Source organism: Musca autumnalis, unplaced genomic scaffold (genome assembly GCF_047663935.1).
Source record: "Musca autumnalis isolate F117 unplaced genomic scaffold, ASM4766393v1 scaffold_4, whole genome shotgun sequence".
NCBI classification, from domain to species: Eukaryota; Metazoa; Arthropoda; class Insecta; order Diptera; family Muscidae; genus Musca; species Musca autumnalis.
Window position 1 is genome coordinate 240,248,745 of NW_027411977.1, and position 70,883 is coordinate 240,319,627.

The window sequence follows — 70,883 nt, forward strand, 5'->3', positions numbered from 1 at the left end:
CCTTACGGTACTCTTAAATCCTATAGAAGACCCCTACGGTGGACTTGGATTGAAGACCATCCTATAGGACACCCCTATGGTGGTCTCTAATCTTAAAGGGGACCCCTATGGTGGTCCTCTATTCTATAGATACAGGAGACGCTGTAATGCCCTTTCGTTGTATAAAAGATCCCTCTAGTTTTCTACTCTGCAGAAGACCCCAACGGTAGTCTTCAATACATTAGAAGACCTCTACGGTGGTCCTCTATCCTATAGTAGACCCCTACTGTGGTCTTCTATCCTATAGAAGATCCTTACGGTTTTCGTCTATGCTATAGAAGAACCCTATGGTGGTCTTCTCTGCAATAGAAGATCCTTACGGTACTATAGAAGAGCCCATGGTGTTCTTCTCTGCAATAGAAGACCCTTACGGTACTATAGAAGAGCCCTATGGTGGTCTTCTCTGCAATAGAAGACCCTTAAGTTTGTCTTCCATACTATAGAAGTCACTTACTGTAGTCTTCTATTCTATTGAAGATATCTACGGTGGTCTTTTATTCTATATCAGACCTTTACGGTGGCCTTATATTCTATAGAGGACCCCTTACGGTAATTTGCTATGCTGTAGAAGATCCCTACGGTGATATCCCACTCTATTGTAGGCCTCTACCTTGATCTTTTCTTTTAGGTTACAGCTAGCTTCGTTTATGCTAACTTTTTTAACGTATATATTTCACCTTCTCTAGCGTAAAATGCATTTAGGAATTCCATATTGCACCACGTGCAAACCTTCCCGTTATTCTAATGAAATTACAAGTTAATGATATTTAAATTGGCTGTCATAACTTGTAGGCAGTCCGACAAAACCCGCATATAGTCTTATTGAAATGAGTTATTCGAACGTTGTACTGTAAAACGTTTAAACCCAAGTCAAAACTTCCTTGCTAAATGACCTTTAATAAGGAACTTTTGAATTGGGTTAAGGTTAGAATATCATTTAAAATTTAAAAAACAAAAATCTGCTTGTCAGTTACACTGTACTTCAAAAGAACAAAACTGACAAATATAAGTCAAGTGTATAATTATGTAGGAGAATGTCTATCGACGGTTTTATATTTTCTTGGCTAATAATGTATATTCTCTTATAAATTTTACTTATATTTTATTTACAACTTGATTTATCCGCACATTACTCTCCTTACTTATTTCTATAATTTACCAAAAATATCTTCCTCAGTAAGGCCATGCTGGGCCAAATAGTTTCGAGACCAGTTATCGATTTTCTCCTGCAGCTCAGGTGTTAATTCATCTTTAAAGGAGCCGACAATGCCACGTCGTAAAAATCTGGAATTAAAATTTGAGAAAAATAATTTTTTTCTCGTAGCAAAAGTACACAACAACTTACTGGAAATCCTTTGGGGTATTGGGTAATTGTTGCTTTAAACCATTGGTCATTTTCTCATAGCCTGTAAAAGAAGTTAATTAACTCTGATCTTAAAAATTCACTGATTTCACTATACTTCTCATTTTATCAAACGACAAATGATCCAAAGTTCTTTCCATTTCCTCCGCCGTTAGCTGGGGTCTTTCCAAAAATGTACACAATCTTTGTATTACACTGGCCAGATCCTTCTGCATTTCTTCATAGGTTACAAAGAAAATGTTTGGTTCGTTACGCATTTGCCAGAAGGGCAGCACGTGATGCCAATAATTTGTGAACAACATTTCATTGTTGATGAAATCATTGACATAATCTTCAATATTGTCACCCTTCCAAAGGGTAATTTTCTTTAGGAAATGATAGGAGGACACGATCACATCTTTGCAATTGCGGGCAACATAAATTATCTGAAAGTGGAGAAAGAGGTCATGATAGCCTGATTAACTGATTAAGAAAAATATTAATTTTAAGATTAATTTTTAGTTGTTTTTTTTTTCAAGTGTGTTGCATACTTTTAGGCTACCATATGTTTGTTTATTACAGTGTCAGGCGAGAGAGTGCCCACGTGCGCTCATTTAACGTTGCTCTCTCCACACCATTGATGCTCAAAATAAAAAAGAGAGTAAAGTAGTGAGAGAATCACAAGAAAGTTTGTATCAGCATTCAGTGGTTGCTAGACTTGTGACCAGTAAACATGTGGCGGGTGTGTGCGTTTTTGTTCAGTGTCCCCACTAAAGTTATGCGTATATCCATGCACTTGTTTACTTGACGGCTGCTCAGCGACGACTGATTGTTATTCCCACATACGTTAACGTATATGGATGATCTTGGCTGCTCCACACACACACAATTCAACCCATTGAAAAAGCATGCACTCACACAATGACACCCCGTAAAGTATGCAATAAATATCTTTTTTCCTACCTTTTGCTTCTGCTCCCATATTTTTAATGGCAACAAACTTGCCGGCAAATGAGATTTTAAAAGACGTGGACTCGGCAGGGTATGACTATATTCGATAGAATTTCGTGCACCAGCACCAACAATTCCATGATCTCTGTAAATTATTCAAAAATGTTATTTCAACATTAATAAAATAATTTGGTTCCGAAAAAAACTTACTCCAAAAATGGACTTCTATCCGGCACAGCCACCTGTTTACTTTTTTCATAATCCAAATTATTCATTAGCAACCAGGCAGTCTCTTGAATCCAGGTTGTACCAGCTTTCATAAATGTCACCACAAAAACGTCGTCATGGCGCACTTCGTAATTAAGCATTTCGGGGAGTACAGGTTCAAAAATCTCCGGCAATGTACACCAGGTATCCGACCAATTGTTCTCCAAAGGAATATTTAAACCTTCGGTGGCAAATTCTTTCATGGGATAGGGGAAACGGGTTTTCCTCGACTCTGTTGTTAGGGGACGGGATTTGAACATTTTGCTATTGTTATTTAAATCTCAAAAATTTTTTTTTCCTCAAGAAGCCAATTCGTGTGTTCTCGTTGCTTTCTAATTTCAAACTAAACCAAGAAAATTTGATAAGAATAGTGATATGGCGACTAGAGTTTTTTTGGTGATTTATTTTTTTAAGAGAGTCGCTATTAAATTAGTTTTGGGCATGTTGATGACCTACAAAGCATTCAATTTTGAAATTTCCAGACAAAAATAATCAAAAATAAATAAACCAGTGTTTTTAGTGAGAGCCCAACATTCCTACACTGTGGGGGAAAAATTTAGAAAATGTAAAATTTCCATAATTGACAGTTGCCTAACCTCAGCTCGTGATGAGCTGCTTAACCAACAGTGAAACTGTTTTAACAGTTAAACTTCTTAAGTTAAAACAGCTCAAATGGACGGGGAATAGATAAAAGATGTTACCTTCGTCCACCATCGCTATTTTGTATTTATTTTCAAATATATATATACTTCTATCTCTCAATAACGGTACTTAACTACTTACTTATTTAGCTGACCCATTACAGAACATTTGTTCCATAGACCGAACTAAGAAAAGATCTCCAATTCTCTCTGTTTCGTGGTTCGCTTTTTGGAATAGCGTGCCTTGTCATCTCTTCATCCACTTGTTTGCGCCATATATTCTTTGGCCTGCCAATTCTGCGAGCACCGCCATGTGGCTCGAATTTATACGCCTTTTTAGCGGGTTCGTCATCGCTCATTCTTATTATATGGCCTAGCCAATGCAATCGCTGCATCTCGATACGTTTAACTATATTGATGTCCTTGTATAGCAGATACAGCTCGTGGTTCATACGACGTCGATATTCACCGTCAACGCAAATCGGTCCGTAGATCTTTCGAAGAATTTGCGCAAGTACCTAGGCTTCGGACCCATACATTAGCACGGGTTGTATCAGTGTTTTGTAAAGCGTTATTTATGTTTGACGAGTTGTGGCTTTGTTTTTAAAGTGCAAACTTAAGGCAAAGTAGCATCTGTTGGCCAATACAATTCTTCTTTTTATTTCACAACTGATGTCGTTTGTTGTGTTTACGGCGGTGCCGAGGTATACAAAGTCTTTTACTACCTCAAAATTATAGGCACCAACTTCAACACTTGGTCCGACCTCAATGAACGCATTGCGACACCATCAGCTTGGTCTTCTCGCCGATTACCGCCAGACCCACTTTAGCAGATTCTCCTTCGACCTTCATAAAGGTATCGGTTACTTCTTTTACTGATCGTTCCATGATGTCTATATCATCAGCATAAGCAAGTAACATGTGGCTATTGGTGTAGATTGTGCCACTTCTTTTGACGTTTGCCTCTCGTATAACCTTTTCCAGCAGGATGTTGAAGAGATCACATGAAAGGCTGTCTTCTTACCTGAAACCTCTTCTGGTACAAAACTCTTCAGAGAGGTTATTTCCTATTTTAACTGAAGATCTGGTGTCAGTTAGAGTCATTTTACAAAGCCGAATGAGCTTTGCGGATACCAAATTCAGACATTGTTTGGAATACCCTTGAACTTAGCGGGCTGTCGAAGGCTGCTTTATAATCGTTAAAAAGGTGGTATGTGTCGATCTGCATCTCTTGGGTCTTCTCCAGGATTTGCCGTAGGGTAAATATCTGGTCAATGGTGGACTTGCCAGGTCTAAAGCCTCATTGGTATGGTGCAATTATTTTGTTGACCATGGGCTTTAGTCGTTCGCACAATATCCCTGACACTATCTTGTAGGCGATAGGGAGAAGACTTATGCCTATAGTTAAAGCATAAAGTCTTATCTCCTTTCTTATGGACGGGGCACATGATGCTAAGGTTCCAATCGTCGGGTACGCGTTCTTCCTGCCAGATGGTGCTAACTAGCTGATGCATACACCTTATCAGCGTGTCGCCTCCGGTTTTAAACAGCTCGGCTGGTGGGCCATCAGCTCCTGCTGCCTTATTATTTCTCAGCCGGTTTATAGCTGTCTTTACCTCATCCTGGCCGGGTGGTATACATTCAATACCATCTTCTGGGATTGTATCTGTGGTATCTTCGTCGATTTCGCTACTATTGGATACCAACAGTTTGGAAAAATGCTATTTCCATGTCCTTAGCACACTATCTGTATCAGTTACCAGATTACCTTTCTGGTCTCTACAGGAGGATGTGCCAGTTCCAAAGCCATCAGTTTGATGTTTCACTCTTTGGTAGAATTTTCGGACTTCATTGTGTCTCCAGTACATCACGATTTTTTCACACTCCTGCTTTTCCATCTCTCTATTTTTCCTGCGGAAAAGACGTTTTTTCTCTCTCCTTTTCTCCCGATACCTCTCTCGTGCGCTTCGCGTTGCTACTGATTGTTAAGTAGCCCTATATGCCGCATTTTTCTGTTCGGTAGCAATACGACACTCCTGGTCATACCATGGATTCCTTGGTGGAGGTCTCTGGTATCCAAGTACTGATTTTGCGGCTGTTTGCATGGAGTGGGCAATGTTTTGCCATTGTCCTGATATGTTATTGGGACGAGGAGTGCTTTGATTAAGCAGTTGGGCCAGTTGAGTGGAATATGCTGTGGCTATCTGTAGTGATTGCAGCTTACCGATGCCCAACTACCGTGTTGGGTCTGTTCGCACTTTGTTTGCTACGTTTAAGCGGGTGCGTACCTTTGCTGCAACATGGTAGTGGTCCGAATCAATGTTTGCGCCTCGGAACGATCGTAAATCCAACACGCTCGATGAATGTCTTCCATCTATCACAACATGATAAATTTGATTACTTGTTCTTTGATCTGGAAACAGCCAGGTGCCCTTATGCATATCGAGATGATTAAATCTGGTACTGCTAACTACCATGTTTTTTGCAGCTGCAAAGTCTATCAGCCTCATACCATTGTCAGATGTTTCACTGTGGAGACTGAATTTCTCGACTGTTGGGCCAAAGATATTCTCCTTTCCAATTTTGGCATTAAAATCGCCTAAAACAATTTTAATGTCATGGGCAGGACAACGGTCATATGTTTTTTCTAAGCGCTCGTAAAATATAACTTTGGTCTGTTTGTCCTTGTCTTCAGTGAGAGCATGAGCGCAAATAAAGCTGGTGTTGAAGAATTTTGCTTTTAATCGAATTGCAGCGAGCCTTTTATTCACAGGGGTGAAGCGGGAGATCAGATGTTTTAACCTCCGACCAACTACAAATCCGCAACCAAACTCATGCTTTGTGTCATGGCAGCTGTAATACAGTGCGTCACCTTTAGGTGTTGTTGTGACGCCTTTCCCATTCCATTGTATTTCCTGCATGGCAGTAATGTCGGCCTTGTACTTTTCAAATCCATCTGTCAATGCCTAAACTGCGCCTTCTCTATAAAGTGTGCGATTTTTCCAGGTGCAGATTCGCAGATCATGGTCCTTAAAACGTTTGCGGGGTTCGTCAACTTTAGAGGGGTTTGTTTTTCTTTTCTTTCGTTTTTTCATAGTAGGATTTTTTTTCTAGGGGAGGGTTACTAACCCAAACCCAAGTTTTTAAAGTTCTTATGGGCGAATGCGCGGCACATTTTAGTTCACAACCTTTAACGGGTGTTAAAGACAGTTCCCCAGGTGACACCACGGGGAGGTCAGTGTCCACTTGAGATGAAAGAGGGACCAAGATAAATCCTAGGCGTTGCCATGTTAAAGCCGGTCAGGACCATTCGTTGGTAGCTTCCATCCCCCACGTCAATAACGGTACAACCTACGAAAATATCATAAAGGTCAATCTTCTAGAGAATTTTAATAGCTACAAGATTTTCTTTAGTTCCATTTCGATAGGGCTTGTGGTTTCCAAGCAAAATCGTGAAAGCCTAAAAACCCCCTAACAATGTCAACTTAAATCGCGATTTATTTAACAAGCGCTCCGGCGTTTTTTTCGTTTTTTTACTTTTCTCATCTATGAACACACTGTGCAACATTTTTAAAGTTATCTTGTGCAAACAATTCGACCTGAGGAATTTTTGAAAGTGCAGACCCAAAGGACAAGAATCCCTAGTTTTGTTTCGTTGTGTCAGATCCAACTCGGATTTTATGGCCCCATCTAAACATGGTTAAAAATTGAGTTTTTGAAGAAATTCGGGGCTATATCTCTGAAACCAATGCGAATCTTCTTCTGACCTCTGAAGCAAATTTGTAGATAAGGACAAGAATAAAACATTTGGAGAAATAATGAAATCGAAAAACTATATTTATTGTATCATAGTTCAAAATATATGCAAAAATTCCATAATTTTTATACATTTCGCACCGTATCTTTAAAACAGTTATTTTTTTCTGAACATTTCCTTTTAGAAAAATATTCCCTGCAATGTAATACACAACTCTTCAGAACAAGTCATTGTTGTAAAATGCCTCTATCCCGCTGTTTTCAGTACATTTTTTAACGTCGATTTAATAAATATGTCAATAATGTAGTGAAGTCCGAAATGCGAGAAAAAGCCTTTGGTGTGAACTGTGTTTGAAATAGGTGTTGTAAAAGATATGATACAAAATAGCGCTAAAACAACATGAAGTAACCATTTCAGAGTTTCAGAATGTTCTCAAGAATTGATGAGAACTTTATTTGGAAGATTTTTGCAAAAGGTTGCTTGGTTCAACTCCCAACAGTTTAGCTGTTACTGACCAGAATTTCTGAAATTATGTAAAATTTTCTATATTTTATGGATTTTGATGCCCTAGATGGAGTTTTTCTTATATGGTCTGTTGAAAAGATAAGTTTTACTAATTAAGGGCTGCAAAATTGTGTAAGCACCTTCCATTTAAAGTTATTTCAAGAGCACCGTGAGTATTAATAAATAAAAAGTTATAAACAATTAAAAAAAGTTGACTGGCCAATTTTTTGAGTTTTAAATTGTAGGTGAATTATTTGCTCTGTTCAAAAAACTTCATGGTTTTTTTTTTTGAATTTTGACAATTTTTTTCCTTCATAACTTTGTCAAAAAATTGAAGAAAGTAGATTCTTGCAGGTTCTGGAACATAGTAAATAATTCATTTGCATTCTAAAACTCAAAACTTTGCCAGTCAGCTTTGAGTGATTGCCCTCTCAATTGTAGAACAGAAAAAAAACCTTTGTCATGTGTGAAAACAAATTAAATTGTTTATTTTCGAATTTCGTTGTCGTCGTTTTTATTGCTTAGTTGTTGTCAAACGATCAACAGATACCAGAGAACAATATGTTAGGCATTAATACGATAACAATAACAACAATTGTAACAATATTAAATAAATCTAGGCACTTTTTGGAATATTAAACACCCTGTAATGGAACTTACGATTTGAGATAAAATATAAACACGATGAAGAACCCAAAGGTCATAAAAAAATATAAATAAATAAAAGTTAAATATTTTATGAAAACTGCAAAAAAATACTTTTGCCCAGCTTGCCTTCAGTAGTGGGATTCTCCAATGCATTTTTTGGGTTATCATCTAAAGTCGTTAAAATGAAAGTGCTTATAATTTCGATAATTAACGAAATTTGCCGGTAAGTTAGCAACCAAAATAAAGTTGTTGCTAAGTCTTACCGATAGCAAAAGTGTTGCCAACTTTTATTCACACTTTTCATTCATAATTTTGCGTTTTAATTTTACCGTTTTTTGTCGGTAATTAAAAAATGCGTTTAAGAATCCCAGTACATGTCTAATTTTTAATAATTCTATTGGGATTTGGATGGGCCAAGGCTATCTCTAACTCCTCAGATAAAAATTCCCCTACAAATCGTTTATTAAACCCCTTTCAGATAGACTTTCATTAATTTCGCTCTCTCTTTTCAAGATGTGATGAAATTATTCTGAATTTCTTTATGTTGCTCTCTGAATAAGTTTTTCAGTTTTCAACTCCAGAAGGTGTGTAGAGCTGGAGTTACATTGAGTACGGGCGAAGGCTTAGTTGACTTCTACGATTACCAGCCAAATATCATCAGCGCTTCTACTATAGCCAAGCCAAATATCCTAGCCGAGTTGCTTCAATCCGACAGCACCTAGTCAGCCGATTATAATCAACTCGACTTCTTCTTCGTCGACCAGACATCATCAACACGCAGAGCCACTTCCACCTACTACAAGCCGAGTATCATCAAGCCGTTTATACCAAGCCGAGTTATCATCAACCTGTCTACTACAACTCGTGTATCATCAACACGCCTATGGCAAGCGTCAACCCGACTTAACCAAGGCGATATTATCAACCCTACTTCGGCGCCGATTATTACCAGCACGCCATTATAGTCAAGCCGCTGCAACCCCACTTCGCTATCGCAACTACTACTATTGTGTATAGGGCACTATTGAGCCGACACCTATTATCACGGTGCGCCTTAACTAACATTAAATGAAAGGTGCTTACACCTGAAAAGTTTTTGCGGATTTTGAAATAGCAATGTTCATAGATGAAATCCAAAATCAATAAAACATTGCTGTAGGGATTTTAAAAAAATCGCGACCAAAGGTACATGTTTAGGTTTTCAGGATTTTGTTTGGAAACGGCAAGTCCTCTCGGAACGGCACTAAAGACAATGTTGTAGAGGATTTTCACTCCTACAATATAGTTTTGGCCAGAAAATTTGGAGTTGAGACCATAGTGCATTGTTTTATAGGGAGGGTCTATTAATGGAAGAGCAGTAGAACTTCTAATTATAGAAGACCAGTAGGTCCTCTCACCTTTAGGCCTTTTTGTAGGAAACCAGCTGTCATTTCTGTAGACAGTCGTCTTAATAGACGAGCCTGACAGTCGTCTTTGTAGACGAACCTGACAGTCGTCTTTATAGACGAGCCTGAAGGTCTTCTCATAGAAGACCTGTATGTCTTCTAATAGAAGACTAGTAGGACTTCTGAAAGAAAACAAGTAGGTCTTCTCATAGAAGAAACGTAGGTCTTCTTATAAAAGACTAGGAGACATGGTAGGTCTTCTCCTAGAAGGTCTGTAGGTCTTCTCAAAGAAAACCTGTGGGTCTTCTCTTAGAATAACTGTATGACTTCTCATAAAAAAATTCAGGTCTTCTCATATAAGACCTGTAGGTCTCCTCATATAAGACCTGTAGGTCTTCTCATAGAAGATCTGTTGGTCTTCTCATAGAGGATCAGTAGGTCTTCCCATAGAAGACCAATAAATCTTCTCATATAAGACCAGTAGGTCCTCTCATAGAATACCAGTAGGTCTTCTCATAGAAGATCAATAGAAGTAGAAGACTTGTATGTTTTCTCATAGAAGACCTGTAGGTCTTCTCATAGATGATTTGTAGGTCTTCTCATAGGAGACCTGTAGGTCTTCTCATATGAGACCTTTAGGTCTTCTCCTAGAAGACCAATTGCTGAACTCATTGAAGACTTGTGGGTCTTTTCATAGTAGACTTGTGAATCTTATCATGGAAGACTATATAGAAACGACCTTCAGTCTCGTCTATAAATACTCCCTTCAGCTCGTTTATAAAGACGACCTTCGGGAAATCTATAAAGACTCGTCTAAAAAGACTTTCTTCAGTTCGTCTATAAAGACGACCTTCAGCTCCTCTATAAAGGAGCGTCTATAAAGACAAGATTCAGTTCGTCTATAAAGACAAGCTTCAGCTCGTCTATAAAGACGGCCTTCAGCTCGACAAGATTCAGCTCGTCTATAAAAACTAGCTTCAGCTCGTCTATAAAGGCGACCTTCAGCTCGTCTATAAAGACGACCTACAGCTCGTCTATAAAGGCGACCTTCAGCTCGTCTATAAAGACTAGCTTCAGCTCGTCAATAAAGACTAGCTTCAGCTGGTCTATAAAGACTAGCTTCAGCTGGTCTATAAAGACAAGCTTCAGCTGGTCTATAAAGACAAGCTTCAGCTCGCCTATAAAGACTAGTTTCAGCTCGTCTATAAAGACTAGCTTCAGCTCGTCTATAAAGACTAGCTTCAGCTGGTCTATAAAGACAACCTTCAGCTGGTCTATAAAGACAAGCTTCAGCTCGCCTATAAAGACTAGCTTCAGCTCGTCTATAAAGACTAGCTTCAGCTGGTCTATAAAGACGACCTTCATCTCGTCTATAAAAACGACCTTCAGCTCGTCTATAAAGACAACCTTCAGCTCGTCTATGAAGACTAGCTTCAGCTTGTCTATAAAGACAAGCTTCAGCTCTTCTTTAAAGACTAGCTTCAGCTCGTCTATAAAGACTAGCTTCAGCTCGTCTATAAAGACTAGCTTCAGCTGGTCTATAAAGACTAGCTTCAGCTGGTCTATAAAGACAAGCTTCAGCTGGTCTATAAAGACAAGCTTCAGCTGGTCTATAAAGACTAGCTTCAGCTGGTCTATAAAGACTAGCTTCAGCTGGTCTATAAAGACTAGCTTCAGCTGGTCTATAAAGACTAGCTTCAGCTGGTCTATAAAGACAAGCTTCAGCTCGCCTATAAAGACTAGCTTCAGCTCGCCTATAAAGACTAGCTTCAGCTCGTCTATAAAGACTAGCTTCAGCTGGTCTATAAAGACTAGCTTCAGCTGGTCTATAAAGACTAGCTTCAGCTGGTCTATAAAAACTAGCTTCAGCTGGTCTATAAAGACAAGCTTCAGCTGGTCTATAAAGACAAGCTTCAGCTCGCCTATAAAGACAAGCTTCAGCTCGTCTATAAAGCCTAGCTTCAGATCGTCTATAAAGACAAGCTTCAGCTCGTCTATAAAGACAAGCTTCAGCTCGTCTATAAAGACAAGCTTCAGCTCGTCTATAAAGACGACCTGCAGCTCGTCTATAAAGACGACCTTCAGCTCGTCTATAAAGACGACCTTCAGCTCGTCTATAAAGACGACCTTCAGCTCGTCTATAAAGACAACCTTCAGCTCGTCTATAAAGGCGACCTTCAGCTTGTCTATAAAGACGACCTTCAGCTCGTCTATAAAGACGACCTTCTGTTCGTCTATAAAGACGACCTTCAGCTCGTCTATAAAGACGACCTTCTGTTCGTCTATAAAGACAAGCTTCAGCTCGTCTATAAAGACAAGCTTCAGCTCGTCTATAAAGACAAGCTTCAGCTCGTCTATAAAGACAAGCTTCAGCTCGTCTATAAAGACAAGCTTCAGCTCGTCTATAAAGACAAGTTTCAGCTCGTCTATAAAGACAAGCTTCAGCTCGTCTATAAAGACAAGCTTCAGCTCGTCTATAAAGACGACCTGCAGCTCGTCTATAAAGACGACCTTCAGCTCGTCTATAAAGACGACCTTCAGCTCGTCTATAAAGACGACCTTCAGCTCGTCTATAAAGACGACCTTCAGCTCGTCTATAAAGACGACCTTCAGCTCGTCTATAAAGACGACCTTCAGCTCGTCTATAAAGACGACCTTCAGCTCGTCTATAAAGACGACCTTCAGCTCGTCTATAAAGACGACCTTCAGCTCGTCTATAAAGACAACCTTCAGCTCGTCTATAAAGGCGACCTTCAGCTTGTCTATAAAGACGACCTTCAGCTCGTCTATAAAGGCGACCTTCAGCTTGTCTATTAAAACGACCGCCTTTAGCTCGTCTATAAAGACGATCATCTTCAGCTCGTCTATAAAGATGACCACCTTCAGCTTATCTATAAAGACGTCAAACTTCAGCTCGTCTATAAAGACTACCTTCAGCCCTTCTATTAAGACTACCTTCAACTCGTCTGTAAAGGCTCCCTCCTGCCTGTCTATTACGACTCCCTCTTGCCCGTCTGTAAAGACGACCTTCAGCTCGCCTATTAAGACGACATTCAGCTCGTCTATAAAGACAAGCTTCAGCTCGTTTATAAAGACGACCTTTAGCTCGTCTATAAAGACGACCTTTAGCTCGTCTATAAAGACGACCTTTAGCTTTCACTTCAAGGCCGAGCAACTTCTTGTATTTTACCTTCTTCTCTGCTGATAAAGCGGAACAGTTGGAATTGAAACATTTTGGCTGTTATCACAAAACATTGCAATTTTCCTAACAAAAGATGTGCTGTGTCATTCTGTTTACCCACCAAGACAGTAAACAAAAAAACGTTTGATTCACATGTTTCTGCAGAAAACACGCTTTTGACAAAAATAGTCCTTATCTATGGTGGAGCGGGTTTATAAATAAACAAGTTATTGTTTATATTATCTCCCACTACAAGAAAAATAAACGCTGGTCTGGACTTAGTGCATTCGCATAGTTGTATGTTATTGGACCAATGCTAACACACAGAATATTTGCAGGTATTTCAAGGCGTCGTTCTAACGAGCCCTTCAATTGCTGTGCTGCGATAAATTTTTCAAAAATTAAAATACACATGTGTATCGCTAGACACAAGATAAGCAGGTTTATTGTCTTTGTTTTAATTCGAATTCATTGCAAATGCAAAAAAACTTCAACAGTATTCAAATAGACGTCGAGTGCAGCACTTATTAAAATTTATTTTAAAAAAATTAACGGAGCTAAAAATAATTTTTATTTGAGTTGTTAAAAAAAAGTAATCAATAACACAATGATTAAATCACGCTGTAAATCTGTTCCTGTTCAACGTAATAGCTCTGAAATGAAACAATACGCAGCAGAAGATTCAAATATACCATTGAAAAAAGATTGGCTGGATACCTGGTGTACCTTGCCCAAGCGCTTTGATACGGTTCTTGAAGAGGTCTATAACTATGAGGTGCGTGAGGATGATGTTTTCATTGTGACTTATATTAAGTGCGGTACCACTTGGATGCAAGAAACGGCATGGTTGTTGCTAAATAATTTGGATTTTGAGAAAAGCAAAGAATTGTCTCAAACGGCAAGATCTCCGTTTATAGAGTGAGTAGAAATATTTCACGGTTGGGCGATTTGGTGCTGACATTAATGATTTGTTTTGGTTGTTGATTTTAGTTTCCATGGCATTATTCCCAATGTCCCCAATCTAATAGAATATAGTAAAACCCTTCCCAGTCCTCGGCTATTGAAGACCCACATGCCCGCCAATTTGTTGCCAAAACAAATTTGGCAAAACAAGACAAAGGTAAGGAATCAGAAAACGGGATAAATCTTAAAGACTCGGTACATAAGCGGCGGGCTGCCTAGTTTAAGTAATCAATACTAAAACGTAAAGAGTAACCTGGTTCGAATTTGGCTCGGACGTTCTTTATTCTTCTATCTGAAACGACTTCAGCAATAATGCCATGCTTCTTATGTCCCGAGGCCTTTATGCTAATATATTTCAATGTGTGTGGTGTTTTTTCTTTCATTTCAGATAATCTACGTTGCCCGCAACTGCAAAGATGTTGTTGTCTCAGCTTATCATTTTGCAAAAAATCTTCAATTATGGCGTGGCGATAATATTGAAGATTTTGTCAACGATTTTCTTAATGATAATATTCTGTATTGTAATTATTGGACCCACATTGTGGACTTTTGGAAGATGCGTAATGAAGAAAATATCTTTTTTGTTACCTATGAAGAAATGAAACGGGATTTGGGTGGAGTCATTCGGAGATTGTGTGCATTTTTGCAAAGACCCCAACTGAGTGAGGAAGAACTCCTCCATACGGTGGATTATTTGTCATTTAATAAAATGAAAGGTATGCTTGGAAGATCTGCTGAAAACAATTTTCGAATGTCTCATTTTTTTATTATTCTTTCAGAAAACGATAAAACAAATATAACCACTGCTCTCAAGGAACACATCAAAACTGCCAAGGAGGATTTTCAGTAAGTAAAGTTCTAGATTTTGTTCTTAATAACCGTCCAGGTTTTAGGGGGCTAAAAGGCCAAGGTGCCATTACGAAACATTTGCTTGGTCTTTATTTAGTCCAAATTTAGCTATAGCTATACATCCCTTCAGGCCAAAGACTTCCATGTTGTCATTTATTGCATAAATGACCAATACAATAGCTTTGTTCCCGTACTTTTTAATAATAAAACTCGTAAAAGAGAGAAAAAGAGATAAATTGTTCTCACACAAAAGTTTTTTCAAAAAGTTCCGGAACGCAAAAATGGAAAAAACGTCAAAAAAGTTCGAACAAATGTCAAAGTCGGCGTACCAGCCATTCAGACGCTGGTATCCATGTTACTATTTTTTACACGCTCAAATTTGTCGAGTAAAAAGTTTTTAAAGAGAGCGTCATTCAGCGCCATTTTTCTTTAAAGAGAAGTGAACATTTTACAACTTTCTTGTATACGGGAACTGGTTTTCGGGTAAAAAGTGTAAAAGTCGTAAAATTTGTAAAAAATTTTAGTTCTGGAACAAATATAATATCGAGAGTTGTTGTTTCCATTTTTTAAGCCGTGGATTTTTAAAAAAAAATATTTTTTTCAGTCAATTGGATTTACAAAAAAAATATTTTGGAGTTTTTAAAAAAAATATTTTTTCAAGCTGTGGATTTTTAAAAAAATATATTGGATTATTTTAAATGTATTAAAAAATATTTTTTCAAACCGTTTATGAAAAAACTGTTTTTTCAAACCTTAATCCACGGGTTGAAAAAGTTGTTTTTAAAATTCACAGTTTGAAATACAAAAATGTCCACCCGTAAATTTTTTTATTTTTTCAATCAATGGGTTTTACAAAAAATATTTTGGATCCAAAAAAAAGTTTTTTAGGTTGGATTTTTTTAATTATTTAAAAAAATTTTTGAGCCGCGGATTAAGAAAAAAATCGTTTTAGGCCATCATTTTTATAAAATAAAAATTGTTTTGAATGTTTTAAAAATTATTTGTTCATGTCATGAAAAAAACAGTTCTCATAGCCGTGGATTTTTAAAGTATATTTTTAAGTCGAAGATTTTTTATGAAATAGTTTTCCCGTTGAGTAAAAAAACGTTTTTTTCAAGCAGTAAATTAAAATAAAAAACATTTTTAAGCCATGGATTTAAACAAAAATATTTAAGCCGTAGACTGTTTAAAAAACATTTTGGATATTTTATCGAATTTTTTTAGGACGTGGATCTTGAAAAATTTATTTTTCAAGCTGTGGATTTAAAAAAAAAAATTTTTTTTCAACATCGCGAATTTTTTCTATATATTTTTTTCTTTTTAGGTCGTCTTTTTTAATAAAATAAGCATAGCTTTGAATATTTTAAAAATTATTTGTTCATGTCGTGGATAAAAAACAGTTCTCATAGCCCGGGATTTTTTAAAGTATATTTTTAAATGGTCGATTTTTTATGAAATATTTTTCCCGTTGAGTAAAAAAAATATTTTTTTAAGCAGTGAATTTAAAAAACAAACATTTTTTAAGCCATGGATTTTTTAAAATATATTTTTAAGTCGTAGATTTTTTATAAAATATTTTTCCCGTTTGTTTTGTTCCACTCAAACAATCGACTATTTTTCCCGTTGAGAGAAAAAAAAACTTTTTTTCAAACAGTGAATTTAAAAAAAAAATTTAAGCCATGGATTAAAAAAAAATATTTAAGCCGTGGACTGTTTAAAAAACATGTTGGATTTTTTAATAAAAAAATATTTTTTTCAAGCCGCGGATTTTTTCTATATATTTTTTTAAGCCGCGAAATTTTTCTAAATATTTTTTCCAGCCTTAAATATTTTACAAATATTTTTCAAGCTCTGAATTTTTTAACAAATATTTTTCAAGCCTGAATTTTTGTAAAACCTATTTGTTCGTGCCGAGGATTTTAAAAAAATATTCCTTTAAGTCGTAGATTTTTTATAAAATATTTTTCCCGTGTACGTTTTTTTTCAGGCAGTGAATTCAAAAAATATTTTTTAAGCCAGGGATTAAAAAAATATTCATCATATTCGTGTACTGTTTAACAAACATTTTGGATTTTTAAATGATTTTTTTTCAAGCCGTGGATTTTTTTTAAATATTTTTTCAAGCCGCGAATTTTTCTAAATATTTTTCCAGCCTTAAATATTTTACAAATATTTTTCAAGCTCTGAATTTTTAACAAATTTTTTTCAAGCCGTAAATTTTTTAAAAACTATTTGTTCATGCCGAGGATTTAAAAAAAATATTCATTCAAGCCGTAGTTTTTTTATAAAATATTTTTCCCGTTTACTAAAATAACGTTTTTTTTCAAGCAGTGAATTCAAAAAAATATTTTTTAAGCCTGTGATTTTAAAAAAAATATTTATTTAAGCCGTGGATTGTTTAACAAACATTTTGGATTTTTAATGATTTTTTTCAAGCCCGGGATTTAAAAAAAAAATCAAATATTTTCTTTTTTCAAAAACTGTTTTTTCATGCCGTGTATTTTTTCTAAATAATTTTTTCCAGCCTTAAATATTTTACAATTTTTTTTCAAGCCATGAATTGTTTATCAAATATTTTTCAAGCCCTGAATTTTTGTAAAATATTCCTTGCAGCCATGACTTTTTTAAAAAAAATATATCTTTGCAGTCCTAAATATATTCAAAATTTTTTTCAAGCCGTTGGTTTTAAAAAATATTTTTTACAGCCCTGGATTGTTTACAAAATATTTTTTACAGCCCAATATTTTTTACCCTCAGCCTTCAGGCTAACGAGGGCATATATAATTTAGTCCGGTCAAAATAGACATGCGTATAAGGGGGAAATAGCAAAAATTCCCACAAAGCTGAATTTTGGTGGAGAGCTAGGGTTGGCCATTAGAAGCAACGTCCTAAAAGTCCCCATCGATCCCATGTGTGCAAAAAAATTATTCAGGGTCAAAGGTCATTTTTGGAGGCATTATTTAGTGTTTTTTAATTTTTCTCAAAAACGGTAATACATAGCAAAAGCCCGCTAAAGTAATAGTTGTAGATTCAATAATTGTCTACAAGATTGGTCTTTATGATTGTTAAAAAAGACTTACCATTTTCGAGATATCTCGATCTAAAGGTCAAATAAAAAATTAGCCGCATAAGTACATTATGAGGAGAACAGGTTAAAGTAACGACACTATGTGTTAGATATTTTCGTAAGCTTTCAAACGATATCCACTTTGCAGTAATCGGTTCAGTAGAACCGGGTCTAACCCGGTATTTAAATTTGGCCTTTTGGGTCTAATAACCGGCGAACCGGATGCGCAACCGTTGAAAATTATACATTTCCGTAATCAGCGCAACAAACCCTACCTTCGGACAAAACTTGAAAAAAATCGGAGAGTTTTCGTTAGGGTCGTTCCCGTTGGGCTTTCGATTATACATGTGGGTTAAATGGGCTATTTTTGCATAAAGTAACTCTAACATTGAATAACTCTACTAAACACACTCTGATTTTGTTGGAATTTTTTTTAGAAGATAGCTATAATTTCGCTCTTCAAGAAAATATATATATTTTTTGGGGGACAGACCCGATTACTTGGCTTATTTTAGCCGGTTCGTCTGAATATGTGCATATTTCCCTTATAAGTGCATAAAAATCATGTGTTTTTTAGAACAGCTATATCTCAAGAATGGTTCCTTCTAAGAAAAAGATTATAAGGGTCAAACTTGTAGATAATTTTTCTGTCTACAATATTTACTTTAGTCAATATTTAGATTAGATCAACCGTTTTCAAAAAATAAATCCGAAAAACTAAAAACCCTTCAATTTTGACCTTTGACCCCGAATAATATTTTTTGCACACATGGGATCGATGGGGACTTTTAGGACGTTGCTTCTAATGGCAAACCCTAGCTCTCCACCAAAATTCAGCTTTGTGGGAATTTTTGCTATTTCAATGTCTATTTTGACCGGACTAATTTGATACGATCAAAAATGTGCCTTATCAAAATAATGGTGTTAGATCATAAGTATTTTTGGATTTAGAGATATTTTGGAGTCGATTTAGCTGTGTCTGTCAGTCTGTCTGTCTGGTGCCCACAAAAACATTCGAACGGATCAAACGATTTGTTCAAAACTTTGCACTTGGACTGTTTTTGGATCTTTTAAAGAATTTTTTTGCGATGTGTATTTTTTAAAAAAAATATTTTTCAAGCCTTGGATTTAAAAAAATTATTTTTTTCAAGCCGCGGATTTTTTCTATACATTTTTAAAGCCGCGAAATTTTTTTAAATATTTTTTCGAGCCTTAATTATGTATGTATTTTACAAATATTTTTCAAGCTCTGAATTTTTTAACAAATTTTTTTCAAGCCGTAAAGTTTTGTAAAAACTATTTGCTAATACCGAGGATTTTAAAAAAAAATATTCCTTCAAGCCGTAGTTTTTTTATAAAATATTTTTCCCGTTTACTAAAAAAACGTTTTTTTTTTCAAGCAGTGAATTCAAAAAAATATTTTTAAGCAAGGGATTTAAAAAAAATATTTATTTAAGCCGTGGACTGTTTAACAAACATTTTGGATTTTTTAATGATTTTTTTCAAGGCGTGTTTAAAAAAATTAATTTTCAAGCCGGGGAATTATAAAAAAATATTTTTTCAAGCTGCGGATTTTTTATTTTTAAAAACTATTTTTTCTTGATGTGGATTTTTTCTAAATATTTTTATTCCAGCCTTAAATATTTTACAAATATTTTTCAAGCCCAGAATTTTGGTAAAATATTTCTTCCAGCCGTGACTTTTTTTAAAAATATACATCTTTCAAGCCCTTAATATTTTCAAAAAATTTTGCAAGCCGTTGGTTTTTAAAAAATATTTTTTACAGCCGTGGATTGTTTACAAAATATTTTTTCCAGCCCAAAATTTTTTGCCCTCAGCCTACAGGATAACGAGGGCATATATAATTTGATACAATCAAAAATGTGCCTTATCAAAATAATGGTGTTAGATCATAAGTATTTTTGGACACAAATCCGTTTTCAAACAGAGAATTTAAAAAACAAAAATTTTTGAAGCCATGGATTTAAAAAAATTATTTAAGCCGTGGACTGTTTAAAAACATTTTGGATTTTTTAAAGAATGTTTCTCATGCCGGGGATTTTTAAAAAAAAATATTTGTTCAAGCCGCGGATTTAAAAAAAAAATGCTTTTTAAGCCGGGGATTTAAAAAAAAATTTTGTTCAAGCCGTGGATTTTTACAAAAAAAAAAAAAATGTTTTTTAAGCCGCGGATTTAAAAAAAAATATTTGTTCAATATTTTTTTGTTTGTTGTAATTTTTTGTAAAAACTATTGTTCATGCCAAGGTTGTTTAAAAACATATTCCTTCAAGCCGTAGTTTTTTATAAAATATTTTTCCCGTTTACTAAAGGAACGTTTTTTTCAACCAGTGGATTAAAAAAATATATTTTTAGACCATGGATTTTTTAAAAAAAATAATTATTTAAGCCGTGGACTGTTTAACAAATATTTTGGATTTTTTCATAAACATTTTCAAAGCCGTTGATTTTTTAAAAAAAAATTTCAAGATTATTTTTAAAAAAAAATTAAAAAAATATTTTTTTTTTTAAAATACTTTTTCAAGCCTCGGATTTTTTTCTAAATATTTTTTCAAACCATTTTTTTATCAAATATTTTTCAAATCGTTAATTTTTGTAAAATATTCCTTCCAGGCGTGATTTTTTTAAAAATATATATCTTTCCAGCCCTAAATATTTTCAAAAATTTTTTAGTTAGTTTTTAAAAAATATTTTTACAGCCGTGGATTGCTTACAAAATATTTTTTGCAGACGAGGGTATATATAATTTGTCTTATGCTTGGTTTACAGTTACGACATCCACTCGATTTCAACTGTCAAATCCATAGGTTAAACGTCAAATGAAATCCAGATGAGATTTCATTTGAAGTTTGAGCTATGGAGTTGAAATCGAGTGGATTTCGTAAATGTAAACTTAGCATTATCAAAATAATGGTGTTAGATCATAAGTATTTTTGGACACAAATCCATTACAGACATTTTGGAGTCGATTTGACTATGTCTATCAGTCTATCTGTCTGGCGCCCACAATAACATTCGAACGGATCAAACGATTTATTGAAAACTTTGCACATGGACTGTTTAAAAAACATTTTGATTTTTTAGGGCGTGCAGTTTTAAAAAAATATTTTTCAAGCCTTGGATTTAAAACATTATTTTTTTCAAGCCGCGGATTTTTTCATCAAACCGCGAAATGTTTCTATATATTTTTTCCAGCCTTAAATATTTTACAAATATTTTTCTGGCGCCACAACATTCGAACGGATCAAAGGATTTGCCCAAAACATTGCACTTGTCTAAACTTAGATCAAGTTCGAAGATGGGTCATAGCGGTCCAATCTTTGGGTACCTCCCCCACAAAAGTGCAATCTTTTTGCTCAAATCAAGACAAATGCTGAAGTTTCACACATAGATCAGGTTCTAATATGAAGTATATCGATCCACACAGTTAAGGATTTTTTAAAAACTATTTTATTCCGTTTTTTAATATATTTAAAAATATTTTTTAAGCACTGGATTTTTTAGTGAATATTTTTTAAGCCATGGATTCTTTAAAAAATATTTTTTTAAACAATGGGGCTTACAAAAAATATTTTGGAACCGTGGATTTTTTAAAAAATATTTTGGATTTTTTGTTAAATATTATTGAAACCATGGATTACAAAAATATTTTTTCAAACCGTGGATTAAAAAAACATTATTTCACAGTTGGTGGATTTTTATTTTTTTTTTTTAATCTATAGGTTTTAAAAACAAATATTTTGGATTTAAAAGTTTTTTTTTTTAATTATTTTTAGGACATTTTTTATGAAGCCATGGATTCGTTAAAAATATTTTTTTAAACAATGGGTTTTACAAAAAATATTTTGGAGTTTAAAAAAATATATGTTTCAAGTCGTGGATGTTTTAAAATATTTTGTTAAATATTATTGAAACCATGGATTAAAAAAAATTTTCAAAACTTGGATTAAAAAAAACAACATTTTTTCAAACCTTAATACACAATTTGAAAAATAGTTTTTTTTTCAACCGGTGGATTTTTAGTTGTTTTTAATCTATAGGTTTTACAAAAAATATTTTGGATTTATTAAAAAAATATATTTTTGATTTGGATTTTTTACAAAATATTGTATTTATTGTAAAAATTATTGAAACCATGGATTAAACATTTTTTTTTTTCAAACCGTGGATTAAAAAGACATTACTTCACGGTTTGAAAAATAGTTTTTTTTTTTCAACCAGTGGATTTTTATTTTTTTAATCTATATATTTTTTAAACAATGGGTTTTACAAAAAATATTTTGGAGTTTATAAAAAAAATATGTTTCTAGCCGTGGATTTTTTAAAAATATTTCGGATTTTTTGTTAAATATTATTTAAACCATGGATTAAAAAATATTTTATCAACCCGTGGATTAAAAAAAAACTTTTTGAAAAATAGTTTTTTTTCAACCGGTGGATTTTTAATTTTTTTTAATCTATAGGTTTTACAAAAAATATTTTGGATTTATTAAAAAATATTTATTTGACTTGGATTTTTTACAAAATATTCTAATTATTCTAATTACACTGTGCTACAGTGAAAATTTGCAGGGGTTCTAATGCATAAATTCGGTTTTGTGGGAGTCCATAGAAGACGAAAATACCTTTGGTTTCTTTGGGTCACTTCGGTTTTTCATTTTATAACGGTAAATGTAGTGAAAAATGGGCTTTCTTGGATTTTCAACTTTAAACGGACGTTACTTCTTTTTTTCACAAACGATTTGCACACACTGTTTTTCATAATAAAGGGGAGAGTAATGCCTTTCGAACAAGCCATAGATTTTTAAAATTGGTTAACAAATGGCTAATTAATAGTGGTTTAAGTGTGACAAAAACGCATTAAAAAACAGTCAAATGTTTTTCCTTGTGCTCTAGGCTGCGTAAATGACACCTAACAGTACAATTATTTACAGTTAGCAAGTAGGAAATTTAGTTGGATTTCCAAAATGGGAAAAACCAACAAAATTCGTTGCATAGTGAATGCGTTATGGCATTTTTTGTGTTTCAACTTTTTGGTTTTTTTTCATATTTTCCTTTATAAAACATTGATACCTTGTGCGTAATTGTTAAGCAGGATAATCACAATTAGAATCATACATGCTAAGATACCCATCTTTTATAAAGGAAAATATGAAAAAAACCAAAAAGTTGAAACACAAAAAATGCCATAACGCATTCATTTTTCAACCGATTTCGTTGGTTTTTCCCATTTTTGAAAGCCAACAAAATTCCCTACTTGCTAACAGTAAATAATTGTACTGTTAGGTGTCGTTTACGCAGCCTAGGGCACAAGAAAAAACATTTTACTGTTTTTTAATGCGTTTTTGTCACACTTAAACCACTATTACTAAGCCATTTGTTAACCAATTTTAAAAATCTATGGCTTGTTCGAAAGGCATTACTCTCCCCTTTATTATGAAAAACAGTGTGTGCAAAGCGGTTGTGGAAAAAAGAAGTAATGTCCGTTTAAATTTGAAAATCCAAGAAAGCCCATTTTTCACTACATTTACCGTTATAAAAAGAAAACCCGAAGTGACCCTAAGAAACCAAAGGTATTTTTGTCCTCTATGGACTCCCACAAAACCGAATTTGTGCATCAGAAATCCTGCAAAAAAATTTTGTCCCCTTTTGTATCACAGTGTTATTAATGAAATGAAAAATATTTTTTTCAAACCGTGGACTAAAAAATATTATTTCACAGTTTGGTTATAGGTTTTACAAAAAATATTTTGGATTTATTAAAAAATATTTTTTTGATTTGGATTTTTTACAAAATATTTTGGACTCAAAAAACCCAGTTTTTTTAAAATTATTTTTAGGCCATTTTTTATAAAATAAAAATAGTTTTGGATTTTTTAAAAATTATTAGTTCATGCCGTTGATATTTCAAAAATTATTTTTAAGCTGTTGTTCTTAAAACATTTTTCTAAGCTGTGGAGTTTTTTTTAAAATATATTTTTACGTCGTATTTTTTTTTACTAAAATAGCTTCTTATTAATTAAAAAAAAACATTTTTGTAGCAGTGAATTTTTTAAAAAATACTCTTCAATCCGTGGATTTAAAAAATATATTTTTTAACCCAGTTTAACAAACATTTTGAATTTTTAAGAAAATAAGTTTTCAAGGCGTAGATTTTATAAAAAATATTTGTTCAAGCCGTTGATTTTTTAAAAACAATATTTTTTGAAGCAGCGGATTTTTTAAATTTGCTTTTTGATTTTTTTGACTTTTTAATCCCTACATATTTTTTAAGCCCTGAATTTTTTTACAAATATTTTTCTCGATTCATCGTTTTGACAACTGATGACATAATAAACTGCTGCCAGGACCCAGTCGGTCTTCCTGTTGTCCCTATCGTCAGAAATTAGCATCTCCTCTCCTCCTTGTAGCTCCAAATTTTGCAGAAGGTTTAGACCTATTAGGAGCTGCCGGCTTTGCAGTGATATGCAAGCCAAACCTCTGCAAGTCCCTGTCTGCGCCTGACCCTTTCGCTTCGTCGAAATCGAGATGGAGTATCTTGGAAGATTCCTACCGTAAGTTTGTTTTCGGCACCGATGGAGTCAGGATGCCCGCAAAGGATTCGAAAACCTTGATACCACCGGATTTCCAGTTTTACCTGGAGCCGGTCAGAAATTACAGCATTCCCACCGATTGGAAGGAAGCGCTTCTGAGCGTGAAAATATGTATTCTCGATATACCTCACGCATCGGAGTTTCAAACCGGAATTCTGCTTGGATGACATCGCTCGTGTTCCAGCCATCAAACATGCTGAGGTACTGCGCTGCCATTTTATAGGAGTGCCTACCTTTCCACTCCCTCCAGCTTGTTTATAAAGACTCCTTTCTGTTCGTCTAAAAAGACTCCCTTCGGCTCATCTATAAAGACTTCCTTCAGTTGGTCTATAAAACTACCTTTAGATCGTCTATAGAGACGAAGCTTATCACGTCTAAAATGTGACCTTCAGCTCGTCTATGAAGACTGTCTCTAGTTCGTCATTTGGTCGCCAACAAAGACTTCGTTTCTCTATATTTGTTTAATTAATTTTTATTTTTTATTTTCAGATTCATGAGACGAGGCATTGTTGGTTCTTTCAAGGATGAATTGACGCCTGAGTTACAAGAAAAAATTGATAACTGGTCTCGTAATTTCTTAGCCCAACATGGTTTGACTGAAGAAGATATTTTTGGCAAATTATAAATTTAAAAACGACTTCGTATTTTATTTAAATTATTTTACTATTGTTTAATCAAATTTATAATATGTTAATTAATGTACACATTTTGATTTAAGTAGATATTGTAGTGAACATTAAATGCACCCTTCAAATATTTAAGCGATATATCTAATCTGCTTTGGGATGGCAGTGTTAATAAATTAATAAAGCTTTCTGTAAATTGAATTAAAGAAAAAAATTGCATGCAAATAAAGTGATAAATATTCTAAAGCCACAAAGCTCTCTTCTCTCTTTTGTCCACTCTGTCATGGGATCTTCTATCTCAATGACAGTAAACAACAACAAAAGACCATGATAGACACGATGATAGCAATGAAATGCATCACTTTTCAGTTCAATTTCGGAATTCGCTTGAATAACGTCATAGAAAATATTTGAAATGTTAAAATCTCGACCGGTCTCCGCACCGCGGGTTCTTTTCACCAGCAAACAATATGCCACAGAAGGCAAGGATATACCTCTATGCAAGAATTGGTCTGATACATGGTGTACCCTGTCTCAAGAATTCGACAATGTTTTACCCGATATTTTAAATATGGAAGTGCGTGAAGATGACATTTTTGTGGTGACCTTTATTAAATGCGGCACTACTTGGATGCAGGAGGCTGTCTGGTTGCTAATGAATAATTTGGATTATGAAAGGTGTAAAGTGGTTCATGTTTGGGAACGGAGTCCATTTTTGGAGTAAGAATTTTTGGAAATTGCGGTAATACTTTAAAATATTTTGTTTTTAGCAATCATGGTTTTAACGTTGGTGCTCCAAATGCCATAGAATTTTGCAAAACCGCTCCAAGTCCCCGTGTCATTAAGACACATATGCCGGCAAATTTATTGCCATTGGGAATATGGAGGAAGAATGTGAAGGTAAGACACGTTACGAGTACTTATATGCAAAGGAAAATAGTTTAGTAGCCTAAAGGGAGCCTTAATAGACGAGACGAATGAAACCATAATAGACGAGCTAAAGGGAGTCTTCACGGACGATCTGAAATGAGTCCTTACATACGACCTGTTAGATGGTGATATGGATACTATAGTATCCCATCTCAATCGTCCAAAGTTGCGTTCCTCAGCTGCTATCGCAAGCGATAGGCCCAACCTACCCAGGAAGAAGGCTCTGTAGTGGGATTCTCTAACTCATTTTTTGAGTTACCGACAAAAATCGATAAAATTAAAACGCAAAATTGTGAATGAAAAGTGAAAATAAAAATTGACAGCACTCTTGCTATCGGTAGAACTTTACGACGACTTTTTATTCGTCGCTAACTTACCGAGAAACATCGTTAATTACCGAAATTATAAGCATTTTAATTTTACCGATTTTTGTCGGTAACTCAAAAAATGAGTTAGAGAATCCCACTACTGATGGGTGAGGCTATGGAGGAGAGAATTTTCCACATACTCAACCACTAAGAGTTGTAAGGCAAGGAAGAGGAAAAATAGGCCTTCCTGTAAAAGGGCAGTGCAGTACTTCAGCAAGTTTGTTGGCAGGAATCCGAGCGAAATCGGGTTGAAATTCCGATTCGTGAGATGTATAGTGAAGAAACATCCTTAGGCTGAGAAGCGTTTCCTTTTCATCGGTTTAGCCCTGCTCGAATCCTATGCGGTCACTAGTGGTGTCTCCGGCTGGGTCGGCCAACCTCGGCTTCGTAGACAACGTCACAGACGAATCGACCAAGGTCCCGCCGTTTCGATATCGGCGAAGCAGAAGAGTTAGTCGCTAACGAACCAGCGCCACAAGCTCCCATTCAGTGGGAATGAAGAAGAGTGAGACTGTCAATGCAGATTGGTGTAACATCGAAGACCTTTTCACAGCAGGCGTGCGGGAAGTAATATATTCAGAGAATCCACAACCAGATGCCAAGAGGATGGTCAGTTGGTCAATCACTCGGCTTAAAACACGAAGGTGGCCGCTCTTCAGACACTAGAAAGCATCCAACCTGGGAAGGCCTACAAAGGCAGCCAACGTCAAAACCTCTCGTATGCACTGACCCAGATGACCTTCTGATAACAATCAATGACAAGTCTGATCCTGAAGGTTGCTAGTAGAAATTCGTCTTGGGACGGTCATCATTTCTGACGATTTGGACGACAGCCAGACGTGACATGGCCGAGCAGCTTTTTATAAGCGCAACAAAGTCATTCCTTAAAATGACCATGACTGACTCTGATGCACTTTGGGGTATCTCAACTGCCGAGATCCCATACAGAGTTGTAGCTACTACATGAGTGTCACCTCCGGACTCGGATGTGACAGAGGTTTTGAAGCTGATCAGGAACAGGGAGCGATAGTTGGAATTTGGTCTATAGAGGCACCCTTTCTATCGAAAAAGTTCTATAAAAGCACCATTTCTATCAGAAGAGATCTATAAAGGCACCATTTCTATCAGAAAGGGTCTATAGAAGCACGCTTTCTATCAGAAAGTGTCTATAGAAACACCCTATATATCAGAGAGGGTCTATAGAAGCAGCTTATCTATCAGAAAGGGTCTATACAAGCAAACTTTCTCTCAGAAAGGTTCTATAGAAGCACCCTGTCAGAAAGAACGAAGTACCCTTTCTATCAGAAAGGATCTATAGAAGCATCCTTTCTTCCCGAAAGGGTCTATAGAAGCATCCTTTCTTTCCGAAAGGGTTTTTAGAAGCACCTTTTCTTTCCGAAAGTGTCGATGGAAGCACTCTTTCTTTCCGAAAGTGTCGATAGAAGAAAGAGAATTTAGAAGTACCCTTTTTATCAGAAAGAGAATTTAGAAGTACCCTTTTTATCAGAAAGAGAATTTAGAAGTACCCTTTTTATCAGAAAGAGAATTTAGAAGCATTCTTTCTTTCGAAAGGGTCTATAGAAGCACCCTTTTTATCAGAAAGAGAATTTAGAAGCATCCTTTCTATCGAAAGGGTCTATAGAAGTATCCTTTCTATCAGAAAGGGTCTACCAAAGCACCCTTTCTATCAGAAAGGGTCTACCAAAGCACCCCTTCTATCAGAAAGGGTCTATAGAAGCACCCCTTCCATCAGAAAGGGTCTATAGAAGCTTCCTTCCTATCAGAAAGGGTCTATAGAAGCTTCCTTCCTATCAGAAAGGGTCTATAGAATCACCCTTTCTATCAGAAAGGGTCTATAGGAGCACACTTTCTACCAGAAAGGGTCTATAGAAGCACCCTTTCCATCAGAAAGGGTCTATAGAAGCACCCTTTCCATCAGAAAGGGTTTATAAAAGCACCCTTTCTATCAGAAAGGGTCTATAGAAGCACTCTTTCTATCAGAAAGGGTCTATAGAAGCACACATTCTATTAGAAAGGGTCTACCAAAGCACCCTTTCTATCAGAAAGGGTCTACCAAAGCACCCTTTCTATCAGAAAGGGTCTACCAAAGCACCCTTTCTATCAGAAAGGGTCTACCAAAGCACCCTTTCTATCAGAAAGGGTCTACCAAAGCACCCTTTCTATCAGAAAGGGTCTATAGAAGCACCCCTTCCATCAGAAAGGGTCTATAGAAGCACCCCTTCCATCAGAAAGGGTCTATAGAAGCACCCCTTCCATCAGAAAGGGTCTATAGAAGCTTCCTTCCTATCAGAAAGGGTCTATAGAATCACCCTTTCTATCAGAAAGGGTCTATAGGAGCACCCTTTCTACCAGAAAAGGTCTATAGAAGCACCCCTTCCATCAGAAAGGGTCTATAGAAGCTTCCTTCCTATCAGAAAGGGTCTATAGAATCACCCTTTCTATCAGAAAGGGTCTATAGGAGCACCCTTTCTACCAGAAAAGGTCTATAGAAGCACCCTTTCCATTAGAAAGGGTTTATAGAAGCACCCTTTCTATCAGAAAGGGTCTATAGAAGCACTCTTTCTATCAGAAAGGGTCTATAGAAGCACACATTCTATTAGAAAGGGTCTACCAAAGCACCCTTTCTATCAGAAAGGGTCTATAGAAGCACCCCTTCCATCAGAAAGGGTCTATAGAAGCACCCTTTCCATCAGAAAGGGTTTATAAAAGCACCCTTTCTATCAGAAAGGGTCTATAGAAGCACTCTTTCTATCAGAAAGGGTCTATAGAAGCACACATTCTATTAGAAAGGGTCTACCAAAGCACCCTTTCTATCAGAAAGGGTCTACCAAAGAACCCTTTCTATCAGAAAGGGTCTACCAAAGCACCCTTTCTATCAGAAAGGGTCTATAGGAGCACCCTTTCCATCAGAAAGGGTTTATAAAAGCACCCTTTCTATCAGAAAGGGTCTATAGAAGCACCCTTTCTGATTCAGAAAGGGTCTATAGGAGCAACCTTTCTTTCAGAAATGGTCTATAGAAGAACCTTTCTTTCAGAAATGGTCTATAGAAGCCCCTTTTCTATTAGAAAGGGTCTATAGAAGCCCCTTTTCTATCAGAAAGGGTCTATAAAAGCCCCCTTTTTATCAGAGAGTGTCTATAGAAGCACCCTTGTTATCAGAAAGAGAATTTAGAAGCACCCTTTCTATCGAAAGAAGTACCCTTTCTATCAGAAAGGGTCTATAGAAGCACCCTTTCTATCAGAAAGGATCTATAGGAGCATCCTTTCTACCAGAAAGGGTCTATAGAAGTACTCTTTCTATAAGAAAGGGTCTATAGAAGGACCCTTTGACGTCCAGAAGGACGTCTTTGTATACGAACTGTAATAATCGTGTAGACTACTAGAAGGCCGTATCTATAAGCGGCCAGAAAGGCGTTTTAAAGATGATTGCAAAGGACTAGCTGAAGGCTGCCATTATAGTCTCTCTTTATAGACCTACTTAAGGCATTCTTTGTAGACGAGCTTAAGGAAGTCTTTTCTTCCATTTTTATACCCTATACCACAATGTGGAAAAGGGTATTATAAGTTTGTTTTGGGAAAAATTCATGTAACACGCGAAATATTCGTCGGAGACCCCCAATGTGGTATACCATTTTTCATATCTCGACGAGATAAAGCGATTTTGAGATGTGTGTCCGTCCGTCAGTCCGTCCGTCCGTCCGTCCGTCTGTCCATTATAAATTGTAAACACGCTCCAGGCCGCAATTATGGACCGATCGTCACCAAATTTTGTATGGAGGTCGGGTTCAGATCAGAATAGATCCCTATTCTTATTGGTGATGATCGTGAAATATTTAGCGGGTGAAATGGACCAAAAACATAATATTTATCCAATTTTGTAGCGGCTCTGTAGGTCTCAATAATAGTCCGATAAACGCGTAATTTTAAATGAGTTAAGAGTATATCACAAAGGAGAAGCTTGCAATTTGAGATGGCGATCGGACAATATTTAGAGGGTTAAATGGACCAAAACTTTTGTGTGAAAATTGTGAAAATTTTTAATATACAGCTTATATCTTAATTCCTGGAAGTGACATTCCGGACAAGTGAGGTATACTTGAAAGTGGAACGCCTGACCTTTCAATTGATGCCAATTATGTTGGTGTGCATGATCAGATAACAGAGTTACAGCCTAATATATCCCGTTATTTGTTTGTATTGTAATAATAAACTCGCTAGAAGTCGCAATTATACATCAATAGTCACGAAATTTTTCACCGGGTAAGAGTATAGGTCGAAAAAGATGCCTACAATTTTGAATGATGATCTGATATTCTTTAGCGGGTGAAATGGACCATTACTTTTGTATGAAAAATATAAAAATTTTATTTTTGGTCGATATTTTAATTCCTTGAGGACATATATATTTCGCAAAGTACCCTACATATGGAAAAAAAACTACTGACCTTTCATCTGATGTAAATTGCAATAAAGTGTTTGCTAGATAGTGGGCCTTCTGCCTAATATATATTGGGTTCTGTGTAGAGAACTCTATTTTTATACCATGCTACATATTGTCTCTCCAATAGTTTATGTAACATCACGAAATATTCGTCCTAGACCCCTTATTTGGTATGTCAAAATTCATATCTCGACGAGATAAAGCGATTTAGCGGTGTGTGTCCGTCCATTAAAAATTGTAAACAAGCTTAAGGCAATTTGAACTTCAATAACAAATTTTTTAAGGAGATTGTGTTCGGGCCAGAATAGAAATGTTAGTTTTTGGTGATGATCGCGAAATGTTCAGGGGATGAAATGGACCAAAAACAAAATTTTAACCAATTTTGTAGCGGCTCTGTAGGTCAAAATAATAACCCGCAAAATTTTAAACAAAGTTTGAGTTTATGATGAAGAAGAAGCGTACAAACCAACGTGAAGATCAGATAATACTTAGCGGGTTAAATGGACTGAAACTTTTGTGTGAAATTGGTAAAAATTTCAATAACGTAGCGGTTAAACAACGGAAATAGTAGTACTACATTAGTGGGTTTCATTACATTTTAGTTTGTGTGAACTAAATTTTCTTTTCCTGCTACAAAAATGTCTTTGTCATGCTAGATAACTTTTTGGTTTTGGTCATAAGTATTATACATTACATCTCTGATATTTGATAATCAAATTTTCACAATCATTGAAAAGAAGTTCCGTGGAGAGCGATTGTCCAGGGATAGTGGTATAGGGTATCCCATGGTCGGCTCCGTCCGACTATAGACTTTTCTTACTTGTCATTTTTAATTCTTTTGTTCCAGATAATTTATGTGGCCCGTAACTGCAAAGATGTCATTGTCTCGGCCTATCATTTCACCAAAAATCTTGGTTCGTGGAATGGTGACAATTTAGAAGACTTCGCCATGGATTTTATGAATAACAAAATAATGTACACCTGCTTTTGGTCTCACATTGTGGATTTTTGGAAAATGCGCGAGGAGTCATTTATGTTCTTCACTACCTACGAAGAGATGCAGCGGAATTTGCCAGGCGTATTACGGAAATTGTGTGACTTTTTGGAAAGGCCGCAGCTTACAGCCACTGAAATGGAAAATATGCTAAACCATCTGTCATTTGAAAATATGAAGGGTAAAGATTTTTGAAATATTCATGGATTCAATTCAAAATATCCTAATTTCCATTACAGGCAATGATCAAACCAACATCACCGCCTTGATGAGGGAACAAGTTCCAACAATAAGCGATAATTTCCAGTATGAGTGGGAGGAATATTTCTCTCAAAGTTTTGTTTTCAAATGTTTTTTATTTTCAGATTTATGCGCCGCGGTATTGTGGGTTCCTACAAAGACGAATTATCACCAGAACTCCAACGGAAAATTGATAATTGGTCAAGGGATTTTCTGGCCCAACACGCACTCAAAGAAGAGGATATCTTTGGCGAATTATAGAAATGTTTGTGTGGGTGTGTTTTTCCTGACACATTCTACCTGCATATTCTTAATCTCAAATGTCAACACATGTATTTTAAATATTGATACGAAATATATTGCCCTTCCAATTCAAAATAGCTTATCTTACTAAAGATGAAGAAACTGCAACAACTATTAATGTGGTCAGCGTAGGTAGCGAAAATTCATATTTAAATAACCTCTAATCAAGGAAGTTTAAATTTAGTTTCAATTTAGTAGTGGTTAAGTTCAGTGGTCAGTTTTGAGAGGTAATTTTGAAAAATATTATTTTAAAATATGTTACAATCACGTGCCATTAAAACTTCACGAGACGCTGAGGAATACAAACAATATGCCACAGCAGGTTTGAATATACCATTAGAGAAAGACTGGTTACAGACATGGTGTACTTTAAATGCAGGCTTCGATCAAGTTCTGCCACAAATTCTTGAAATGGATGTCCGTGACGATGACATTTTCATTGTCACCTTTATTAAATGCGGCACAACCTGGATGCAGGAAACGGCATGGTTGCTAATGAACAATTTAGATTTTGAAAAATGCAAGAGCCTTAATATCTGGCAGAGAAGTCCATTCTTGGAGTAAGTCAAACTTCGTTGTATTTAATGATGAAAATGTAAGATATTAATGACAATTCTTTTACAGCCTCCAAGGTTTAAATCCCCGTGTTCCCAGTATGGTGGCAATATCCAAAAACTTACCTAGCCCCAGGATTTTGAAAACTCATATGCCAGCTAATTTAGTACCATTGGATATATGGAAGAAACAGGCTAAGGTAAATGGAATGATGTATAAGTACCAGATAAAGGAGGGTATTTATAGCCCACATGCTAGCCGAAGAGTGTCTTTTTAGAACAAATGAAGGGGACCTTTATAAACAAGCTGAAGGGAGTCTTTACAGAACAGCTGAAGAAACGATCTGAAGGTTTGTTTTTAAAGACTACCTGAAGCTAAAGGCTGCCTTTATAGACCAGCTGAAGCCTGTCTTTATAGACAAGCTAAAGGCTGTCTTTATAGACCAGCTGAAGGCTATTTTTAAAGACCATCTGATCGCCCTTTTATTCAGAAAAGAAGTAGCACTCTTTCTTTCAGAAAAGGTCTATAGAAGCACCGTTTTTCAGAAAGAACCTACAGAAGCACTGTTACTTTCAGAAAGGGTTTGTAGAAGCACCGATTCTTTCAGAAAGGGTCTTTAGAAGCACCCTTTACTTCTGAAAGGGTTTACAGAAGTATCCTTTCCTTTCACTCAGAAAGGTTCTCTAGAAATGCCCTTTCATTCCGAAAAAGTCTATTGAAGCAGCGTTTCTTTCAGAAAGGGTCTATAGAAGGACGCCTTCTTTCAGAAAGGGTCTATATCTTAATATTTTTTAAAAACCTATCGACTACAAAAAATTTTTTTTTAAAAATTCACGACTTGAAAAAATATTTATAAAAAAATTCACGACTTGAAAAAATATTTATAAAAAAATCCACGACTTCAAAAAATATTTTTTAAAAAATCCTCGTCTTGAAAAATATTTATAAATCCAAATATTTTTAAAATAATCCTTGACTTGAAACAATATTTTCTAAAAAATCCAAATATTTTTTAAACTAATCCTTGACTTAAAAAAATATATTTTTTAAAAAAATCACGAATTTAAAATTATATTTTAAAAAAATCCACGACTTGAAAAAATATATTTTTTAAAAAATCCACAACTTGAAAAAATAATTTTTTTTTTAAAAATCCACGACTTAAAAATTATTTTTCAAAAAATCCACAACTTAAAAAATATTTTTTAAAATACGCACGACTTGAAAAAATATTTTTTTTAAATCCACGACTTAAAAAAATATTTTTTAAAAATCCAAAATATTCTTTAAAAATCCAGGACTTGAAAATGATTTTTTAAAAAATCCAAAATACTTGGAAATATATATTTTTTAAAAAATCACAGACATTAAATATATTAAAAAAATTTAAAAAATTAACAACTTGAAAAAATATTTTTTTAAAAATCTACGACTTGAAAAAATATCCTTGACTTGAAAAAATATCCTTGACTTGAAAAAATATATTTTTTAAAAAAATCACGAATTGCAAAAAATATATTTTTTAAAAAAATCACGAATTGCCAAAAATATATTTTTAAAAAAAAATCACGAATTGCAAAAAATATATTTTTTAAAAAAATCACGAATTGCAAAAAATATTTTTTTTAAAAAATCACGGATTGCAAAAAATATATTTTAAAAAATCCACGACTTGAAAAAATATTTTTTTTTTTTAAATCCAAGACTTAAAATTTATTTTTTAAAAAATCCACGACTTGAAAACAAGAAAAATTAAAAAAAAATCCACGACTTAAAAATTATTTTTTAAAAAATGCACGACTTGAAAAAATATTTTGTTTAAAAAATACTCGACTTGAAAAAATATTTTGTTTAAAAAGTACACGACTTAAAAATTATTTTTTAAAAAATCCTCGACTTAAAAAATATTTTTTAAAATATGCACGACTTGAAAAAATATTTTTTTAAAAATCCACGACTTGAAGAAATATTTTTTAAAAATCCAAAATATTCTTTAAAAATCCAGGACTTGAAAAAGATTTTTTAAAAAATCCAAAATACTTGAAAATATAATTTTTTAAAAAATCCACGATTTAAAAATATTAAAAAAACATTTTTTTAAAAAATGAACGACTTGAAAAAATATTTTTTTAAAATTCCACTTGACAAAATAGCTTTTTAAAAAATCAACGATTTGAAAAATATTTTTTAAAAATTCCACGATTCGAAAAGAAATATGTTTAAAAAATCAACGACTTGAAAAAATATTTTTTCAAAATCTAAAATATTCTTTAAAAAATATTTTTTAAAATCCAAAATATTCTTTAAAAATACACAACTTAAAAGATCGACGATTTAAAAAATATTTTTTAAAAAAATCCACAACTAGAATTTTTTTCTTGAAAAAAATATTTTTTAAAAATCCGCGAATTGAAAAAATATTTTTTTTTAAACCCACGACATAAACGAATATTTGTTAAAAAATTCTCGACTTGAAACAATATTATCTAAAAATCCAAATATTTTTTTAAAATAATCCTTGACTAGAAAAATATCTTTTTTTAAATATCCACGAATTGAAAAAATATTTTTTAAAAACTCCTCGACTGGAAAAAATATTTTTTAAAAAATTCATGACTTGGAAAAATATTTATAAAAAAATCCATGACTTAAAAGAATATTTTTTAAAAAAATCCACGACTTGAAACAATATTTTCTAAAATATCCAAATATTTTTTAAAATAATCCTTGAATTGAAAAATATTTTTTTTTAAAAATCAACGACTTGAAAAAATATTTTTTAAAAAATCCAAGACTTGAAAAAATATTTTTTTTAAAAATCCACGACTTAAAAAAATATTTTTTAAAAAATCCACGACATGAAAAAATATTTTTTAAAAAAACCAAAATATTCTTTAAAAATCCACGACTTGAAAAAGATTTTATAAAAAATCCAAAATACTTGAAAATATAATTTTTTAAAAAATCCACGACTTAAAAAATATTTTTTAAAAATCCACGATTTAAATAAATATTTTTTTAAAAAAGTTAACGACTTGAAAAAATGTTTTTTTTTAATCCACTTGAAAAATAGATTTTTAAAAAATCAACGATTTGAAAAATGTTTTTTTTTTTAAATTCCACGATTCGAAAAAAATATTTTTAAAAAACCCACAACTTGAAAAAATATTTTTTAAAAAATCCACGACTTGAAAAAATATTTTTTTAAAAGTCCAAAATATTCTTTAAAAATCCACGACTAAAAAAATGTTTTTTAAAAAATCCAAAATATTCCTTAAAAATTCACGAGATGAAAAATATTTTTTAAACAAGTAAGAACGCCGTAATACCGTTACCCTCCACCACGAAATGTATTGAAGAAAAATGGAAAAATGGAATGGTGGAATATTGAAGCCACAATATTCAAAATACCGAAAATCGGGAGGTACTTTTCCATGGGGGCTATATGAAGGCGTGGACCTATACCAACAAATTTTGAGTATCCCCAACCAAGTCTAAATACCAAATTTCAGCCTTTTCGGAGGAAAATTGAGGCCACAATCTTCAAAATACCGAAAATCGGGGGGTACCGTTCTATGGGGACTATATGAAGGCGAAAACCTATATGACAAATTTAAAGAGGAAAGTTGAGAACCCCCAACGATGTCTAAATACCAAATTTCAGCCATTTCGGAAAAAAGTTGAGGACACCAAACTTCAGCCATTTCGGTGCAATATTGAGGCCACAACATTCAAAATACCGAAAATTCAAAATACCGTTCTATGGGGGCTATATGAAGGCATGGACCGATACCGATAAAATTCTGGGGGGAAAGTTTTATACCCCCAAAGTAGACTAAATACCAAATTTCAGCCACATCGGTGTGATAATGAAGCTAAAACCTTCAAAATACCGAAAATCGGGAGGTACCGTTCTATGGGGGCTTTATGAAGGCGTGGACCGAGAAAGTTATATACCCCCAACGAAGACTAAGTACCAAATTTCAGCCATATCGGTGTGATAATGAAGCTAAAACGTTCAAAATACCGAAAATGGGGAGGTACCGTTCTATGGGGGCTATATGAAGGCGTGAACCGATACCGACAAAATTCTGGGAGAAAGTTTTATACCCTAAAAGAAGACTAAGTGCCAAATTTCAGTCATGTCGGTGTGATAATTAAGCTAATACCGTTAAAATACCGAAAATCGGGTGGTACCGTTCAATGGGGACTATATCAAAACGTGGTCCGTTATAGCCCATTTTCAATACCAACCATCCTGCAAGTAATAAAAACTTCTACACCAAATATTGACTCTCTATCTCTAAAATTGCGAGCTGTATCTTGATTTCAACAGACAGGCAGACGGACGGACAGTCGGACATGGTTAAATCGACATAGAATTTTATGCTGATCAATAATATATATACTTTATAGGGTCTCCGACGAATATTTCGATGTGTTACAAACGGAATGACATTTTTTTAATTATACCCTCCATATGGTAGAGGTATAAAAATACAAAATAGTTGAAAAAATATTTTTTTAAAAAATATGTACATGGCATACAGATATTTTTTTTAATCCAGCGAACGTCCTTTGAGATTACTTAGAGATCGACAGTATGGGCTTCACAGTCCACCTTTTCTTTATTATTTACACTAGCAACTTTAGAATGCATGCTATCTTTTGAAGACGTTTAAGAGGTCTTCCATCCTTTTAAGACCTTAAGGAGGTTCTTATAATTCTCATAAGCCATTAAAAGATAACTTTTGACGTCTGGGTTGGAGTCATATTACAGTCGAAATCGCTTATAACGTCGGTCAAGGGACCGACGGAATTTGTCGCTATAACCGATATGCCGTTATAAGCGATAGGGCTATAAAGGGCCCCAGAGATTTGGGACTTTTGGATGTCGTCGTTATAACCGATATGACGTTATAAACGACGACGTTATAAGCGATTTCGACTGTAACTGTAAGCTAGATGTTTGTTTATTGAACTTTTCAAAGGTATCTATAATGATTATCCGAAAGATGGGGGTAGAAAGAAAGTGGTATTTAAAAACAATTTTGTCTCTTTAAACATTGTCCCGATCTGAAACCTATGAACATCCTTCTTCTTTCAGATTATCTATGTTGCCCGCAATTGCAAAGATGTCATTGTCTCCTCCTATCACTTTCTGAAAAACCTCGGTGCCTGGGTGGGTGATAATATCGATGATTTTGCCACCGATTTTATGAATAATGAAACAATATATACCTGCTTCTGGGCTCATATTGTAGATTTTTGGCAGATGCGCAATGAGCCGAATATTTTCTTTACCACCTATGAAGAGATGAAACGTGATTTGGCCAAGGTCATCGAAAAGCTGTGTACATTTTTGGAACGACCACAGCTCAAAGGCGAGGAAATGGAGAATATTTTAAATCATTTATCATTCGAAAATATGAAAGGTATGGGAGAGGTATTTGAATGTATGCCCAAATGGATTTTTTTAATTGATTTTGTTGTTGTCTAGGAAACGATCAAACCAATCTCACAAATATTTTTAAGCAACAAGTACCCACCATAAAGGAGGAATTCCAGTAAGTTTTTGTTGGTTGTTTAAATTCGAAATGTTTTCTTTTAACCGTTTTTTTTTGTTTTTTTTTTTTTTTATTTAAGGTTTATGCGCCGCGGTATTGTGGGCTCCTTTAAGGATGAATTATCCCCGGACTTGCAGAAGAAAATCGATAATTGGTCTCGCGACTATTTAGTCCAGCACGGCTTGACTGAGATAGATATTTTTGGAGAATTATAAATAAATAATGTTATTTTTAAGAAGAAAAAAAATTTTATTTATTAATCAGCTGGTGCCTTGCTTGCTGGATTGCAGTGTGTGTATAGACGATGAAAGAATTCTATATTTTCTTCTTGAGGTATAAACAGTCTGAAGTAAGCGGGACAATAACTATAGACAAACTGAATAGTAAGCCATTTTGATATAGACACTGTTACATATATGTATATTGTGAAGATGTGCACTTATAAAGAAATATTTAAAATTCCAACAAATTCTCTCTAATGATCTTTAAATGTGCGGACAACGTTTTTTGAGTGCAAAGTTCCCAAATTTAATCTGTAAACAAAAAATAAATCTTCCAATAAAAACGCATATTTACTTATGAATTAGTTTATCACAGAAAAAAGCGAAATATTTTTTAAAATAATCCTTGAATCCTTGAAAAAAAACACAATTAATAATCCTTGACTTGAAAAAATATTTTTTTAAAATCCACGAATTGAAAAAAATATTTTTTAAAAAATCCACGACTAGCAAAATGTTTTTTTTTTTTTAAATTCACGACTTGAAAAAAATACTTTTTAAAAACTCCACGACTAGAAAAATATTTTTTAAAAAATTCACGACTTGAAAAAATATTTATAAAAAAATAAACGACTTAAAAAAATATTTTTTAAAAAATCCTCGTCTTGAAAAATATTTTTTTTAAAAAATCCACTACTTGAAAAAATATTTTCTAAAAAATTAAATCAAAATTAAATAAATCACTAATTGAAAAAATATTTTTAAAAAAATCACTAATTGAAATAAATATTTTTTAAAAAATCCACGACTTAAAAATATTTTTTAAAAAATTCACGACTTAAAAAATATTTTTTAAAAAATCCACGACTTCAAAAATATTTTTTTAAAAAATCCACGACTTAAAAAATATTTTTTTAAAAATCCATGACTTAAAAAATATTTTTTAAAAAATCCACGACTTAAAAAACATTTTTTAAAAAATCCACGACTTCAAAAATATTTTTTTAAAAAATCCACGACTTAAAAAACATTTTTTAAAAAATCCACGACTTCAAAAATATTTTTTTAAAAAATCCACGACTTAAAAAATATTTTTTTAAAAATCCATGACTTAAAAAATATTTTTTAAAAAATCCATGACTTAAAAAATATTTTTTAAAAAATCCACGACTTAAAAAATATTTTTTAAAAAATCCACGACTTAAAAAGTATTTTTTTAAAAAATCCACGACTTAAAAAATATTTTTTAAAAAATCCACGACTTAAAAAGTATTTTTTTAAGAAATCCACGACTTAAAAAATATTTTTTAAAAAATCCACGACTTCAAAAATATTTTTTTTAAAAATCCACGACTTAAAAAATATTTTTTAAAAAATCCACGACTTAAAAAATGTTTTTTAAAAAATCCACGACTTAAAAACTATTTTTTAAAAAATCCACGACTTAAAAAATGTTTTTTTAAAAAATCCACGACTTAAAAAATATTTTTGAAAACTCACGACTTGAAAAGATATTTTTTTAAAAATCCACGACTTGAACAAATATTTTGTAAAAAAATCCACGACTTAAAAAATATTTTTTAAGTCGTGGATTTTAAAAATATTAAAAAATATTTTTTAAAAAATCCACGACTTAAAAAATATTTTTTAAAAAATCCACGTCTTAAAAAATGTTTTTTAAAAAATCCACGATTTTAAAAATGTTTTTTTAAAAAATCCACGTCTTAAAAAATATTTTTTAAAAAATCCACGACTTAAAAAATGTTTTTTAAAAAATCCACGACTTAAAAACTATTTTTTAAAAAATCCACGACTTAAAAAATGTTTTTTTAAAAAATCCACGACTTAAAAAATATTTTTGAAAACTCACGACTTGAAAAGATATTTTTTTAAAAATCCACGACTTGAACAAATATTTTGTAAAAATCCAACATATTCTTTAAAAATCCATGACTTAAAAAAACATTTTTTAAAAATCCAAAATATTCTTTAAAAATCCACGACTTGAAAAAGATTTTTTTAAAAAATCCAAACTACTTGAAAATATAGTTTTTTTAAAAAATCCACGACTTAACAAATATTTTTTTTAAAAATGTGAATTTATAAAGAAATCTTTAAAAATAAAAAGAAATCTTTAAAAATCTTTATAATGAAATCTTTAAAAATCCACGACTTGAAAAAGATTTTTTTGAAAATCCAAAATACTTGAAAACATAGTTTTTTTAAAAATCCACGACTTAAAAAATATTTTTTTAAAAATGTGCATTTATAAAGAAATCTTCACATTTCCAACAAATTCTCTCTAATGATCTTTAAATGTGCGGACAAATGTAAAGTTCCCAATATTAATCTGTAAACAAAAAATAAATCCTCCAATAAAAGCGAAATTTTTATCTTATCTGTATGTGGATACTTTTGTCAAAAACCGTACAACAACATATACACATTCACACGCGAATTAATGCTGTGAGTGCATTATCAATGATAATTTTATGATTGCTTAGAAATCATGCCAAATTTTCGCGGATTTTTGCTTTTAGTTATCATCCGGTTATTGTTCAAAACGCAACAGTGTTCTTAAAGACAGTCAATTTTTTTTAAGAATGTTAAAATCTAGACCTTTGAAAACTGCACGAGTTCTCTATGAATCCAAACAATATTCCACCGAAGGCAAAGATATTCCCTTAAAGAAGGAATGGTCTGAGACATGGTGTAGTTTATCCCAAAAATTTGACACACTTCTTCCACAAATTTTAAACATGGAAATACGAATGGATGATGTCTTCATTGTAACCTTCATTAAATGTGGCACAACATGGATGCAGGAGACAGTTTGGTTGCTTACACATAATTTGGATTTTGAGCGCAGCAGAAGCGAGCATTTGACCATGAGAAGTCCATTTTTAGAGTAAGAAGACACCGAAGACAATTTTGATGTTTTTTTTTTTTTTTAATTTTCGTATATTTTATTTAGCGTCTCTGGTTTCAATGAAGCTCCAAATGCCGTAGAACAATGTCAAACTTTAGCCAGCCCTCGTATCATTAAAAGTCACATGCCCGCCAATTTATTGCCACTGGAATTGTGGCAGAAGAAAGTAAAGGTAAATAAAAGCAGATTACGACTTGAAAGATGCCAAAAGAGGTCAAAGGGAATTTTTATAGGTAGCCTTTATAGACGAGTCAAAGTGAGTCTACACAGAAGAATCGACATAAATATGGATGAATGGAGTCTTTACAAGCAAACTGAAGAGAGATTTTAGGGACGAGTTGAAGCGTGTCCTTATGACGAAGTGAATGTTTACGGATCATCAGAGGGTTATTATTATAGATCTAAAGGTCGGAGAGCATATAGCTAGGAACTGAAGTTTGAGGGAATGACTCTAAAGACAATATAAAGGCCAAGGAGACTATATAACGATATGCGGGTCGTATGTAGGATGGCGAAGGGAATGTAGGGAGCTCATTTTTTCGAACTGAAGCGGAGAGGTTCTGTATAGATGCAGCGAAGTATATTATTCTACATATACATATGTATCGAGCAGCATAAGAGATTTCAGTAGTTGTTATTAAGGTCAGCAAGTTAATATAGACAAAGTACAGCGGTTTAAGTGTAGTGTACGGAAGTATATACGGATGTAGTACTACGGAGGAGATCTTTATAAGAGACCTCTAGTGCGAGATTCTATACCAAAAACGGGAAAAAGCAAAAATCTATCTAGAACGATTGCGGTGTATCTATTTTAGGGAATCCAATGCCCGAAGGCTATCAAAATGCACTGGAAGTCAGAAATGGGCGACAAAGCGTCTGAAACTAGTTTAAAATTTTTTACGGCTTGAAAAAATATTTAAAATAAAATAAAAGGCCAGAAAAAAATACTTTTTTTTAAAAGTTCACGGCTTGAAAAATATTAAAATTTTTTTTTTTTTTTTAAATCCAAGGCCCTGCAAAATATTTTTAAAAAAAGTAGAAAAAAATTATTTTTAAAAAATCCAAGGCTTGAAAAAAAATATTTAATTTTTTTTCAAATCCACGCCTTATAACTTATTTTTAAAATATTCAGGGCTTTTAAAACTAATTTTTACGAGAACTCCAAAATATTCTTTGAAAAATCCGCGGCTTGAAAAAATATTTTTTTTTAAAAAATTCAAAAAATTCTTCAAAATATTGAAAAAATATTTTTAAAAAAATCTAAGGCTTGAAAAGATATTTTTTAAAAAATCCAATATAATTTCTTAAAAATCCACGACTTAAAAAAAATTAAAAAGTCCAATATAATTTTTAAAAAATCCATGACTTGAAAAAAAATACAATTTCAAAAATACATGGCCTGAAAAAATATTTTTTTAAACAAATCCAAAATATTTCTTAAAAATATTTTTTAACAAATCCAAAAAAAAATCGTTGGAAAAAATTCTTGGAATTTTATTTTTTAACAAATTCAAAATATTCTTTAAGGGATCCACGGATTGAAAATATATTTTTCAAAATATCAAACATATGGTTTAAAAATCTTCAGTTTGAATTTTTGTTTTTTTTTTTTTTAATCTAGAACTTGAAAAATATTTTTTGAACAAAAAAATATTATTTAAAAATCCACGGCTAAAAAATATTTTTTTAATCCATGGCATAAAAAATATTTTTTAAAAAATCTTAAATATTCCTTAAAAGTCCACGGCTTGAAAAAATATTTTTTGAAAAATCCAACATATTCTTAAAAAATTGTACGGCTTTAAAAATACTTTTTAAAGAATCTAAAATAATTAAATAATAAAAAACAATAAAAAAACACAGCTTGAAAGACATACTTACTTACTTAGTTGGCCCATTACAGAACATTTGTTCCATAGACCGAACTAAGAAAAGATATCCATTCCTCTTTGTTTTTCGTTTGACTTTTTGGAATACCGCGCCTTTTCATTTCTTCATCCACTTGTATGCTCCATCGAAGCTTAGGCCTGCCGATTCTGCGTGCACCGCCATGTGGCATGTATTCATACGCCTTTTTAGCGGGTTCATCATCGCTCATTCTCATGATATGGCCTAGCCAACGCAATCGTTGCATCTCGATACGTTTAACTATATTCATGTCTTTGTATAGCTGATATAGCTCGTGGTTCATACGACGTCGATATTCACCGTCAACGCAAATCGGCCCGTAGATCTTTCGAAGAATTTTCCTCTCAAACACACCAAGCACTGCCTTATCTGCTTGCGCAAGTACCCATGCTTCGGAGCCATACATTAGCACGGGTAGTATCAGCGTTGTGTATAGTGTTATTTTTGTTTGACGAGATGTGACTTTGTTTTTAAATTGCTTACTTAGACCATAGTAGCATCTGTTGGCCAATACAATTCTTCTTCTTATTTCACAACTGATGTTGTTTGTTGTGTTTATGGCAGTGCCGAGGTAGACGAAGTCTTTAACTACCTCAAAATTATAGGTTCCAACTTCCACGGTTGGTCCGAGCTCTATGGACGCTTTGCGCGTCGACACCATCAATTTGGTCTTTTCGCCGTTTACCGCCAGACCCACTTTCGCAGATTCTGCTTCGACCTTCATAAGGGGAACAGTTACTTCCTTTACTGATCGTCCCATGATGTCTATGTGATCAGCATAGGCAAGTAACATGTGGCTATTGGTGTAAATTGTGCCATTTCTTTTGACATTTGCATCTCGTATTACCTTTTCCAGCAAAATGTTGAAAAGATCACACGAAAGGTTGTCTCCTTGTCTGAAACCTCTTTTGGTACAAAATTCTTCGGAGAGGTTCTTTCCTATTTTAACTGAGGACCTAGTATCAGTTAATGTCATCTTACAAAGCCGGATGAGCTTTGCGGGGATACCAAATTCAGACATTGCGTGGAATACCTTTGATCGGAGGGCACTGTCGAATGCTGCTTTATAATCGATCAAAATGTGAAATGTGTCGATCTGCATCTCTTGGGTCTTCTCTAGGATTTGCCGCAGGGTAAATATCTGGTCAATGGTGGACTTGCCAGGTCTAAAGCCACATTGGTATGGTCCAATTATTTCGTTGACCATTGGCTTTAGTCGTTCGCACAATATCCCTGACACTATCTTATAGGCAATAGGGAGAAGACTAATGCCCCTATAGTTTGAGCATACAGTCTTATCTCCTTTCTTGTGGACGGGACATAGGATGCTCAGGTTCCAATCGTCGGGTACGCGTTCTTCCTGCCAGATGGTGCTAACTAGCTGATGCATACACCTTATCAGCGCGTCGCCTCCGGTTTTAAACAGCTCGGCTGGTAAGCCATCGGCTCCTGCTGTTTTATTATTCTTCAGCCGGTTGATTGCTGTTTTTACCTCATCTTGGGCGGGCAGTATACATTCTATACCATCTTCTGAAATTGGATCTGTGGTATCATCGTCTTCGCTACTATTGGATACCAGCAGATTGGAGAAATGTTCCTTCCATATCCTGAGCACGCTATCTGTATCTGTTACCAGATTACCTTGCTGGTCTCTACAGGAGGATGTGCCTGTACCAAAGCCATCTGTTTGATGCTTCACTCTTTGGTAGAATTTTCGGACTTCATTCTGGCTCCTGTACATCTCGATTTTTTCACACTCCCGCTTTTCCATTTCTCTCTTTTTCTTGCGGAAAAGACGTTTCTCTTCTCTCCTTTTCTCCCGATGTCTCTCTCGTGCGCTACGCGTTGCTACTGATTGTAAAGTAGCTCTATATGCCGCATTTTTCTCTTCGGTAGCAGCACGACACTCCTGGTCATACCATGGATTCCTTGGTGGAGGCCTCTGGTATCCAAGTATGGATTTTGCGGCTGTTTGCATGGAGTGGGCAATGCCTTGCCATTGCGCTGATATGTTATCGGGATGAGGAGTGCTTTGATTAAGCAATTGGGCTAGTTGAGTGGAATATGCTGTGGCTATCTGTTGTGTTTGCAGCTTACCGATGTCTAACTTTCGTGTTGTGTCTGTTCGTTCTTTGTTTGCTACGTTTAAGCGGGTGCGTACCTTTGCTGCAACAAGATAGTGGTCCGAATCAACGTTTGCGCCTCGGAACGATCGTACATCCAACACGCTCGATGAATGTCTTCCATCTATCACAACATGATCAATTTGATTTATTGTTTTCTGATCTGGAGACAGCCAGGTGCCCTTATGAATATCGAGATGATTAAATCTGGTACTGCTAACTACCATGTTTTTTGCAGCTGCAAAGTCTATCAGCCTCATACCATTGTCAGATGTTTCACTGTGGAGGCTGAATTTCCCGACTGTTGGGCCAAAGATATTCTCCTTTCCAATTTTGGATAACAGATGTTTTAGTCTTTTGTAGTCTAACTACAAATCCGCAACCAAACTCATGCTAAACTCATGGCAGCTATAATACAGTGCCTCACCTTTAGGTGTTGTTGTGACGCCTTTCCCATTCCATCGTATTTCCTGTATGGCAGTAATATCGGCCTTGTACTTTTCAAGTACGTCTGCCAATGCGAAGACTGCACCTTCTCTATAAAGAGTGCGAACATTCCAGGTGCAGATTCGCAGATCATGGTCCTTAAAACGTTTGCGGGGTTCGTCAACTTTAGAGGGGGTTGTTTTTCTTTTCTTTCTTTTTTTCATAGTATGCTGTTTTTTCTAGAGGAGGGTTACTAGCCCGACGCCCAAACCCAAGTTTTTAACGTTCTTATGGAAGAACGCGCGGCACATGTTAGCTCACTACCTTAAACGGGTGTTAAAGGCAGTTCCCCAGGTGACACCACGGGGAGGTCAGTGTCCACTTGAGATGAAAGAGGGACCAAGATAAATCCTGGGCTTTTCCATGTCAAAACCGGTCAGGACCGTTGCTTGGTATCTTCCATCCCGTACGTCACCCAATCCTCATCTTAACAAAGTATTATTTAAAAAATCCACGTCTAAAAAAATATTACTTAACAAATTCGTGTAGTAAAAAAGTATAATTTAAAAAAATCCGCGTCTTAGAAAATAGTATTTTAAAAAATCCTTAAAAAAAATCTTAAAAAATGTTATTTAAAAAAAACCACGTCATAAAAAAAAATACTATTTAAAAATTCTACTTCTTAAAAAATATTATTTAAAAAATCCACGTCTTAATACAATTTTATTTAAAAAATCCGCTTCTTAAAAATATTATTTAAAAATACACGTATTAAAAAAGTATAATTAAAAAATGCACGTCTTAAAAAATATTATTTAAAAAAGTCCAAGTCTTAAAAAATGTTGTTTTAAAAAATCCACGTCTTAAAAAAATATTTTTTTTAAATATCCAAGTCTTAAATAATATTATTTAAAAGTAAACACGTCTTGAATTTTTTAATTTTTTTTTTTTTATTCGCAGATTCTAAAATCCATAGTTTGACAAAATATTTTAAAAAAAAAACCTGAAAACTTATTTTTTAAAAAATCCACGGCTTGAAAAAATATTTTTTAAACCATTTAAAATAAATACTAAAAAACTCCAAATATATTTGCAAAGGTTCCGGTTAGATTTTTTTATAGTAACTTTGATTTTTTTGAACATGTGGGTTAGGCCGTTTTGGCGCTGAACGCCTCAAATTGTGTAGAGTGTTGGTAGATACGATGTGGAAGATAGCTAATATTATCCACTTAAGATACCTACAAACTCTCACAATGATCTTTAAATCTATTGATACATTTTTCCAAGTGTAAAGCTCCCATATAAACAAAAAAGTTACAATATAAAACAAAAAAGTTACAATAAAAACGAAGTATACATATAAATTAGTTTACATGTACACTCCGGTTCATCTGAATAGAACCAGCCAATATTTGTCTACAAATACCGTTATATCTGACGAAAAGAGATGAATTGTAAATTATAATTTTGTGAACATGTAGAATATATAGTAGCCGATATTTTCAATACCTAACATGTTTCACATATGCGTCATAACGGTACTTTTTACTCGCTTTATGAAAAAATGTCAAAATATTAGCATTTTTTAATGGTTCACCAGGATAGAACCACCCTAAGAATTTACACAAATCCTTTGTTAGATGTGGTAAACTTTAACAAAAAGATATTTATAATTATAAATAAATGCCGTGAGTATTAATTGCTATCAAATATTGTGCAAAAATGTATATTAGGGTCTTGAAATTTGATGAAAATCGATGCTTAGAGCTCCAAAAAAATAATTTTATGAAGAAATCGGTAGAAACAATTTATAAAGACAAAATTTTATACTGAATTATGTTCAAAATTTTCTATACTACAATAAAATTACAAAAAAGTCACATTTGATAGGTTTAAGAGTCCGAAACAGAGGAAATATGGTAAAGATAACTCAAATTTCTACCTTTCCAATTCAAAATTTGACATTTTATCTCAGGAAAGTGAATGCAAATCGATAAGTTCCACTCAGTTTCGTTGGCTGTGGACATCTACAGGTCCAAAAAATAACGAAAATTCCACCGCCGAACGCTCCATGTCACCATCAAGTCTTTGGAATTTCAAAAGGTTCTAAGACATTTGGTGTGAAGAAACAGCGTTAATTTAAACGTTAAACGTTAATTTTTTCGAAAGAAAAGGGTTTAATTTTGATGGTTATGATGTTCACACATATTTTCCTGATAGTATAAGTACCGAAAAAATATTTCTGATCCGTTATTATACAAAAAAGACCGCCTATGTTTCTGTGCTTTCCATGTCATGCGATATCTTCTAAATCAAAGCCCTTGATGTTGACATGGAGCGTTCGGCGGTGGAATTTTCTTTATTTTTTGGATCTGTAAATGTCCACAGCCAACGCAACTGGGTGGAACACATCGATTTGCATTCACTTTCCTGAGATAAAATATCAAATTTTGGATTGGAAAGGTAGAAATTTGAGTTATCTTTACCATATTTCCTCTGTTTCGGACTCATAAACCTATCAAATGTGACTTTTTTGTAATTTTATTGTAGTATAGAAAATTTTGAACATAATTCAGTATAAAATTTTGCCATTATAAATTGTTTCTACCGATTTCTTCATAAAAATATTTTTTGGAGCTCTAAGCATCGATTTTCATCAAATTTCAAGACCCTAATACAAATTTTTGCACAATATTTGATAGCAATTAATAATCACGGCATTTATTTATAATTATAAATATCTTTTTGTTAAAGTTTACCACATCTAACAAAGGATTTGTGTAAATTCTTAGGGTGGTTCTATCCTGGTGAACCATTAAAAAATGCTAATATTTTGACATTTTTTCATAAAGCGAGTAAAAAGTACCGTTATGACGCATATGTGAAACATGTTAGGTATTGAAAATATCGGCTACTATATACTCTACATGTCCACAAAAATTATAATTTACAATTCCTCTCCCTTCGTCAGATATAACGGTATTTGTAGACAAATATTGGTTGGTTCTATTCAGATGAACTGGAGTGTATCTGCTACATATTCACATAATACCGCTCCACGCATTATCAGCGATATTTAAAATATTTTATGATAACGAATTGTTATTGTTGTTTTCTTCGACCTATGTATATGTATAACGTATAAGACGTACAAAATGTCTTTTTCTTCTTTGGGTATTGTATTTAGTTCCCACCCGACTATTGTTGAAAACGCAACAGCAGTAGTAAAACGCTCGAGTTTTAAAATGTTCAAATCTCGATCTTTGAATACTGCGCGTGTTCTTTTTGAATCCAAACAATATGCCACCGAAGGCAAGGATATTCCCTTAAAGAAGGACTGGTCTGAGACATGGTGCAGTCTACGTAACCGATTTGACGAACTTCTTCCGCAAATTTTAAATATGGAAACACGAATGGATGATGTCTTTGTTGTTACTTTTATTAAATGTGGTACAACATGGATGCAGGAAACCGTTTGGCTGCTCACACATAATTTAGATTTCGAGCGATGTAAAAGCGAACATTTGACTATGAGAAGTCCATTTTTAGAGTAAGAAGACAAGCAAAGGATTCCCATGTTCCTTCTAATGTTCGTATATTTTATTTAGCATGTCAGGTTTGAATGTAACAGCTCCAAATGCCGTAGAGATATGCCAAACTTTAGCCAGCCCTCGTGTCATTAAAAGTCACCTGCCCGCCAATTTATTGCCAATTGAAATATGGCAGAAGAAAGTAAAAGTACGTGTCACTTTAAATTCAGTTTGGAAATCTTTGTATAGACGGATTGCGGATCTTTGTATTTTTTATAACATCCACGTTCTGGGGATCCTTGAAAAAAATATTTTTTAAAAAATCCACGTTTTTTTAATTCTTTTTTTTAATTTCCCGTTTTTTGGATCCACGTTTTGTCGATCTTCGAAAAATATCAAAAAAACACACATTTTTGATCCTTTAAAAATAATAAAAAACACTTTTTGTGAATCCTTAAAAAAATATTTTTTTAAAAAATCCCCAGAACGTGGATGTTATAAAAAATACAAAGATCCGCAATCCGTCTATACAAAAATTTCCAAACTGAATTTTTTTGGGTAATTGAAAAAATATTTTTTAAACAATTTTCTTTTCGCGGATCCTATGTTTTGTGGAATCTTGAAAAAATATTTTTTAAAAAATCCACGTATTTGTGGAATCTTGAAAAAATATTTTTTAAAAAATCTACGTTTTGTGGAATCTTGAAAAAATATTTTTTAAAAAATCTACGTTTTGTGGAATCTTGAAAAAATATTTTTTAAAAAATCCACGTTTTGTGGAATCTTAAAAAAAATATTTTTTAAAAAATCCACGTTTTGTGGAATCTTTAAAAAAATATTTTTTAAAAAATCCACGTTTTGTGGAATCTTGAAAAAATATTTTTTAAAAAATCCACGCTTTGTGGAATCTTGAAAAAATATTTTTTAAAAAATCCACGTTTTGTGGAATCTTGAAAAAATATTTTTTAAAAAATCCACGTTTTGTGGAATCTTGAAAAAATATTTTTTAAAAAATCCACGTTTTCTGGAATCTTGACAAAATATGTTTTAAAAAATCCACGTTTTGTGGAATCTTGAAAAAATATTTTTTAAAAAATCCACGTTTTGTGGAATCTTGAAAAAATATTTTTTAAAAAATCCACGTTTTGTGGAATCTTGAAAAAATATTTTTTAAAAAATCCACGTTTTGTGGAATCTTGAAAAAATATTTTTTAAAAAAATCCACGTTTGTGGAATCTTGAAAAAAATATTTTTTAAAAAATCCAAGTTTTGTGGAATCTTGAAAAAATATTTTTTAAAAAATCCACGTTTTGTGGAATCTTGAAAAAATATTTTTTAAAAAATCCACGTTTTGTGGAATCTTGAAAAAATATTTTTTAAAAAATCCACGTTTTGTGGAATCTTGAAAATATATTTTTTAAAAAATCCAAGTTTTGTGGAATCTTGAAAAAATATTTTTTAAAAAATCCACGTTTTGTGGAATCTTGAAAAAATATTTTTTAAAAAATCCACGTTTTGTGGAATCTTGAAAAAATATTTTTTAAAAAATCGACGTATTGTGGAAATTTGAAAAAATATTTTTTAAAAAATCCACGTATTGTGGAAATTTGAAAAAATATTTTTTAAAAAATCCACGTATTGTGGAATCTTGAAAAAATATTTTTTAAAAAATCCACGTTGAGTGGAATTTTGTAAAATATTTTTTTTAATTCACGTTTTGTATAATATTGAAAAGATATTTAAACAATCCACATTTGGTGGATCTTTGAAAAAAAGATTTTTTAAGAATCCACTTTTTGTGGATCTTTGAAAAAGGATTTTTTTAATTCACGTTTTGTGGATCTTTAAACAAATATTTTTTTAAAAAAATCCACGTTTTGCGGATCACTAAAAAAAATAATTTTTTAAAAAATTCACGTTTTGTGGATCCCTGAAAAAATATTTTTTTTAAAAGTGCTTGTTTTCATAATGTGACCGGTGGTATTTTAAATTGAGCTTGTCAGAGCTTAAATATCTTTCCGATCTGAAACCATTACTCACCTCACCATTACTCTTTCAGATCATCTATGTTGCCCGCAATTGCAAAGATGCCATTGTGTCCGCTTATCATTTCTTGAAAGGCATGGGTTCCTGGGTAGGTGATAATATCGATGATTTTGCCACCGATTTTATGAACAATGAAACCATGTATACCTGCTTCTGGACCCATATTGTTGATTTTTGGAAAATGCGCAATGAACCTAATATCTTCTTTACCACCTATGAAGAGATGAAACGCGATTTGGCCAAGGTCATTGAAAAGCTGTGCACATTTTTGGACAGACCACAACTGAGTGGCGAGGAAATGGAGAATATTTTAAATCATTTATCATTTGGAAACATGAAAGGTAAGGGAATCAGTAAATAAATTTATAAAGCTCACAATTTTTTTTATATTTTTTAGGAAATGATAAAATAAATTTAACCGAAGTTCTAAAGCAGCAAGTACCCACAGCTAAGGAGGATTTCCAGTGAGTATTGTGGTGGGGTGAAGTGTTACTGTGTGTTTATTGTGTCCCTTTTTAGATTCATGCGCCGTGGCATTGTGGGCTCCTTTAAGGATGAATTATCCCCAGAGTTGCAAAAGAAAATCGATGATTGGTCTCGGGACTATTTGGCCCAGCATGGTCTTACTGAGGAGGATATTTTTGGACATTTATAAATAAAGTTTTTTTTGTTCAAAAACAATCATGAGGAAGTGTTTTGATATTGTCAGAAGGGAGTATTTTGAAGACCAACCAGATGATGGGTTCTTCTAGTCTTCTGTATAAAGGGTTTTTATAGAGCAACAAACGAGCGTCTAAGGACCTCATGTAATGTTTTTAGGTAATCTCAAAATGTAACAGTTTCAAATTTTAACGTCTTTCTTGAACTAGCCAAAGCTCTGTTATCGATCGTTGATAACTTGAGTTTGATGAAGCTTTTGTTTTTACGAAATGCATTTAGTTGAGCTTCCCGCATAAAGTATTTGCCTCTGCGACGTTGCTGCCACTGCTTCTGCCGCAGCTCCATCCACTGCCATTTATGACGCTGATATTGTTTTGTTTACTCTCGACCATAGCACACACAGAAATCAGTCGTACGTTATGTTCCGCTCCAAACACTTTTACTCTCTGTTACGTTATCAGTTCAATCGCAAAGTGACTTCGTATCTTTTACTGCTGTTATTCTCACTGTGTGTTCTGAGTATTTTATTAATTATCGTCTACAGTGCGGGTCTTATTGACTACAGCGTAGAAAATGTTGCTCTGTTAACATTTTTCAAACGTCCCGATCCGCAACATTCAATTCCGCAAAATCTAAACCCGTGGCAATCGGCAATTACGTGATTGGCATACATGGTCAAGCCATAGTAGCGTAGACGATCAACGGCAGAGACAGCAGCAGCTACCATTTAAAATTGGTCAATCGGCCAGGCCAAAGAAACGTTACAACGATGACAATGGCTTAAAGTTAACCGGTTTTAATGTTCGTCTCTCTGAGAGTTTGCCATTGCTGCGGTCGGTTCCCGATACAAGGCATAAAAAGTAAGTGGCTAAGTGAGAGTGTGGCTAATTTGTGTTGTTTGGTGGGAAGGGTGAACTACAGAGGGGATCTTTTAGGCCACATTGAGGTAGTCGATTGTGTGCGAAACAAGTGAAGAGGTGCCAATTGCTTTGTTGTTTGCTCAATCCAAACGTGTGTGGAATTAATAAAATTGATTTTGCCAACTTTTATTGGCAATCGGATGAGGAAGTTTGGGGAAGGTGGTTCTAACAAAAAACAAGTGATGATCTATTTTTTGTGAGACGGCTTCATTATTTAGTACTACGAACAACTTTAGAAGTAGAAATAAGGATGGAATGTTCTATTCTTTAGATAAGGGAGACTTTATAGACGAGCTTAGGTAGTCCTCAAAGAGGGAGGATGGGGACTTTATAGACAAGCTGGAGGGTGTCATTATAGACGAGTTGATAGGAGACTTTATAGTCTGTACAGACGAGCGGTGGGAGTCTTTAGACACGAGCGAAGGGAGTCTGTGTAGACGAGCGAAGGGAGTCTGTATAGACCAGCGAAGGGAGTCTGTATAGATGAGCAAAGGGAGTCTGTATAGACGAGCGAAGGGAGTCTGTATAGACGAGCGATGGGAGTCTGTATAGACGAGCGAAGGGAGTGTGTATAGACGAGCGAAGGGAGTGTGTATAGACGAGCAAAGGGAGTGTGTATAGACGAGTAAAGGTAGTCTGTAGAGACGAGCGAAGGGAGTCGTATAGACCAGCGAAGGGAGTCTGTATAGACGACCTGAAAGGAGCCTTTATAGACGAGCGTCAGGGAGTCTTTATGGACGAGCGTCAGGGAGTTTTTATAGACGAGCGCGAAGGGAGTCTTCATAGACGAGCGCGAAGGGAGTCTTTACAGACGAGCGCGAAGGGAGTCTTCATAGACGAGCGCGAAGGGTGTCTTTATAGACGAGCGCGAAGGGAGTCTTTATAGACGAGCGCGAAGGGAGTCTTTATAGACGAGAGCGAAGGGAGTCTTTATAGACGAGCGCGAAGGGAGTCAGAATAGACGAGCGGAAGGGAGGCTTTATTATTTATTATTTTAGAATATACATGGCGTGAAAAATTAATTTTTAAAATATCAAAAATAATCTTTACAAAAACCAAGGCATAAAAAATATTTTTTTAAACAAATCTAAATATTCTTTAAAAATTTATTTTTAGAAAATACACATTTTGAAAAAATATTTTTTAAGAAGTTTGCGACTTGAGAATTATTTTTTAAAAAATCAAAATATTCTTTAAAAATTCGACGGCTTAAACAAATATTTTTAGAAAATCCACATTTTGAAAACATATTTTTTAAGAAGTTTGCGACTTGAAAATTATTTTTTAAAAAATCAAAATATTCTTTAAAATTCCACGGCTTAAAAAAATTATTTTTTAGAAAATCCACATCATCAAAAATATTTTTTAAGAAACTCAAGACTTAAGAAATATTTTGTTTAAAAATCGACGACTTCAAAAAAATATTTTTCAGAAAATCCACGGCTTAAAAATTATTTTTTAGATAATCCACGGCTTGGAAAATATATTTTTTTTAGAAAATCCATGAGTTGAAAAAAAATTTAGAAAATCCGGCTTGAAAAAATTATTTTTTTAGAAAATCCGGCTTGAAAAAGTTATTTTTTTTAGAAAATCCACGGCTTGAACAAAATTTTTTTAAATTTTTTTTATAATATCCACGGCTTGAAAAAATATTATTGTTTTAAAATCCACGGCTTGAAAAAATATTTTTGTTTTAAATTCCACGGCTTTAAATATTTTTTAGAAAATGCATGGCTTTAAAATTTGTTTAGAAGATCCACGGCTTGGGAAAATATTTTTTTAGAAAATCCACGGCTTGAAAACTTTTTTCAGAATATCGACGGCTTGAAAACTTTTTTCAGAAAATCGACGGCTTGAAAAAAATATTTTTCAGAAAATCCACAGCTCGAAACAATTATTTTAAAAATTATTTTTTTAGAAAATCCACGGCGTGAAAATTGATTTTTGAGAAAATCCAACGCTTGAATAAATAATTTTTGAGAAAATCCATGGCTTGAATAAATTATTTTTTAGAAAATCCACGGTTTGAAAAGATTATTTTTTAAAATATCCACGGCTTGAAAAAATGATTTTGAAACGGGTTGAAACCTTTATTTTTTAGAAAATCCTTGGGTTGAAAAAAAAATTACAAAAGTCACGGCTTGTAAAAAAAATTACAAAATTCACGGATTGAAAAAAAATATTTTTTAGAAAATACACGGCTTGAACACAATTTTTTTTAAATATTTTGTTAGAAAATCCACGGCTTGAAAAATTATGTCCCCGGCTTTAAATTTTTTTTTAGAAATTCCACGGCTTAAAAAAAACATTTTTTTAGAAATTCCACGCCTTAAAAAAAACATTTTTTAGAAAATCTCCGGTTTGAAAAAAACATTTTTTAGAAAATCCACTGCTTGAAAAAATAAGTTTGTTTTAAAATCCACCGCTTTAAACGTTTTTTCAGAAAATCCACGGCTTGAAAAAACATTTTTTTTTAGAAAATGCACGGCTTGAAAAAAACATATTTTAGAAAATCCACGGCTTGAAAAAAATTTTATTTAGAAAATCCACGGCTTGAAAAAATATTTTTGTTTTAAAATCCACGACTTTAAACATTTTTTTAAAAAATCCGCGGCTTGAAAAAACATTTTTTTAGAAAATCCACGGCTTGAAAAAAACATTTTTTTTAGAAAATCCACGGCTTGAAAAAAACATTTTTGTTAGAAAATCTACAGCTTTAAGAAAAATATTTTTAAAAAATCCAAGCCTTGAAAAATATTATTTTTAAAAATCCACGCCCTAAAAAAGTAGTTTCTTTTTTAAGCCACGGCTTGAAATAATGTTTTTTTTTAAAGCCACATCTTGAAAAAATATTTTTTTTTTGAAATATATTTTTTTAAAACCATGCCTTGAAAAATATTTTTTTTTAATTTTAAAATCCACTGCTTGACAAAAATATTTGTTTTAAATCCAAGCCTTGAAATATATTATTTTTAAAAAATCCACGGCTTAAGAAAATATTTTTTTTATTCACGGCTTAAAAAATATTAAAAAATCCAAAATATACTTAAAAAAATCCAAAATTCAAAATATTTTTTTAATTCCATGGCTTAAGATATATTTAAACAAGTGAGAAAAGGCTATAGTCGGTACGGGGCCGACTATGTGATACCCTACACCACTACCTCTGTGCATTATCTTTTCACTCGAAAACATTTCTTTTAGGGAGATACGAAAGTTTTCACCTATCTGGCTTTTATACCAAATGACTTAAGGCGAACTAAAACAAAATAATTAATATTTAATTTTATATTTGACTACTATCGACATCACCAACATCAAATTGCTTCCATCTCTGTGAGAAAATTTCGTGATGATCCGATCAAAATTGCAAAGAAAGTGGAAAAAAGTATGTATTACCGACTATTGCGATATCTCTATTATTTGACCACCTACGAGAACCTACTTTACATCATTAAAAATGTGATATTTTCTACTTTCATTGTCAGGTTTTGCTTTTGGTATACCCCATACAGAAGCTGAGATATTCGGTTTGAAAAAAACGTTGTCTTTTTATGCACATATGTTTTTGGCCCATTCCGACCCCTAAATATTATCCGACCATCACCAAAATCAATAGGCTTCTTCCCAACCGGGACCCTCATCAACATCCAAAATTTCGTGACGATCCGATCAAAATTGCTTGATTACAAGGTTTAGATGGACAGACGGACGGACACACAGACGCCAGATCGACTCAGCTCGTCGAGACATTCATTTTGGTATATATAAGTATGGGTCTAGGACCATTATTTCGATGCGTTACAAACTTTTTGGCCAAAACCAACTTATAATACCCTCCCCACATAGTGGTGTAGGGTATAAAAATCCATAGCTTAAAAATATTTTTAATAAATTCACTGCAAGATTTTTTTTAATTCAATGTTTGAATTTTTTTTTTAAGCCACGGATTGAAAAAATGTTTAATAATAACTTTAAAATATCCATGGCGTGAAAAAATATGTTTTAAAACACCCTCGGTTTGAAAAATAAATCTAAAAAAAATATTTTTTTAAAAAATTCGCGACTTTAAGTCTATTTTCTTTTTCTTTTCGACATGAAAAAATAATAAAAATATATTTTTTTTAAAAATTCGCGACTTTAACAATATTTTGTAAAATTTCAAAAATATTCTTTAAAAAATCAAAGGCTTTAAAAAATACAAGCCATGAAAGAAATGTTTTTTTTTAATATCCAGGGCTTAAAAAATATTTTTTAAAATATAAATAGGTCTTCTATCAATTAAAGACCTTTAAGAGCTCTTCTATCCGTTGAAGACATTTGACAAATCCGTTTTCATTGAGATGACTTCTATTCTTTGAAACAGATAGGAGGTCTTCTAACTACATATAATATACCTGTAGAAGATTTTTTATTTCTAGTAGGCTGTCAGGAGGTCTTCTATCAATTGAAGTGAATTATTACACATTGTGAGGAGTTTTTATACCCGAACGCAAGACCTGTGAGACTAGTGACGGAGTCTATATAAAGGACATGTCATACACGGGGTCTTTATATGAACCCATGAATATATTTTATATTTGATTTTTTATAATGGTACATTTGTTCTTAATTATTCCAGATGCAGAAGTAAATTATATTCCGCTCAATTACCTACCTGCAGTATTATCATTGTCTACTACAATGAAGAACCCTCAGTGCTAGTGCGCACGCTACACAGCTTATGGGAACGAACGCCCGATGAATTACTTTACGAAATCATACTGGTCAATGATTTCAGTCAAAACATAAACGATGAGCAAATCCAAGACATCCGCAGCTATATAGCTCAACAATTTCCCAAGAAGGTGCAACATATAGATCTGCAACAAAGGGAAGGTTTAATTCGAGCCCGCCTTATAGGAGCACGTAAGGCCAAAGGCGAAGTATTGGTATTCCTAGATGCCCATGTTGAGGTAAATGTAAACTGGCTTCCTCCACTGTTGACGCCCATTGTTGAAAACCCCAACACCTCTACCACACCCATTATTGACATTATCAAATTCGACAGCTTTGAATATCAGGGTGGTATGCCATCACGGGGTGGGTTTAATTGGCAATTTAATTATGTACAATTGCCGTTACTTAGGGAAGAAGAAGCCACAGATCCTGAACCTCACAACAATCCCATAATGAATGGAGGTTTATTTGCCATACGGAGGGATTATTTTTGGCATTTGGGTGGTTATGATAGAGGCTTGGAAATATGGGGAGCCGAGCAGTATGAATTGAGTTTTAAACTTTGGCTCTGTGGTGGTCGCCTACTGGAGGTGCCCTGTTCCCGAGTGGGTCATTTATATCGTTCACCGGAATTTGCAGTTAGCTACACAAAGCGGAAAGATGATTTTATATCAAAGGTAAATTAAAAAAAAATTGAAAATTTTAGATTGTTTGAAATAATGGCTTCCTTAAAATCCTTCAATTTTAGAACTACAAACGTGTGGCCGAGGTCTGGATGGATGAGTACAAGGACTATTTGTATGAACACATCCCGAAATTGAATCAAATCATGGCGGGAAATTTAACGCAGCAAAAACAATTAAGAAGCGACTTAAAATGCCGACCATTCAAATGGTTTATGCACAACATAGCCCCGGATTTGCTGAAAGCATATCCCCCCATAAAGCCACCAGATTTTGCCAGCGGTGCCATACAAAGTTTGGCCCACCCACAGCTATGCTTAGATATGGACCACATAGAACCAAGACACATTTTACAAGATGTCCTTAAGCCCTGCTCTCCCGATTTGAAATATCCCTATGATTCACAAAAATGGCATCTCGGATTTCGTCGCGACCTCCAGCATCATGGCAATTGTTTGGAGGTGCAAACATGGTCTGCCCATGCACCAATTTGGTTATGGCCTTGTCACAATCGTGGTGGTAATCAATGGTGGTATTATGATCGCAATACACAAATGCTTATCCAGGGTAAGGAGACACATCAGCAACGCTGCATGGAGATGGAGGCGAAAAGTCGAAAAGTTTTCGTCAACTTTTGTGACCTCACCAAGCTCGAACAGAAATGGAAATTCGGTTATGTCAATGAAACTGCAATGGAATATTTTTTTAAAGATTAATAAAGAAACGGAATCCTGTTTTAAGGATTTCGGAATGAAAATTTTTAGAAATGTTGTTTGGAGAAGAGAGAGATCTGAGATGATAAGGGTTTTATAGACGAGCTGCAAGGAGTCTTTACAGCAGCCAAGATCGCCCATGTACGTTAACGTGACTACAACAACAACATATGTTCTCTTTATTCTCATCTGCCTTGGTGTAGCAAGGGATAGACTCGCTCAGAGAGACTAATGCACAAAATATTTTGAGCACCACCGCTTTACAGACAAGCTTATGGTAGTCTTCATAGACGAGCTGAAGGGAGTCTTTATAGATGAGCTGAAGGGAGTCTCTATAGTCGAGCTGACGGAAGTCTTTATAGACAAGCTTAAGGTCGTCTTTATAAACGAGCGGAAGGAAGTTTTTATAGACCAGCTGAAGGGAGTCGAGCGTTAGGGAGTCTTTATAGATGAGCGTTAGGGAGTCTTTACACACGAGCGTTACGGATTCTTTATAGACGAGCTGATGGTCGTCTTTATAGACGAACTGATGGTCGTCTTTATAGACGAACTGATGGTCGTCTTTATAGACGAGCTTTAGGGAGTCTTTATAGATGAGCGTTAGGGAGTCTTTATAGACGAGCGTTAGGTAGTCTTTATAGACGTTAGGGAGTTTTTATAGACGTTATAGAGTCTTTATAGACGAGCGTTAGGCAGTTTTATAGACGAGCCGAAGGGAGTCTTTATAGACTAGCGTTAGGGAGTCTTTATAGACAAGCTGTTGCTCGATTTTATAGACGAGCTGATGGTCGTCTTTATAGACGAGCTGATGGTCGTCTTTATAGACGAGCTGATGGTCGTCTTTATAGACGAGCTGATGGTCGTCTTTATAGACGAGCTGATGGTCGTCTTTATAGACAAGCTGATGGTCGTCGTTATAGACGAGCTGATGGTCGTCTTTATAGACGAGCTGATGGTCGTCTTTATAGACGAGCTGAAGGTCGTCTTTATAGACGAGCTGATGGTCGTCTTTATAGACGAGCTGATGGTCGTCTTTATAGACAAGCTGATGGTCGTCTTTATAGACAAGCTGATGGTCGTCGTTATAGACGAGCTGATGGTCGTCTTTATAGACGAGCTGATGGTCGTCTTTATAGACGAGCTGAAGGTCGTCTTTATAGACGAGCTGATGGTCGTCTTTATAGACAAGCTGATGGTCGTCTTTATAGACGAGCTGATGGTCGTCTTTATAGACGAGCTGATGGTCGTCTTTATAGACGAGCTGATGGCCGTCTTAATAGACGAGCTGCAGGTCATCTTTATAAACGACGAGCTGAAGGTCGTCTTTGTAGACGACGAGCTGAAGGTCGTCTTTATAGACGACGAGCTGAAGGTCGTCTTTGTAGACGACGAGCTGAAGGTCGTCTTTATAGACGAGCTGAAGGGAGTCTTTATAGACGAGCTGTAGGGAGTCTTTATAGACAAGCTGTTGCTCGATTTTATAGACGAGCTGATGGTCGTCTTTTTAGACGGGCCGATGGGAGTCTCTATAAACGAGCCGAAGAGAGTTTTTATAGGCGAGCTAAAGAGTGTCTTTATATACGAGCTGTAGGGAGTCTTTATAGACGAGCTGTAGGGAGTCTTTATAGACGAGCTGTAGGGAGTCTTTATAGACGAGTGGAAGGAAGTCTTTATAAATGAGCGGAAAGAAGTCTTTATAAATGATCGGAAGGGAGTCTTTATAAATGAGCGGAAAAGAGTCTTTATAGACATGCGGAAGGGAGCCTTTATAAATGAGCGGAAGGGAGTCTTGATAGGTGAGAGGAAGGGAGTCTTTATCAATGAGCGGAAGGGAGTCTTTATAGACGAGCGGAAGGGAGTATTTATAGACGAGCGGAAGGGAGTCTTTATAGACGAGCGTTAGGCAGTTTTATAGACGAGCCGAAGGGAGTCTTTATAGACAAGCTGTTGCTCGATTTTATAGACGAGCTGATGGTCGTCTTTATAGACGGGCCGATGGGAGTCTCTATAAACGAGCCGAAGAGAGTTTTTATAGACGAGCTAAAGAGTGTCTTTATATACGAGCTGTAGATAGTCTTTATAGACGAGCTGTAGGGAGTCTTTATAGACGAGCTGTAGGGAGTCTTTATAGACGAGCTGTAGGGAGTCTTTATAGACGAGTGGAAGGGAGTCTTTATAGACGAGTGGAAGGGATTCTTTAAAGAAAAGCAGAAGGAAGTCTTTATAAATGAGCGGAAAGAAGTCTTTATAAATGATCGGCAGGGAGTCTTTATAGACGAGCGGAAGGGAGTCTTTATAAATGAGCGGAAAAGAGTCTTTATAGACATGCGGAAGGGAGCCTTTATAAATGAGCGGAAGGGAGTCTTGATAGGTGAGAGGAAGGGAGTCGTTATCAATGAGCGGAAGGGAGTCTTTATAGACGAGCGGAAGGGAGTATTTATAGACGAGCGTTAGGGAGTCTTTATAGACGACCGTTAGGGAGTCTTTATAGACGTTAGGGAGTTTTTATAGACGTTATAGAGTCTTTATAGACGAGCGTTAGGCAGTTTTATAGACGAGCCGAAGGGAGTCTTTATAGACTAGCGTTAGGGAGTCTTTATAGACAAGCTGTTGCTCGATTTTATAGACGAGCTGATGGTCGTCTTTATAGACGAGCTGATGCTCGTCTTTATAGACGAGCTGATGGTCGTCTTTATAGACGAGCTGATGGCCGTCTTTATAGACGAGCTGATAGTCGTCTTTATAGACGAGTCTTTATAGACGAGCTGATGGCCGTCTTTATAGACGAGTCTTTATAGACGAGCTGATGGTCGTCTTTATAGACGAGCTGATGGTCGTCTTTATAGACGAGCTGATGGCCGTCTTAATAGACGAGCTGAAGGTCGTCTTTATAAACGACGAGCTGAAGGTCGTCTTTGTAGACGACGAGCTGAAGGTCGTCTTTAGAGACGACGAGCTGAAGGTCGTCTTTATAGACGACGAGCTGAAGGTCGTCTTTGTAGACGACGAGCTGAAGGTCGTCTTTATAGACGACGAGCTGAAGGTCGTCTTTATAGACGAGTCTTTATAGACGAGCTGATGGTCGTCTTTATAGACGAGTCTTTATAGACGAGCTGATGGTCGTCTTTATAGACGAGTCTTTATAGACGAGCTGATGGTCGTCTTTATAGACGAGCTGATGGTCGTCTTTATAGACGAGCTGATGGCCGTCTTAATAGACGAGCTGAAGGTCGTCTTTATAAACGACGAGCTGAAGGTCGTCTTTGTAGACGACGAGCTGAAGGTCGTCTTTAGAGACGACGAGCTGAAGGTCGTCTTTATAGACGACGAGCTGAAGGTCGTCTTTGTAGACGACGAGCTGAAGGTCGTCTTTATAGACGACGAGCTGAAGGTCGTCTTTATAGACGAGTTGAAGGTCGCTTTATAGACGAGCTGAAGGTCGTCTTTATAGACGAGTTGAAGGTCGCTTTATAGACGAGCTGAAGGTCGTCTTTATAGACGAGCTGATGGTCGTCTTTATGGACGACGAGCGGAAGGGAGTCTTTATAGTCGACGAGCTGAAGGGCGTCTTTATAGACGACGAGCTGAAGGTCGTCTTTATAGACGACGAGCTGAAGGTCGTCTTTATAGACGACGAGCTGAAGGTCGTCTTTATAGACGACGAGCTGAAGGTCGTCTTTATAGACGACAAGCTGAAGGTCGTCTTTATAGACGACGAGCTGAAGGTCGTATTTATAGACGACGAGCTGAAGGTCGTCTTTATAGACGACGAGCTGAAGGTCGTCTTTATAGACGACGAGCTGAAGGTCGTCTTTATAGACGACGAGCTGAAGGTCGTCTTTATAGACGACGAGCTGAAGGTCGTCTTTATAGACGACGAGCTGAAGGTCGTCTTTATAGACGACGAGCTGAAGGTCGTCTTTATAGACGACGAGCTGAAGGTCGTCTTTATAGACGACGAGCTGGAGGTCGTCTTTATAGACGACGAGCTGAAGGTCGTCTTTATAGACGACGAGCTGAAAGTCGTCTTTATAGACGACGAGCTGAAGGTCGTCTTTATAGACGACGAGCTGAAGGTCGTCTTTATAGACGACGAGCTGAAGGTCGTCTTTATAGACGACGAGCTGAAGGTCGTCTTTATAGACGACGAGCTGAAGGTCGTCTTTATAGACGACGAGCTGAAGGTCGTCTTTATAGACGACGAGCTGAAGGTCGTCTTTATAGACGACGAGCTGAAGGTCGTCTTTATAGACGACGAGCTGAAGGGAGTCTTTATAGTCGACGAGCTGAAGGGCGTCTTTATAGACGACGAGCTGAAGGTCGTCTTTATAGACGACGAGCTGAAGGTCGTCTTTATAGACGACGAGCTGAAGGTCGTCTTTATAGACGACGAGCTGAAGGTCGTCTTTATAGACGACAAGCTGAAGGTCGTCTTTATAGACGACGAGCTGAAGGTCGTATTTATAGACGACGAGCTGAAGGTCGTCTTTATAGACGACGAGCTGAAGGTCGTCTTTATAGACGACGAGCTGAAGGTCGTCTTTATAGACGACGAGCTGAAGGTCGTCTTTATAGACGACGAGCTGAAGGTCGTCTTTATAGACGACGAGCTGAAGGTCGTCTTTATAGACGACGAGCTGAAGGTCGTCTTTATAGACGACGAGCTGAAGGTCGTCTTTATAGACGACGAGCTGGAGGTCGTCTTTATAGACGACGAGCTGAAGGTCGTCTTTATAGACGACGAGCTGAAAGTCGTCTTTATAGACGACGAGCTGAAGGTCGTCTTTATAGACGACGAGCTGAAGGTCGTCTTTATAGACGACGAGCTGAAGGTCGTCTTTATAGACGACGAGCTGAAGGTCGTCTTTATAGACGACGAGCTGAAGGTCGTCTTTATAGACGACGAGCTGAAGGTCGTCTTTATAGACGACGAGCTGAAGGTCGTCTTTATAGACGACGAGCTGAAGGTCGTCTTTATAGACGACGAGCTGAAGGTCGTCTTCATAGACGATCTGATGGTCGTCTCTGAAGACGAGGTGATGGTCGTCTTTATAGACGAGCGAAAGGGAGTCTTTAAAGACGAGCTGATGGTCGTCTTTATAGACGAGCTGATGGTCGTCTTTATAGACGAGCTGATGGTCGTCTTTATAGACGAGCTGATGGTCGTCTCTATAGACGAGGTGATGGTCGTCTTTATAGACGACGAGCTGAAGGTCGTCTTCATAGACGATCTGATGATCGTCTCTATAGACGTGGTGATGGTCGTCTTTATAGACGAGCGAAAGGGAGTCTTTAAAGACGAGCTGATGGTTGTCTTTATAGACGAGCTGAAGGTCGTCTTTATAGACGAGCTGAAGGTCGTCTTTATAGACGAGCTGAAGGTCGTCTTTATAGACGAGCTGAAGGTCGTCTTTATAGACGAGCTGAAGGTCGTCTTTATAGATGAGCTGATGATCGTCTTTATAGACGAGCTGATGATCGTCTTTATAGACGAGCTGATGTACGTCTTTATAGACGAGCGGAAGGTCGTCTTTATAGACGAGCTGATGGTCGTCTTTATAGACGAGCTGATGGTCGTCTTTATAGAAGAGCTGATGGTCGTCATTATAGATGAGCTGATGGTCGTCTTTATAGACGAGCTGATGGTCGTCTTTATAGACGAGCTGATGGTCGTCTTTATAGATGAGCTGATGGTCGTCTTTATAGACGAGCTGATGGTCGTCTTTATAGACGAGCTGATGGTCGTCTTTATAGACGAGCTGATGGTCGTCTTTATAGACGAGCTGATGGTCGTCTTTATAGACGAGCTGATGGTCGTCTTTATAGACGAGCTGATGGTCGTCTTTTCTCCAAAAAAAATTGTCCGTTTGACTTTCAAAAGTCTAATGAGTGGTTAAATTGTTGGACGAGCTGACTGTTAAGAAGTTTATATTGACGACATTAAGGGCATGGAATTTGAAACTGTTTCATCGACTAATGGTCATTAATGACGGAAACACTACCAACAATTTTAAATGTATGCCTTCTGGCACCCATAAATAAATAAAAATATCGCTTATAAAGATTTATTTCGCTATAAAGAACCGCATTTCATATTTGTGCTATAGTACTCTGCTCTCTAGTCCATAGTTACTACTATGCCTGACGTCAAACTTCCATAAAAAAGAATACTACAATTTATTTGCCAAAAAAATAAAACTAGAAATTACGGAATATTTAATTTACCAAAAATAGAACCCCTGTGCTGCCTGGTTCCAATAAAAAATGTTCATAACGTCACTTTGCGAATTAACAGCGGCATATATTCGTCACATAGGTATGCTAAAAAGCTATGCAAATAGTGACAGTAAAATGCAAATTAATACAAATTGCAAAATCAGAAGCAAAGAATACTTGCAAGACAAGATGCCTGCCAGCGAAGAGTTAATTAAAAACCTGGAGAACGCTATGGCTAAATTTAGGTTTTCTATTAATAATTTTTTATGATAGCTTAGGATTTGAATTTGAAATGGTACAAGTAGTCTATTAAAACGCTGGCAAATTTTATAAATTTACTTATTTTTTTTTCTTAATAATTATTTATGATAGGTTAGGTTTTGAATTTTGTCAGGAAATAATGAAGTGTTAAGAGTAGCATTTCCCTAATTGCTATTGGTATTGGGCGCCAATGTATTCAGCTACCACTAAGCCGTTTTTGACATGTCATCTGACCTAACAATTAAACAATACTTTTCTAAATTATTGTCAATATTTTCATAATGCATAAATTTATGAATCTTTTCAAAACAAACAACTCAAAATTATTGAAAAGAGAAATATTAACGAATAATACGAAATCCAAACAAAACTAACCTAACCAACAGCAGCAAGCAGCACAATTTGAAATTTCAACAAAACAGATTTCATTCAAATCCATGGAGAATGAGAGGGAAAAGTGGTAAACGCCAATATGATTTGAATGTGAACCTTTGTTTAAATTCAAAACTTGGCTGTCATTGCTACCGAAGCAATAGTTAAATACATTCTGCAGCGTAGTAATTTATCTATATACCCATCCATCCATCCTCCATCTGTCCGTCCGTCCATCCATCTCTCCACACTCGAAAGTAATTCCTTGTGTCAACATTACACACATTAAATGAAACCACTTGAGAGTTCCGCATAAAATCTGTCCTTCGTCATCAGAGATTTTTTGGGGATTTATTTTGGGTTTCTTGATGTTGTTGTTGTTGCTGCTGCTGCTTGAATGGGTTGTTTACATGGCCACACCATCATCATCAGCAGCAGCGTAATTCGTTGAATGATTTCCCACTTTTTTTCCAAGTTCCGCTTCTTTGTATGGCATAATTTTGTGTCAATATTTTGCTTAAAAATAAACGCAAATATGGGAAAAAATTGTTACTTATTTTGATTGTGCGAAATAATTCTCGGGATTATGCTAAAATTCATATGACAAACAATTCTTTTTTGAGAATTTTATTTTGTGGAGGGGAATTGGCGGTTTCCAAAAAATTTAAAGATTATGGATAATATTGAGGGCAGCAATATTGCTTGTAGATATAATATCTCACTGATTGTGCTTAAGACATCGCTGCTGCTGGTACATAAAGACTGCCCAAAAAATAAATCATGAGCGAAATTACGGAGTATATCTTAAGAAAAACTTCATAGGGTGCTGATTGCCGATTATATTTTAATCGTTATACCAAGTTGGTATGCAAAGGATAACATTTATCCGCTCACAGGTATTACTTAGCTATTATCTAATTATTATTATTTTATTTTAGCTATTTCTAAAAGTGTTTGGCTCGTTTTTTAAGGAGTCTCCGAGCATTGCATATCTTCATGATTGTATCTATATCCACCCATTGTCCTCCGTTTTCAGTTCTCTTTAGATTTGTTCTTAACATATTCATGCCTCATTTCGATTCAAACGCTTACCTAAGAGGACGCGATCGTCTATGCCCACATCCTAGTCTTCAGTCAAGAATAAATAAGCCCTACGTAACCTGTTATTATAGACGTATATGGAGACACTCTACATTTAGCTCTTGTACACTGTATGTCCGGGTTAAATTCTCAGCCCAGACAAATGTCACATTTTCAGAGGTGGCAAAAAATTCGTTCGGCGGCATTTTCTCAGCATCGGACTGAGTGATATGAGCGAAGTCTTGCAACGTGGGTTTTTCGTATCCTGGGGTAAGTTTCGTGGCGTCCAGGACCAATATAAGTATCCACTAAACTCCGAAACGCTCATCTATAAATAATCCCTCCCCTTCGTCTACAAAGACTCCCTTCTGGCAACCTATAAAGGCTACTTCAGCTCGTCTATAAATTCACTCTTCAGTAGTGGAATTCTGTAACTCATTTTTTGAGTTACCGACAAAAATCGGTAAAATTAAACTACTTGTAATTTCGCAAATTAACGATATTATTCGGTAAGTTAGCGACCACTAAAAAGTAGTCGTAAAGGTCTGCCGATAGCAACAGTGTTGTCAACTTTTATTTGAACTTTTCATTCATAATTTTGGGTTTTTGTGCTACCGATTTTTGTCGGTAACTCAAAAAATGATTTACAAAATTCTACTACAGTTCTTCAGCTCGTCTATAGAGACTTCGTTCACTTCACCTGTAGAGACTCCATTCAGATTGCCTATAAAGACTCCCTTCAGCAAATTTATAAAGACAGCCTCTTGCTGGTCTATGAAGACACAGTTCAGTGCATCTATAAAGCCAACCTAATGTTCGTCTATAAAGACAACCCAATAATCGTCATGAAATACCACCCCTGTTCGTCTACAAAGGCTCCCTTAAGCTAGTCGACCTAATTCAGCTCGTCTATAAATACTTTCTTCTGCTCCTCTATAAAGACTAACATCAACTCGTTTATGAGACGCCCTTCGGCTCGTCTAGAAAGACTATAAATACTCCCTTCTGCTAGTCTATAAAGGCTCCCTTATGGCCATCTGTAAAGACTCGTTCCAATCGTCTGTAAAGACTCCTTCCACTCGTCTATAAAGATTGCTTCCACTAGTCTATAAAGACTGCTTTCACTCGTCTATAAAGACTCCTTCCACTCGTCCATAAGGACTACTTCCACTCGTCTATAAAAACTCTTTGTTGCTCGCTTCCTGCCCGTTAATAAAACTCCTCTCATTTCATCTATAGAGACTTTCTTTAGGTTGTATTTAATAACCTCTTTACCTGGTATAAAATCGTCCTTCGGCTCGTCTAAAAACTTCCTTTCGCTCGTCTTTCCTTTCTCAGCTATAAATACTACCTTGAACTCGTCTATAAAGACTAATTTCATTCGTCTATAAAGACTCCTTTCACTCGTCTATAAAGGTTCCTTTCACTCGTCCATTAAGACTCCTTTCACTCGTCCATAAAGACTCCTTTCACTCGCCTATAAAGACTCCTTTCACTCGTTTATAAGGACCACTCGTCTATAAAGACTCCTTTCACTCGTCTATAAAAACTCCTTTCACTCGTCTATTAAGACTCCTTCCACTCGTCTATAAAGACTCCTTCCACTCGTCTATAAAGACTCCTTCCACTCGTCTAAAAAAGACTCCTTCCACTCGTCTAAAAAAGACTCCTTCCACTCGTCTATAAAGACTCCTTTCACTCGTCTATAAAGACTCCTTCCACTCGTCTATAAAGACTCCTTCCACTCGTCTATTAAGACTCCTTCCAATCGTCTATAAAGACTCCTTCCACTCGTCTATAAAGACCTCTTCCACTCGTCTATAAAGACCTCTTCCACTCGTCTATAAAGACTTCTTCCACTCGTCTATAAAGACTCCTTCCACTCGTCTATAAAGACTCCTTCCACTCGCCTATAAAGACTCCTTCCACTCGTCTATAAAGACTCCTTCTACTAGTCTATAAAGACTCCTTTCACTCGTCTATAAAGACTCCTTCCACTCGTCTATAAAGACTCCTTCTACTCGTCTATAAAGACTCCTTCTACTCGTCTATAAAGACTCCTCCCACTCGTCTATAAAGACTCCTTCCACTCGTCTATAAAGACTCCTTCTACTCGTCTATAAAGATTCCTTTCACTCGTCCATTAAGACTCCTTCAACTCGCCTATAAAGGCTCCTTTCACTCGTTTATAAGGACTCCTTCCACTCGTCTATAAAGACTCCTTCTACTCGTCTATAAAGACTCCTCCCACTCGTCTATAAAAACTCTTTCCACTCGTCTATAAAGACTCCTTCCACTCGTCTATAAAGACTCCTTCTACTCGTCTATAAAGATTCCTTTCACTCGTCCATTAAGACTCCTTCAACTCGCCTATAAAGGCTCCTTTCACTCGTTTATAAGGACTCCTTCCACTCGTCTATAAAGACTCCTTCCACTCGTCTATAAAGACTCCTTCCACTCGTCTATAAAGACTCCTTCCACTCGTCTATAAAGACTCCTTCCACTCGTCTATAAAGACTCCTTCCACTCGTCTATAAAGACTCCTTCTACTCGTCTATAAAGAATCCTCCCACTCGTCTATAAAGACTCCTTCCACTCGTCTATAAAGACTCCTCCCACTCGTCTATAAAGACTCCTTCCACTAGTCTATAAAGACTCCTTCCACTCGTCTATAAAGACTCCTCCCACTCGTCTATAAAGACTCCTTCCACTAGTCTATAAAGACTCCTTCCACTCGTCTATAAAGACTCCTTCCACTCGTCTATAAAGACTCCTTCTACTCGTCTATAAAGACTCCTCCCACTCGTCTATAAAGACTCCTTCCACTCGTCTATAAAGACTCCTTCCACTCGCCTATAAAGACTCCTTCCACTCGTCTATAAAGACTCCTTCTACTAGTCTATAAAGACTCCTTTCACTCGTCTATAAAGACTCCTTCCACTCGTCTATAAAGACTCCTTCCACTCGTCTATAAAGACTCCTTCCACTCGTCTATAAAGACTCCTTCTACTCGTCTATAAAGACTCCTCCCACTCGTCTATAAAGACTCCTTCCACTCGTCTATAAAGACTCCTTCTACTCGTCTATAAAGACTCCTCCCACTCGTCTATAAAGACTCCTTCCACTCGTCTATAAAGACTCCTTCCACTCGTCTATAAAGACTCCTTCCACTCGCCTATAAAGACTCCTCCCACTCGTCTATAAAGACTCCTTCCACTAGTCTATAAAGACTCCTTTCACTCGTCTATAAAGACTCCCTTCACTCGTCTATAAAGACTCCTTTCACTCGTCTATAAAGACTCCTTTCACTCGTCTATAAAGACTCCTTTCACTCGTCTATAAAGACTCCTTTCACTCGTCTATAAAGACTCCCTTCACTCGTCTATAAAGACTCCTTTCACTCGTCTATAAAGACTCCTTTCACTCGTCTATAAAGACTCCTTTCACTCGTCTATAAAGACTCCTTTCACTCGTCTATAAAGACTCCCTTCACTCGTCTATAAAGACTCCTTTCACTCGTCTATAAAGACTCCTTTCACTCGTCTATAAAGACTCCTTTCACTCGTCTATAAAGACTCCTTTCACTCGTCTATAAAGACTCCTTTCACTCGTCTATAAAGACTCCTTTCACTCGTCTATAAAGACTCCTTCCAATCGTCTATAAAGACTCTTTCCACTCGTCTATAAAGACTCCTTCCAATCGTCTATAAAGACTCTTTCCACTCGTCTATAAAGACTCCTTCCAATCGTCTATAAAGACTCTTTCCACTCGTCTATAAAGACTCCTTCCACTCGTCTATAAAGACTCCTTCCACTCGTTTATAAA

At 35.0% G+C, this 70,883-nt stretch overlaps 6 protein-coding genes across 6 annotated transcripts; 5 read left to right on the plus strand and 1 right to left on the minus strand.

Annotated features, from left to right (window-relative positions):
- Positions 1-1,473: 1,473 nt before the first annotated feature.
- On the minus strand, positions 1,474-3,917 carry LOC141403301 (luciferin sulfotransferase-like). The gene is made up of 3 exons (XM_073985489.1): positions 2,543-3,917; positions 2,345-2,477; positions 1,474-1,827 (listed from the first exon to the last, which is right to left on the minus strand). The coding sequence occupies exons 1-3, from the start codon at positions 2,857-2,859 to the stop codon at positions 1,474-1,476; spliced, it is 804 nt and encodes a 267-aa protein (XP_073841590.1). The 5' UTR covers positions 2,860-3,917.
- Positions 3,918-12,956: 9,039 nt separating this feature from the next.
- On the plus strand, positions 12,957-25,045 carry LOC141400998 (sulfotransferase 1 family member D1-like). Its single transcript, XM_073980755.1, has 5 exons — positions 12,957-13,633; positions 13,706-13,835; positions 14,067-14,394; positions 14,458-14,524; positions 24,695-25,045. Exons 1-5 carry the CDS (start codon positions 13,323-13,325, stop codon positions 24,828-24,830), a joined length of 972 nt encoding a protein of 323 aa, XP_073836856.1. The 5' UTR covers positions 12,957-13,322; the 3' UTR covers positions 24,831-25,045.
- A 152-nt stretch (positions 25,046-25,197) lies between these two features.
- Positions 25,198-32,207, plus strand: LOC141400863 (sulfotransferase 1E1-like). The gene is made up of 5 exons (XM_073980471.1): positions 25,198-25,551; positions 25,602-25,731; positions 31,439-31,766; positions 31,825-31,891; positions 31,951-32,207. The coding sequence occupies exons 1-5, from the start codon at positions 25,247-25,249 to the stop codon at positions 32,084-32,086; spliced, it is 966 nt and encodes a 321-aa protein (XP_073836572.1). The 5' UTR covers positions 25,198-25,246; the 3' UTR covers positions 32,087-32,207.
- A 301-nt stretch (positions 32,208-32,508) lies between these two features.
- Positions 32,509-38,500, plus strand: LOC141400864 (sulfotransferase 1 family member D1-like). The gene is made up of 5 exons (XM_073980472.1): positions 32,509-32,688; positions 32,753-32,882; positions 37,791-38,118; positions 38,184-38,250; positions 38,330-38,500. The coding sequence occupies exons 1-5, from the start codon at positions 32,540-32,542 to the stop codon at positions 38,463-38,465; spliced, it is 810 nt and encodes a 269-aa protein (XP_073836573.1). The 5' UTR covers positions 32,509-32,539; the 3' UTR covers positions 38,466-38,500.
- Positions 38,501-49,036: 10,536 nt separating this feature from the next.
- On the plus strand, positions 49,037-52,117 carry LOC141401990 (sulfotransferase 1E1-like). Its single transcript, XM_073982588.1, has 5 exons — positions 49,037-49,407; positions 49,466-49,595; positions 51,447-51,774; positions 51,831-51,897; positions 51,953-52,117. Exons 1-5 carry the CDS (start codon positions 49,103-49,105, stop codon positions 52,086-52,088), a joined length of 966 nt encoding a protein of 321 aa, XP_073838689.1. The 5' UTR covers positions 49,037-49,102; the 3' UTR covers positions 52,089-52,117.
- A 356-nt stretch (positions 52,118-52,473) lies between these two features.
- Positions 52,474-59,166, plus strand: Pgant8 (Polypeptide N-Acetylgalactosaminyltransferase 8). Its single transcript, XM_073981080.1, has 3 exons — positions 52,474-52,953; positions 57,635-58,409; positions 58,481-59,166. The coding sequence occupies exons 2-3, from the start codon at positions 58,083-58,085 to the stop codon at positions 59,129-59,131; spliced, it is 978 nt and encodes a 325-aa protein (XP_073837181.1). The 5' UTR covers positions 52,474-52,953; positions 57,635-58,082; the 3' UTR covers positions 59,132-59,166.
- The last annotated feature ends 11,717 nt before the right edge of the window (positions 59,167-70,883 follow it).

Bases quoted from the DNA above. Each gene is read 5' to 3' on its own strand.
- LOC141403301 (XM_073985489.1), bottom strand. From the start codon at position 2,859: ATGTTCAAATCCCGTCCCCTAACAACAGAGTCGAGGAAAACCCGTTTC. The intron at 2,478-2,542 runs GTAAGTTTTTTT...AATAATTTACAG, and splicing joins GATAGAAGTCCATTTTTGGA to AGATCATGGAATTGTTGGTG. The intron at 1,828-2,344 runs GTAGGAAAAAAG...CTCCACTTTCAG, and splicing joins TATGGGAGCAGAAGCAAAAG to ATAATTTATGTTGCCCGCAA.
- LOC141400998 (XM_073980755.1), top strand. From the start codon at position 13,323: ATGATTAAATCACGCTGTAAATCTGTTCCTGTTCAACGTAATAGCTCT. The intron at 14,395-14,457 runs GTATGCTTGGAA...TTATTCTTTCAG, and splicing joins GTCATTTAATAAAATGAAAG to AAAACGATAAAACAAATATA. The intron at 14,525-24,694 runs GTAAGTAAAGTT...TTTTATTTTCAG, and splicing joins ACTGCCAAGGAGGATTTTCA to ATTCATGAGACGAGGCATTG.
- LOC141400863 (XM_073980471.1), top strand. From the start codon at position 25,247: ATGTTAAAATCTCGACCGGTCTCCGCACCGCGGGTTCTTTTCACCAGC. The intron at 25,732-31,438 runs GTAAGACACGTT...CTTTTGTTCCAG, and splicing joins TATGGAGGAAGAATGTGAAG to ATAATTTATGTGGCCCGTAA. The intron at 31,767-31,824 runs GTAAAGATTTTT...TTTCCATTACAG, and splicing joins GTCATTTGAAAATATGAAGG to GCAATGATCAAACCAACATC.
- LOC141400864 (XM_073980472.1), top strand. From the start codon at position 32,540: ATGGATGTCCGTGACGATGACATTTTCATTGTCACCTTTATTAAATGC. The intron at 32,689-32,752 runs GTAAGTCAAACT...ATTCTTTTACAG, and splicing joins CAGAGAAGTCCATTCTTGGA to CCTCCAAGGTTTAAATCCCC. The intron at 38,119-38,183 runs GTATGGGAGAGG...GTTGTTGTCTAG, and splicing joins ATCATTCGAAAATATGAAAG to GAAACGATCAAACCAATCTC.
- LOC141401990 (XM_073982588.1), top strand. From the start codon at position 49,103: ATGTTCAAATCTCGATCTTTGAATACTGCGCGTGTTCTTTTTGAATCC. The intron at 51,775-51,830 runs GTAAGGGAATCA...TATATTTTTTAG, and splicing joins ATCATTTGGAAACATGAAAG to GAAATGATAAAATAAATTTA. The intron at 51,898-51,952 runs GTGAGTATTGTG...GTCCCTTTTTAG, and splicing joins ACAGCTAAGGAGGATTTCCA to ATTCATGCGCCGTGGCATTG.
- Pgant8 (XM_073981080.1), top strand. From the start codon at position 58,083: ATGCCATCACGGGGTGGGTTTAATTGGCAATTTAATTATGTACAATTG. The intron at 58,410-58,480 runs GTAAATTAAAAA...CTTCAATTTTAG, and splicing joins AAGATGATTTTATATCAAAG to AACTACAAACGTGTGGCCGA.